The following is a 72089-nucleotide window of genomic DNA, read 5'->3' on the forward strand; positions in this document are numbered from 1 at the left end:
TGGAACTCATGCTAGTAATCCCCTCCCATTAGGTGTGGGTTGGACATGTAACTTCTTCTAACACAGAATGTGGCAAAGGTGACAGGATGTCACTTTCATGATTATATTACACAAGATTATGACATATTATTATTTTTTGAGACAAGGTCTGGCTCTATCGCCGAGGCTAGAGTGCAGTGGTGCGATCTTGGCTCACTGTAACCTCCACCTCCCAGTTTCAAGTCAACCTCCTCAGTAGCTGGGACTATCATGACCGGCTAATTTTTGTATATTCTGTAGTGAGTGTTTTGCCATGTTGCCCATGCTGGTCTCAAACTCATGAGCTCAAGGGATCCATCTGCCTCAGTCTCCCAAATTGCTGGGATTATAGGCGTTAGTCACTGTGCCTGGACAAGATCATGACAGCTATCTTGATAGCCAACTTCCTTCCTTGATGTCTTTGATGAAGCTAGCTGCCATGTTGTGACTACCCCAGGGAGAGGGTCAATTGGCAAGGAATTGAGGGTTGGTTTCCACCCAAAAGCCAACAAGAAACTGAGGCCCTCAGTCCTATAACCCATAGAGAATTGAATTCTGCCAATAACCGTGTGAACGTGGAAACAGATCTTTTCTCAGTCAAACTTTGGGATGAGACCACAACTCTGGGTAGCACCTTGATTGCAGCCTTGTGAGAGATCCTGAAGCAGAGGACCTAGATAAGCTGTGCCTAGACTCCTGACTTACAGAAACTGTGAGACAGTAAATGTGTTTTTTTCAGCCACTATGTTGTTACACAGCAATAGATAAATAATACAGATAATATGCAGCTCTTAAAAGAATGATGCAGTTCTATATGTACTGATAATAGAATAAACTCCATACTAAGCATGCACACACACACACACACACACACACACAGTGAGGTCAGCGGGCACAGTGGCTCACACCTGTAATTCCAGCATTTGGGGAGGCTGAGGAGGGGTGGACTACTTGAGCCAGGAGCTCAAGACCAGCCTGGGCAAAATGGTGAAAGCCCATTTCTACAAAATACACAAAAATTATCTGGTCATGGTCATGCCTCCTGTAATCCCAGCTACTTGGGAGGGTGAGGTGGAGGCTGCAGTGAATCAAGACTGCACCACTGCACACCAGCCTGGGCAACAAAGAAGGACCCTGTCAAAAAATAAAGAATAAAAAATGTGAGGTCAAAAGTGTGTATAATGTTTTCATTTATGTACATAAAAATACTTGTCTATGCATAGAATCTCTCTGGCATCTCTGGAATGATACATTAAAAAATTGGTAACAATGGTTGCCTCTTGGTAGGGGAACTGGGTAGCTGGGGACCTCATGAATTTTGCTCCATCTACATGAAAGTATAACTCAAAAAATCTGAAACCCATCTGTTCCCATTTGTTTTAAAATCAAATTCCCACATGATTTGGGCGCTGCCTACTTCTCCAACTTCAATTTCTCCACTCTTCTTTGCTCTTAGGACCCTCTAGCCACTAGAATATAAATTCCTTGTGGACAGCAATATGGCTTTCTTGTCCACTTTTTGATCTCCAGCATTGAGCACAATGCATAACACTCAATAAAAATTCATTAAATATTTTTGTGAAGTGATAATGGATTTCATTTGCAGTTTTAGTAGGGATTAAGACATGTAATGTCTAGTACTGTACTTGGCACCTAACAGTATGGGGTTTACCTTCTGTGTATCACTTGAAGGGCTGTTATTTAAATATGAGTAGACCCCCAGTATGTTCTGCTCCAGAAACCGATAGGACAAAGTCAGAGAAGGAAAAATATTAATTCATCATTAAAAATGCCCTAACAAACAGCTGCACATATGGGAGGGGCTGCTTTGAGAGGTGAGCACTCCCATCCTGCTTTAATCAACTATCTTTTTCAGAAAATCACTAAAAAATTAATAAATCTGGCCAGGTGTGACTCATGCCTGTAATCCCAGCAGTTTAGGGGGCCGAGGCAGGTGGATTGCCTGAGCTCAGGAGTTCGAGACCAGCTTGGGCAACATGGTGAAACCCCATCTCTACTAAAATACAAAAAATTAGTTGGGTGTGGCGGCATGCTACTCAGGAGGCTGAGGCTTGAACCCAAGAGGCGGAGGTTGCAGTGAGCCGAGATTGTGCCACTGCACTCCAGCCTGGGCTGCAGAGTGAGACTCCATCTTCAAACAATAATAATAATAATAATAATAATAAATATGTGGAATGTTCTTCTGAAAGCCTTTCTAGGACTCTGAAATTCTTATAAAGTCTCTTTTGAGAGTATTGTACAGAGGTATACTGAGTGTTGTCCCTGTCATAGTCACTTTATCAGTACAAATATTTTTGTTGTTTTTCTTTTTAAAGACAGAGTCTAGCTCTGTCACCCAGGCTGGAGTACAGTGGTGCAATCTCAGTTTACTCCAACCTCCGCCTTCCGAGTTGAAGCAATTCTCCTGCCTCAGCCTCCTGAGTAGCTGGGATTACAGGTACCCACTACCTCGCCTGGCTAATTTTTGTGTTTTTAGTAGAGATGGAGTTTCACCAAGTGGCCAGGCTGGTCTCAAGCTCCTGATCTCAAGTGATCCACCCGCCTCAGCCTCCCAAAGTGCTGGGATTACAGGCATGAGCCACCACACCCAACATATATTGTTTTTGTTTCTGACTCCATAGTTTGAAAAAAAATTAGTACCTTTATTGACCTTTGTATAAAATGGAGATGCTGAATATGGGACTTCATTGTGAGAAATGAATGGCTATACTGCTTCAAGCTTTTAAGGTTTATATGATCGTTCCAATCTCAGCTGCCATTAGCACAGTAGCCATTTTCTTTGGAGAACAAACAAAGGCATAGATGGATTTTTTTAAAAAACCAACAGCATGCTATAAGTGTAATTTCATCTTAAAGAGAAATATATCTAAAAACAAATGTTCGAACTCTTTTTAACAGATGACTCATGATGCAATTAAAATCAAATATGTGCACAAAATTGACATTTTAATAAAAAATAAACACATCTTTTTCAAAGGTCATTATTTTATTGGCACGTTTTCTTTCCTATTAACTGCAAACAGAAGCCGCATGGGCTATACCTAGGGGGCGATTCTGATACTGAGTGCTTCCTTCACAAAGTTTCAGGGTGGAAGTCATTAACAAGAAACACTATGTCAGAGTTGGGCTAGAAAGACAGCACATCTTCCCAATAGTTCCTGCCCAGTTCTGGCTCTATGCCTCCACCTGAGGAAAGATCAGTGATCAAGAACACAAAGTCCTACCACCTATTCTTTTATCTTCTTAAACTGTGGCACATTGCATATACATTAAATAGTAGGTAAGAAATGAGTTATGTATCTTATTTGTTTACATTTTGATAACATTATCTTGTTCTTAAATTTTGGTTAATTCCAGATTTCAAAATATTTTGAAACAGCATTTCCTTTTTTTTTTTTTTTTTAACATGGGGTCTCGCTTTGTCACCCAGGCTGGAGTGCGTTGGCAGGATCATGGCTCATTGCAGCCTCAATTGCCTGGGCTCAAGTGATTCTCCCACTTCAGCTTCCTGAGTAGCTGAGACTACAGGCACAGGCCACCACGCCTGGCTAATTTTTATTTTTGTAGAGATAGGTCTCACTACTATGTCGCCCAGGTTGGTCTTGAACTCCTGGACTCCAGTGATCCTTCTGCCTTGGCGTCCCAAAGTGCTATGAGCCAGCAGACGCCACCAGCAGTTAATTTACTGACTGCTGAAATTTAGGAATTTGTTGTTGAAAACCACCCATATCTCTGTAAAGTTTTAAAACATGATTACAAAGTATAGTGCTTGGAAAAGAATAAAAGAATCCTGGGCTGTAGACAAGAAGTCTAGATTCTAGTCTGTGTTGGCACCAACAAGGTATTCTTCAGTCTGGAGCCATTTCCCTCCTGGTAATATAAGACATTGAAATTTTTTTTGTTTTTTTTTTTTTTTTGAGACAGGGTCTTGCTTACTTCCCCAGGCTGGAATACAGTGGTATGATCACAGCTCACTTAGCCTCGACTTCCAGGACTCAAGTGATCCTCCCACCTCAGTCTCCTGAGTAGCATGTGCCACCACGCTTGGCTAATTTTTTGATTTTTTGTATTCAAAGGGTCTCACTATGTTGCCCAGTCTGGTCTTGAACTCCTGGGCTCAACTGATCCACCTGCCTCAGGCTCCCAAAGTGCTGGGATTACAAGTGTGGGTCACTGTGCTCAGCTGAACTGTTTCAAGACTATATTTGGACTTTGAAGTCAAATGAAAATGTATATGAAGCCACGTGAATATATGAAAGAGATCAAAGCGATTCACTATGCACAGAGCCCAGGGCCTCTGAGGCAACACTGAAGAACCTCCAGTGCTCTACAGAACATTCTGGAAATCTCTACAGTAGATGAGCTCTTCCCGTTCTGACATCACATCACTTTCACAATAACAACCAACAAAGTAAATTTGGTCATGTTGAAATGCATCCAAATTCATCTTCTACTTTTTTTTTTTGGCTTGGACAACAGCAAAGATGTGAGGAACTATGCTGGTCCTTTGTGTTACGCTTGTACTAGTAAAATATTTAGGTTTTAATCATGGCTTGTTTGGTGTGCTTCATTCATTCATTAAACTGTGTTAAAAACTGGGGCTATGAAGACAAGTATGGTCTTCTGCTCTCAAACTGCTACTCTCCTGGGGAAAAGAGGTAAACAAGCATAATACAGTAATACAGCAGTTAATGGTATCAGCAGACTCCTGGCACAGTGGGAGCAACTCAATTCTTGGGGAGGAGGGAAGAAGGTAGAGGGATAGGAAAAGATTCACATAAATAGCAATGCTATTGATTGAGCACTTAAAATGAATCAGGCAGTGTTCTAAATCTTTTATGTAATCATTTTAGAGATGAGAACATTCAGATAAAAGATGGTTAAATAACCTGCCTACAGATTTAAAAAAAAAGTGATGGAGGCAAGATTTACAACCAGGCCATACGACTTTAAGGCCCCTACTCTTAATCACTACACCATTCTGCCTTTATATTCATAGACATGGCAGCAGTTAAGCTAATCTTGAAGAAGTTCATATAATCAGATGACAGGGTAGAAAAGTCAGCAGAGAGGAGAGGAAGCAGCATGAATAAAAGGGAACAGAGGTACAAGACAGCATGGCACATGGGGAGTTTGAAGCTGTTAGGCCAGCTGGAACACAGGGTGGAGAAGAGACTGTGGGGAGAAAAATAGGTTAGAGGGGCTACACTTCCCTCCCACTTTGGCAAGATCCTCATCTTTGTCTCTGCAATAACAGACCCAAAAGAAGTCTTAGAAAATGGAGCAGACGGAAGAGATGGAATAGCTGGATTCCATCTCAGAATGCCATTGACCTTGGAGTCTCTCTGATCTTAGGGGATAATGGGTAAATAAAATGTATGAATTCTGCCTGAGGGCTGAAAAATAAAATAGAAATAAAATAACATGGTGAAAGTTCCTACTGTTGGCTAGATAAAGGTTGGCTGAATTTGAATGTGTGGCAGATATTACGCAAATTGGGGTCCTGGATAAAAAGTGTATATGAAGTACTCTTAAGGAAGGGAAAGGATAAGAACCAGACTGCAAAAACCACTTCAGTTCCTGCACATGATGAAAGGTTTAAGTGGCCACCCTATAAAAACTGCAGTGCTTGCTGTTAGAATAAATGAGCTGCACGAGATATCTTTAAATCAATGTAAAGTAGCTGTGGTTTGTAGTTTCTGCTGCCTGGCCAAACCAGTACCTTAACTACTCTCCTTGGCTTTGTGAGTATTGTCACTGTATAATTTCAAAGAAAAAACATATGGAACAAGGTGTACAGAATGGGGACAGTACACCATCTGCCTGTGTACATGCCAAGAGGAAAATGTAGCAGCTGGTAACAATCCAGAAGTTTCTTTGTGCATACAAAATGGCATTTCATTTATATTTCCTTAGCACAGGATTCTAATTATGCTTTATATCCTCACAATGGTTAGCATAGGCTACAAGAAATTATGCAGTTAATCAGACTCCCCGTTTGGCTTGAGCAAGCACAGCAGCCTGAATGATCTCAGACAATTTTAACAGGGAAAGGCGAGACATTTTTTCAGATGTGTTTCAGTGCTTATGGAGGGCCAGTGGCTTCTCACCATGGTGACAATCAGGTTGCTAGGCTGGGCAAGAACAAGTGTGGAAGAATGGTGCTCTAAACAGTTCTACGAATGGCTGATGCCACTGGCAACTTTCTTCAAGTTCTGGTTAATTTCCCATGAAATAATTGCTTGGCACACATCCAAGCAGTTCCTTTATTCATTGTTTCTTTGTCTTGCCAACAGGAGGGTCAATCAATACTGAAACATACAGTTTGAACCAAGCATATGTGATGCCTACTGCACAATACACTGAGGTTAGTAACAAAGGGAGGAAGGGGTACTTCACCTTCCAGGAGGTGAAAGGAAATACAAATTCACAGCAGACTTCCAGAGGCCCCAGGCCGAGCAGGTAGAAAGTTTCCATCCAATTAAAAAGAGGTTTTTCTTTTCTGAAGGAAAAAGGAGAGAAAAGTCTGATTTTAGATGAGTCATCCTGGTTTAGCAAACATTTCCTAGCTAAAGCTTCCCCATCTGCACTGTCTTGTTGTCAATGATTATAGCCAAGGCCAGAGTCAAGAGTTCTAGACCAACCTGGGTAACATGGAGAAACCCCATCTCTACTAAAAATACAAAAATTAGCCGACCAGGGTGGCAAAGGCCTGTAATCCCAACTACTTGGGAGGTTGAGGCAGAAGATCGTGCCACTGCACTCCAGCCTGGGTAACAACAGTGAAACTCTGTCTCAAAAAAAAAAATTATAGCTAACATTACATACAGTTTAGAAAAGAAAAAGTTTCCACCTATAATTCTGTAGTAAAAATTTGCACACAGTCGGGCGCGGTGGCTCATGCCTGTCATTCCAGACCTTTGGGAGGCCGAAGTGGATGGATCACCTGAGGTTGGGAGTTCAAGACCAGCCTGACCAACATAGAGAAACCCCGTCTCTACTAAAAATACAAAATTAGCTGGGCACGGAAGCTCATGCCTGTAATCCCAGCGCTTTGGGAGGCCGAGGTGGGCGGATCACCTGACGTCAGGAGCTCGAGAGCAGCCTGGCCAACATGGTGAAACCCCATCTCTACTAAAAATACAAACAATTAGCTGGGTGTGTTGGTGGCGCATGCCTATAATCTCAGCTACTCAGGAGGCTGAGGCTGGAGAATCGCTTAAACCGAGGAGGTGGAAGTTGCAGTGAGTGGAGATCGTGACATTGCACTCCAGCCTAGGCAACAAGAACGAAACTCTGTCTCCAAAAAAAAAAAAAAAAAAATTAGCTGGGCATGGTGGCGCATGCCTGTAATCCGAGTAACTCGGGAGGCGGAGGCAGGAGAATAGCTTGAACCCAGTAGGCAGAGGGTGTGGTGAGCCGAGATCATGCCATTGCACTCCAGCCTGGGCAAGAAGAGTGAAATTCCATCTCAAAAAAACAAACAAACAAAAATCTGTACATAGTAACTTTTAGTTTTTTCCATATGCATCTGTATTTAATAGCTTTATTCATAAAGCATATTTTACATTCAGTTTTTAAGTTTTCATATAAGATTTTATTTTAAGTAGTCCTCCTCAAATAATCCCCCAAACTAAAGACACAAACTATGTTGTCTCGCCTGAGTGATGGGATTGAGTGATTTCTCCCTCTATTTACCAATGTTTTTTGTAATGTTGTCATATTACTGTTATAACTTAAAAATAAAATTTAAAAAGCTTATCTGACCATGTAGGTGTAAACATTTCACAAGAGTAAATATAATTTTAAACTTTTTTTTGGATTACCTGAATAAAGTCTTCAGTGACGAAATACTATATATTGTGAATAGTAACATGAGTAAGATTTTAATGGGAAGCTCTGTTAAAAGGACAGAAAAAAAAAGATAATTGAGCTGATGAGAGAAAGACTTATGATGCTGAAAGTAATATAAGCACACTGACACAGCTATATAATGCTAATAATGTTTTTTAAGTTTAATTTTACATTTTTGTGACATCCAGAGATGCTGAGAATTAGGGGAAATTGGAGGTTTTATTTAAGAAGATGAATGATCTCTCTCCTTCCAAGAGATTTTAGGGTTGTTTAAATCAGATGTATTAACCTCTAGGCCTTGATGAAAAGGGTGTGATAGTCAAATATATCTTTCTCAAAAGAAGCTGTTTACCTGGTGCAGTGAAAAGCAGAGGAAAGAGGGAATAATGTCCTGTTGTGGTCAGAATCAGAAAAATCGAAGCATCTCCTGCTTTTTGCACAGACAAAAGGCTAAAAATAAAAATAATTTCTTAAAACAACAACTGATATTACACTTGCAAATAGCTTAAATAAACTGCATCTCTTATTACATTAGAACTGGCTTAGGCATAAAAGAACATGATGATTTTGCCACAAGTTCAATTTAGTTGAGAATATTAATTTTCTAGTAGGAAACTTTAAGCAATCAATAGCATGTATCAAACTGAATCAGGGGTATCATAAAAGAATCTTGCTTCTGGCCGGGCACAGTGGTTCACGCCTCTAATCCCAGCACTTTGGGAGGCCGAGGCAGGAGGATCAACTGAGGTCAGGAGTTCAAGACCAGCTTGCCCAACATGGTGAAAACCCATCTCTGCTAAAAATACAAAAATTAGCTGGGCATAGTGGTGGGCGCTTATAATCCCAGCTACTCAGGAGGCTGAGGCAGGAGAATCGCTTGAACCTGGGAGGCAGAGGTTGCAGTGAGCCAAGATCGTGCCATTGCACTCCAGCCTGGGTGACAGAGCGAGACCCTGTCTCCAAAAAAAAAAAAGAACCTTGCTTCCCTGAGTAATCGCCTTCTCCAAAGACAGGAATGTTGTGGGATTGGGAGCTGCCTAGTGGCGGCAGTCAGGGAAACAGGACTTGGAGTTTCATTTCCAACCTATAGCTCATCTGTTGGACAATGCCCTTTACCTGCTGGTGTTCGGTGTGAATTCAGACTAAAGACATTAAAAGTTTTTGCTTTACTTTTTAATTTGGAAACTCCAAGCTGCTAAATGAACCCAGACAAGCCATATACTGGCCTGACAAATTTGCTTAATGTACTTTCAGAGCTTAAATGATTTCTCATTTATTTTAATTTAAGAAAAATATCAAGAAAAAGGCTATTATTACCATTTATCTATCTATTGGGTTTCAACTATGCCTAAATTGGACACTATTACATTTAAAATGTTTTTTTTTTAGCATGGCATAGTGAAAAGATCATAGACTCAACATCATAAGATTCAGGTCCTAACTCTAATTCTTGCGACCTGTATGACTTTGGATAAGTCACAAACATTTTGAGCCCTAGATTCTTCAGATGTTAAGACAGAGAATAAGCCTGTTTTGGTGGCTCACACCTGCAATCCTAGCACTTTGGGAGGCTGTGGTAGAAGACTGCTTGAGCCCAGTAGTTTGAGACCAGCCTAGGCAACATGGCAAGATCCTGTCTCTACCAAAAAGAAAAAAAGAAAAAAAAAAAAAAGAAATAATACCCATTTATTTTAGCTTTTTTTTTTGAGACAGGTCTTGCTCTATTGCCCCAGGCTGGAGTGCAGTGGCGCCATCTTGGCTCACTGCAACCTTCGCCTCCCAGGTTCAAAGGATCTTCTTCATGCCTCAGCCTCCCATGTAGGTGGGATTACAGGCATACACCACCATGCCTGGCTAATTTTTGTATTTTTAGTAGAGATGGGGTTTGCCATGTTGGCCAGGCTGATCTCAAACTCCTGGCATCAAGTGACCTACCACTTCAGCCTCCCAAAATACTGGGATTGCAGATGTAAGCCACCATGCCTGGCCCTTTATCTTAAAGATTACTGTGAGGCTCAAAAGAAAGAATGCAAAACAAAAACAGTTCTGGAAAATCTGAAATATAGTACAGTATCAGGTATTATTCCAGAAGAGACTAAATCCTTACTTTGACTAACAACACTTAACAAGGAACCATGGGACCTTATTCTCAGATGGGATGACGCCAAAGCCCAAGCTTTTTCTTTTTTTCATTTTTGAGACGGAGTCTCGCTCGGTCACCTAGACTGGAATGCAGTGGCGCAATCTCAGCTCACTGCAACCTCCTCCTCCCGGGTTCAAATGATTCTCCTGCCTCAGCCTCTGTAGTAGCTGGGAATACAGGCATGTGCCACCACGCCCGGCTAAGTTTTTGTATTTTTAGTAAAGATGAAGTTTCACCATGTTAGCCAGGATGGTCTCGATCTCCTGACCTCGTGATATGCCCACCTCGGCCTCCCAGAGTGCTGAGCTTTGGAGGTGTGAGCTACCGCACCTGGCCAGCCCAGGCTTTTTCTATAACATACTGCCCCTCAATGATCAGATCTAAAAGCCGGCTTTCATGGTACTTAATCACTACAGTGCTTCTTTCCAAAAAGGCAGAAACAGAAATAATACATGCATTTTTGCCTACCTTCATGGGTCCAAGAATCCCAAGTTAAGCATCCCTGTCCTGTCCTAGTAGAAGGAAATCTGTTCCTATACATCTTTATTTTTGCCTATCCTGGTGAACATGACAAGAAGGGACAGAGCAAATAGAAAATAGGAATATTGTGAAATAAACCGAAATGCTCACTGGCTGAGCTATCTGCTTACCTCATTGGGAGAACTGCTAGAAGTATGGCTTTTTCATGAACATGCCAACCAAACATAAAGGAGCTCAAGGCACAAAGAGTTAGACATCGGAGAAAGCCTCTGGGCCCTTGGGGTTTAAACCAAAGACAGAAAATAGAGGGCTAGAAACAACAGGCAAAGATAAACTTCAGTATCATTTGAAATAGACTTTACAGAAACAGAGTTCAGGTGAATACAACTTGCATCATCTCTGTGAGACAGCAGATCTTAGACAACTCTTCATGAAACCAAATCACTGATCACTTTGTGCACAGTCTAACAAAAGTTAACATAAAAGCAACAACTCAGAAAAAATTGGCATTTGATGTGTGTGTGTGTGTGTGTGTGTATATATATATATATATATATTTTTTTTTGAGATGGAGTCTCACTCTGTCACCCAGGCTGGAGTGCAGTGGCACGATCTCAGCTCACTGCAACCTCTGCCTCCCGGGTTCAAGTGATTTTCCTGCCTCAGCCTCCCGAGTAGCTGGGATTACGGGTGCCCACCACCCCGCCCAGCTAATTTTTGTATTTTTAATAAAGACAGGGTTTCACCATCTTGGCCAGGCTGGTCTCGAAATCCTGACCTCGTGATCTGCCTGCCTTGGCCTCCCAAAGTGCTGGGATTACAGGTTTGAGCCACCACACCTGGCCTTGAAGTATATAGTTAACTCATTAAAATTAATTTTACTGGCTGAGCATGGTGGCTCATGCCTATAATCCCAGCACTTTGGGAGGCCAAGGCAGGCAGATCACTTGAGGTTAGGAGTTCAAGAGCAGCCTGACCAATAAGTGAAACTCATCTCTACTAAAAATACAAAAAAAAATTAGCTGGGTATGGTGGCACATACCTGTATTCCCTGGTACTCTGGAGGCTGAGGCAAGAGAATTGCTTGAACCCGGGAGGCAGAGGTTGCAGTGAGCTGAAATTGCACCACTGCATTTCAGCCTAGGTGACAGAGCGAGACTCCGTCTCAAAAAAAAAAAAATTGGCCAGGCGTGATGGCTCATGCTTGTAATCCTAGAACTTTGGGAGGCTGAGGTGAGTGGATCACGAGGTCAGGAGTTCAAGACCAGCCTGGCCAAGATGGTGAAACCCCGTCTCTACCAAAAACTACAAAAAAGGCCGGGTGTGGTGGCTCACACCTGTAATCCCAGCACTTTGGGAGGCCGAGGTGGGTGGATCACGAGGTCAGGAGATCGAGACCATCTTGGCCAACATGGTGAAACCCTGTCTCTACTAAAATAAAAAAAAATTAGCCAGGTGTGGTGATGTGTGCCTATAGTTCCAGCTAGTCAGAAGGCTGAGGCAGGGGAATCACTTGAACCCGGGAGGTGGGGCTTGCAGTGAGCTGAGATCGTGCCACTACATTCCAGCCTGGCGAGAGAGCAAGACTCCGTCTCAAAAAACAAAAACAAAAACAAAAAAGCTGCAAAAACATTAGTCGAGTGCGGTGGCAGGCACCTGTAATCCCAGCTACTCGGGAGGCTGAGGCAGGGGAATCACCACTGCACTCCAGCCTGGACGACAGTGTAAGACTCTGTCTCTTAAAAAAAAAAAAAAAATTAATTATACTATCAAAATTAATAATTAAGTTCTGTGATCTACCGTCTAACAACTTACTATATCTTCATAGTTTAAGAATAGTTCACTTATTAATGAACCTAATAGGTCAAACTACAGAAGTCCATAGATACTTTTGAGCCAATAAATTAGATTTACCATATTAACAAATATCTAGTTTTATGGGCTGGAAGGCCATTGAAACTATATGTACCTCATAAGACTGAAATTTTAGGAAAAACTTTTTACCTCTATTAAAATCTGTGAACAAACAGGCCAACAGAGCTTAATTATCTACATACCTGTACTGCCACGTAATTAAGTGGAGTCAGGTGGTTGCTAGCAGGTTTGAAACATTCAGAAACCAAAATTAAAGATGAGTGTAATTATCAAAAGGATTGAGTTGTTTATATTGAATTCTACTAAAATTATACCATGAAATTGAAGTCACTGCAATCACTAATGAAATTTTAGAACTGAAAATTTCTAAAGTACTTAGAATGAGGCCTCTAAGAGCATCTTACTCATATTAGACTCATCTTAGGCTCAAAAAGCCATTGTCGACTCTCAACTCATTATCACCATCAAGACAAAATATCCACGCTGTCCAGATACATTTGGAATTTTGATGATTTAGCTAAGGATGAGAAAAACAAACCAAATCTGGATGTCCCTGCCACAAACATTTCCTTCTTTCTTCGCAGCATGATCCATGCCTCTTCCTCCCTGGGCTTTTCTTTTTCCCTTCCCCCAGGGTGAACAGATGGTCTAACAGCCACTGGCAAGAATCTCTCACAGAGGCTTTACTGGTAATCCTTCCTCATGGTGTTCCAAGTTACTCTAAGAATTGCTAGGAAATGCTTCAGTCTGCAGAAGGATTACAGGCATGAAACTTATCCTACAGTTGGAAGAGCTTGAAAGTTGAAATTTAATCAGCCAGACAAAAGGAAAGCAGAGAAAACTTAAGAAATGAGTACCATCTGTTGAGTTCTTACCAATATGGCAATCAGTGTGCAGATGAGGGTTGCCAAGGGAGTCACTGAGGGAAGGACTGTGTGTTGAAACTGCTGAACCAAACCACTTGTCATTGAGGCCTTGGGAATATTGTTGGGATCAAGAAATTTCAATTTCAAACCTATTAAACAGACATTTTGTTTTGTTTTATTTTTATCTTTATCAGCGAGATACCATATATTAACAAGTAATTCCTTGAGGAAAAAAAGTAAGCTACTAAATCTTACTGATGCTTCAAAGCTAAACTTTCATGAATTTAGTCCTATACTATTCTACCCAAAATGCCTCTGGTCTCAAGATTATAATACATAAAGCAGCTCTTTGCATTGGAACAGGGAATTTGAGCAGCTTATAGGAAACTTGCCAGCAGGTGGCACAAATGGTAATCTGCTCTCACCTCTGAAAGCAAGCTTCTAGAACAGTCTGAGCATGTCATGAAGGAACGTTGAATCCTTCGTCTCCTATAGGAGAAACCCTGTATTCCTAAACATAGTATCCAGTGTCTTCCATGGTCTTGTTGCCCCTTCCCACCTGTCCAATCTCATCTCTACTTTGTTAAATGCAGCTTGGCCACAATGAAATAACTGTGGGTCCTCAATATACCACTCTTAACACCTGTATCCCTCTGCTCATTAACTTCTAATTCAATCATCTGAGAAAGCTCCTAAATCAATAAGCAGAACTGATTTTCTTGTGAGCGCACTTTTTTTTTTTTTTGGAGCTGGAGTCTCACTCTGTCACCCAGAGACAGAGGCTGGAAAGCAGTGGCACCATCTAGGCTCACTGCAGCCTCTGCCTCCCACGTTCCAGGTTCCAGTGATTCTCCTGCCTCAGCCTCCCCAGTAACTGGGATTACAGGTATGTGCCACCATGCCTGGCTAATTTTTGTATTTTTAGTAGAGACGGGGTGTCACCATGTTGGCCAGACTGGTCTCGAACTCCTGACTTCAGGTGATCCGCCCACCTCGGCCTCCCAAAGTGCTAGGATTACAGGCCTGAGCCAACGCGCCCAGCCGAGTGAGCTCACTCTAGCAGTGTTCACCACAAGGCACTGCACTTGTTTATGTGCTCATTTCCTCTACTATACTGTATTCCTTGAAGGTAGGAATGATTATGAGTTCGTTTCTATCCCCAGTACATAGGAGCTCAATAAATACTTGGCTATTAAATAAATCAAATCAGAGAATAACAATACAAGCCTCAACAAGCTCCAGATAATAGGACAGACAGGGACAGTCTGAGTCCCTATAGGGCCCTGTCAAATGCCAGTGAAAATGAGTGCAATGTGGGAAAGATGTAGACTACCAAAATATTTTCTACTTACTAACCTCTTCCCCTTTCCCCTTTGGCCTGCTGATTCCCTCTTACAGCTATTAACTATCTCCCTAAAACAAAGTTGTCTAACTCTGACACTGACTTTCCATGTAAAACATCTTCAAAGAGACAGACACACAAGTGAGGTACAGTGTAGCTTCCAGACTCAGACAAGGCAACTGACCCTTGTACCTCATACTGTGCTGGCTGTCTAAAGTTGTTTTTGAAATATAAATGTTAGGAATTACTCTGTAAGAATGCCATATACATCAAGGCTAGATTCACAGCGAGCAACATGGTGACACAATGTATAGGTCATCACATACACAGTGTATGATTTCCTCCAAGTACTTATCAAAAACAGTAAGAGTGGCCACCATGCATGGAGTGTCTATCATGTGCCCAGGGCTCTGCACTTACTACTTTTAGCCCCCTGAGGTACAGAGATGGAATAACCTGCCCAAAGTCACACAACTAACTGGTGGTAAAACTGAACTCAGGTTTGTCTGGCTCCAAAGTCCCTGCTGCTGATAACCTAGTTTTAAACTTAAAATTTTAAAAGTTTGCTTCTGTTCCTCACAACACACCGTATGGGAACAGGTAAAGTACTAGCATGCCTTTCGTACAGTGAGGAAAGTAAGACGAAAGAAAGCAAATGACTTGTCAATGCCACACACATTGCAATAGCAATTTACGCAGGTGAGCCTCCAAACCAAGTCATCAGATTCCAGATCTGGAGTCCAAGGGCCAAATCTAGCCTGTGCCCAGTTTTTGCACAGCACTGAAGTTATGAATGGTTTTTACTTTTATGAGTTTTTAAACAAATGTGTGCATACACAAATACAGACACAGACACACATATATACACACACTGGGTGTGGCCTGCACAGCTCAAAATATTATTTGGCCAGTTACAGAAAAAGTTTGCTGACCACCACTCTTGATCATGACATTTTCTCACCAAGCTAGGTTGTATTCACAAATGAAAGACTGTGTTACCCAGAGTGAGTTATTTTTAGTAGAACCATCTCAAAGCATAACTTATTTTTCATTATAACCCAAATTTTAAAAAGCATAGCCTGGGTTTTTCATTTCTTCTCATCTCATGTTAAAATGCAGGGTTATTTTCCTTATTGGTTTAATACCCAGAGTCACAACTTACATATTCTTCTTTCTTGTTCTTATATGTTTAGGTTTAAAAGTGGGGTGGGCTGGGCATGGTGGCTTGTGCTGGTAATCCCAGCACTTTGGGAAGCCAAGGTGGGAGGATCACTTGAGACTAGAAGTTTGATCCCACTCCGGGCAACACAGTGAGACCCTCATCTCTAAAAAACAAAAATTTAAAAATCAGCCAGGTGTGGTGGTATGCACCTGTGGTCCCAGCAACTCAGGGGGCTGAGTCAAGAGGATTGTTGGAGCCCAGGAATTTAAGGCTGCAGTGCGCTATGATCTCAACACCACAGCACTCCAGCCTGGGTGACACAGTGAGACCCTGTCTCTAAAAATAAGTAGGGGTTTGAATAGAATGGTGAGAAGGGGGGAAAAAAAGTAGGGTTAACTGCTGCTGCCAAATAATTTTTTAATTAAGGCAAAAATTAACTTTATAGACTGTCTAAATATTTTACTTTTTCCACAGGAAAGGATCAGTAACCTCATTACCACAAGGAGCTTTTATAAGGAAAACAGTCTGTTTACTGCACTAAAGCCTCAGTCCCAAGAACTGCTCCCCCTGTTCATCCTGAAGGCTGAAATGCAGGACTGGAGAACAAACAATTCGGCCACATTCAAAACACAAAGGTTCTTCCATTTCTCCATGTGCCTAGTTCTTTCAATATTCAGAGTCTGAGTTAAAAATGCTCGCTACCATACCAATGACAGACAGCACTTTGTCCAAAGCATTGTACAAAGCCCAGAAGTTTGGAGCCCAATATGCATGACAGAGGCCCCTCTTGAAAGGAAAGAGTCGGGAAAAGACTTGAGGCAGCTGATTCTGTTGAAAAGAGAAATGAAACTGATTAAACAGTCATCAATCTTTTTTAAATTCAAAAAGAGAACTAGGGAACTCTCTGTGGTATAGTGTGTAGAAAGTTATGGGGTCTGGGTTCTACTCTCTATTCCTTTAAGTAAGTGGTTGTATGCTCACCACAATGTAAGTTCACAGAACCTTTTTTGGTCTCACTTTGTCCACTGTCCAGTGGGACAATATACATAAAAATACTTTGAATACCAGTCCATACTATTGTAAGTATAATAATGGAAGAATTTACAAGCTATAAAGCAAAGCACAGACTGCAGCTTATCCATGTCTACTAGGGTGAAGGGGAGAGCTGGGAAGACTACAAAAGATGTGATGCATTTCAGTTTTAGTAAGAACTAAAATTAATTAGTTGATTTCAGGGCAAGGAAGAAGAGGAAAAAAGAAAATATCTGAACATCTGTTAAATTCTGTGCACTTCAGAATGTTTGCTGTCCATGTAAGACTACAAAATTATTGATTTTGTTACAAATACATTTTATCAAGTAGGTAAACTTACAAGTACAGAATACACAAATAATGAAGATTAATTCTGTGTTTGTGTATGTGTAACGTATAAACATATATATGTATACATATATACGTATTTGAATGTGCACAAAAATGTCTGAAAGAATACTACCCTATTGGGCCAGGAGCGGTGGCTCACACCTGTAATCCCAGCACTTTGGGAGGCTGAGGCGGGTGGATCACCTGAGGTCAGGAGTTCGAGACCAGCCTGACGAACACGGGGAAACCCTGTCTCTACTAAAAATACAAAAAGTAGCCAGGCGTGGTGGCATGCACCTGTAATCCCAGCTATTCAGGAGGCTGAGACAGGAGAATTGCTTGAATCCAGGAGGTGGAGGTTGCAGTGAGCCGAGATCACGCCACTGCATTCCAGCCTGGGCGATACAGCGAGACTCCATCTTTAAAAAAAAAAAAAAAGGGAATACTACCTTATCTTTGGGGAGTCAAGTTGGGTAGGAAGACTAAGAAAAAAGCAGCTTTTACTTATTTTATATATTCCTGGCTTTATTATGTTTTCTAAACACCAACAAAGAACATGTATTAATAGAAAAAAAAAAAAAAAAAGGCTTACCAAGGCTAGGAAAGGACCCAATGAAAGAGCAGAAACTAGGAAAACAACCAGTCCCAGGGAAATAACACGAACAAAGCTGAAACTGTTCCATCGAATAGATCCATCTACAGAAAAGGAACATTATCAGTAACCAGGAAGATGGAAAGGAACATTAACCATAACCTATATCATGTGCTAAAACTAGAAGTAACCCACAATAGTACAGCAATCTATTCATGATGTGGCAAGAGCACAGAAAAGCGAGAATGGGTAAAGGGCTTACGAGATCAGCCGCTGAGGTATCTGCTGTGCTCCATAAAACCTTCTTATCAAGCAAGCCACCAAGTCAACACAGTAAGGAAAAAATCGAAAATGTTTTTGCTATTATCACCAAAACTTGCCTGGTTTATTTGCAGTGAAACAGTAGGATCGCAGCAGATATACACCATAAGCTGGTGCTACATAGAGGTAGATGTGCTTGAAATGTAGGAGAACAGCAAAGAGAAATGCTCCTTCCATATGCCTTTTCTAGGAGATTTAAAAGGGAAATATCACTTTAAAATTCAGGGTAAATGAAATGCAATAATGTGGTATCCTGGATTGAATCCTGGAACAGAAAAACGACATTAAAAGAAAAACGGGTGAAATTCAAATGCACCAATACTGCTTTCTTAGTCTTGATGAATGTACCATGGTTATGTAAGGTGGTAATGGGGGAAAATGGGTGAGGGGTATATAGGAACTCTCTGTACTATTTCTACAACTTTTCTGGAACGCTAAAATTATTCTACAAAAAGGTTATTAAAAAAACTAAAATTAGGTTGAGTGTGGTGGCTCACACCTGTAATCCCAGCACTTTGGTAAGCCGGGGAGGAAGGATTGCTTGACCCCAGGAGTTCAAGACCAGCCTGGACAAAATAGGGAGGCCCTGTCTCTACAAAAAAATTAAAAAATTAGCTAGGCACGATGGCTTACACCTGTAGCACCAGCTACTCTGGAGGCTGAGGTAAGAGAATCTGCTTCAGCCCAGGAGGCAGAGGTTGCAATGAGCCATGATGACGCCATTGCACTCCAACTTGGGTGACAGAGTGAGGCCCTGTCTCCAAAATGAATAAATAAATAATAAAAATAAACAATATCTACTTTTATTTTTATTTTTATTTTTGAGATGGAGTCTCGCTCTGTCTTGCCTAGACGGAAGTGCAGTGGCACAATCCTGACTTACTGCAGCCTCCGCCTCCTCGGTTCGAGCAATTCTCCTATCTCAGCCTCCTGAGTAGCTGAGACTACAGGCGTGTGCCAACACACCCGGCTAATTTTTGTATTTTTTAGTAGAGGCAGGGTTTCACCATGATGGCCAGGCTGGTCTCAAACTCCTGACCTCAGGTGATCCACCCACCTCAGCCTCCCAAAGTGCTGGAATTACAGGCATGAGCCACTGCACCCAGCCAAATACCTACTTTTAAAGATGTATTCTGAAATACAAATATAGTATCTGGGATGTGTTTTAAAATAATCTGTGTGTGCGTAGATCATTGTACTATTTTCTCTACTTTTGTATGATTTAAATGTTCTATAATAAGATGTTTTAAAGTCACACCTGGAATCTCAGCATTTTGGAGGCCAAGGCAGGAGGCTCACTTGAGGTCAGGAGTTGAGAACAGCCTGGGCAATACAGGTGAGACTCTGTCTCTACAAAAAAATACAAATATTAGCTAAGCATGGTGGCATGAGCCTGTAGTCTCTGCTACTTGGGAGGCTGAGGTGGGAGCACTGCTTAAACCCAGGTTGAGACTACAGTGAGCCATGATCTTGCCACTGCATTCCAGCCTGGGCAACTGAGCAAGACTGTGTCTCAAAAAAAAAAAAAATTTTTTTTCTTCTTCTCACTGTCATCCAGGCTGGAGTGTAACAGCCTGATCTTGGTTTACTTCAGCCTTGACCTCCTGGGGTCAAGAGATCCTTCTGCCTCAGCCTCCTGTGTAGCTGGGACCAGCATACCTGGCTAATTCTTTCATTTTCTGTAGAGATGGGATCTCATTTTGTTGCCTAGGCTGGTCTCAAACCCTGGCCTCAAGTGATCCTTCCGCCTTGGCCTCCCAAAGTGCTGGGATTACAGGTGTGAACCGCCATGCCTGGCCCAAGGTAAATATTCTATAACCAATATAAGGAAAACATAGGCAAGTGATTCCAGCTAGCTTTTTTTTTGAGACGGAGTTTTGTTCTTGTTGCCCAGGCTGGAGTGCAATGGGTGGTCTCATCTTACTGCAACCTCTATTTCCCAGGTTCAAGTAACTCTCCTGCCTCAGCCTCCCAAGTAGCTGGGATTACAGGTGCCTACCACCACGCCTGGCTAATATTTTTGTATTTTTAGTAGAGACGGGGTTTCACCATGTTGGCCAGGTTGGTCTCAAGCTCCTAACCTCAAGTGATCCACCAGTCTCAGCCTCCCAAAGTGCTGGGATTACAGGCATGAGCCACTGCGCCAGCCCAGCTAGGTTTTATACTGAGCATAGTGTGTTCATAAATTCATTATTCCAACAAAGATTTATCAAGTACTAAGCCTTATGCTGAGATCATATCCTACATGTCATCAGTAATAACAGACTGCAAATTCTCACTTAGGAATTACAACCCAGAGAATTAAATTACCTTCACCCCTCCCAGTTTCAGAATAGCTGGAGTTGATTTCCAAAGAAGGCTGGGAATGAGAACATGTACAAATATATATGATGCTATGCTACCAAAAATATCAATTAAATTTTATATTGTAGATTAGGTAACTTATATTGCACTATCAGGCTGAAGGCACCAGTTACTGCACTTGATCCTAACACTACTTAGGAAAACTAAAGGTATTGTGATGGAAAAAGAACCAAGGCCAGCCATGGTGGCCCACGCCTGTAATCCCAGCACTTTGGGAGGTCGAGGCGGGTGGATCACTTGAGGTCAGGAGTTCGAGACCACCTGGCCAACATAGTGAAACCCTGTCTCTACTAAAAATACAAAAAATTAGCCAGGCATGGTGGTGGGGCGCCTGTAATCCCAGCTACTCAGGAGGCTGAGACAGGAGAATCGTGTGAGGTGGAGGTTGCAGTGAGCTGAGATCACAGCCACTGCACTCCAGCCTGGGTGACAATGCATGACTCTGTCTCCAAAAAAAAAAAAAAAAAAAAAAAAAGAACAAACAAAACAAAACCAGCTGCTTACTACAACTAAGAAGTTATAGTAAGACTTTGGCTGGGTGCGGTGGCTGACGCGTATAAATTCCAGCACTTTGGGAGGCTGAGATGCGCAGACTGCTTGAGCCCAGAAGTTCAAGACCAGCCTGAGCAAAATGGCGAAACTCCATCTCTACTGAAAAAGACAAAAATTAGCTTGGTGTGGTGGTGTGCACCTGTGGTCCCAGCTAACTGGGGGTTGAGGCAGGATGACTGTTTGAGCCCAGGAGGTTGAGGTTACAGTGTGCTGTGACTGCACCACTGCATTCTCCAGCCTGGGTGACACAGCATGACACTGTCTCCAAAAAAAAAAAAAAAAAGAAGAAGAAGAAAGTCTGAATTAAATCTACCCACCTCACAGGAATTTTGGAAAGATTAAATGAGATAACAGTCCTGATGTTCTGCAGGGGAAACTGCCACAGGGACCATGAAAGGCCAGGTTCCTTCTCTCATCAGGTACGGTCTAGAATAGGTAGCTTTAGGTGTAATAACAAAAAAGAGTGGGAATGCTTCCAGGTCTCTCTTCAATTTTATAACTTATTTAAGATGTGGGTAAGGTCTAGCTGATTCCATAGTCAAATTTTATTTGTTCAACAAGCATCCAACAAATATTCACTGAACACCAATTATATTCTAATTGTTATATGACTTTTTATGGTTAAAAGAGAAAAGTTTATCCAGACATTTATAGTTGACAAAGAACTTTAGATTATCAAATTTGATCTTTCCAATGTCCCTGTGAAGTAAGTAGCCCCGTTTTACAACTAAGAATGTACGGTAAATTTCATTTTATGGAGAAAATGAAGCTAGGAGGGTTAAATAACTTGCCTTCAGTTAATAGTTCCCAAGTCTGATGGTGTATCAAAATTCCTTAGAGATTCTTAAGCCCCATTCCCAAAGACTTTGATTCCATGTACAAAGGGATGGCCCCAAAATCTGAATTTCTGATTTCCTCCTCTATAGGAGGAATAATAATTCTAACAACTTCACAGAATGGTTCTAAAGTTTACTCAATAAGATATATGTAAGCCAGGTGTGGTGGCACACATCTGTAATCCCAGAGACTCAGGAAGCAGAGGTAGGAGGATTGTTCAAGGCCAGGAGTTCAAGACCTGCCTGTAATCCCAGCACTTTGGGAGGCCAGAGTGGGAGGATCACTTGTGGTCAGCAGTTTAAGACTAGCCTGGATAGTGAAACCCCATTCTCTACCAAAAAAAAAAAAAAAAATTAGCCATGTATGGTGGCGTGCACCTGTAGTTCTAGCTACTCAAGAGGCTGAGGTGAGAGGACTGCTTGAGCCCAGGAGTTTGAGGAGGCAGTGAGCCATGATAGCGCCACTGCACTCCAGCCTGGGTGACAGAGCAAGACGTTGGAAAAAAAAAAAGATATATGGAATGTATGTAATCTTAAGTAGCCATGTATTTGAGTAAGCCTTGAGTTGCATAGCTCATTAACATTAGTCAGGATTACACACAGTTCTTCTGATCCCAAATCCCCTTCTATTACATTAATCTTAATGCTGCTGATAGTAAAGTACCACCATCATAGTTATTATATTGTAAAGACTGCTGCTAGAGATTTCATTCATACATAAATGATCCCAACTAGACAAAGAAAATGTAATTTAGGGGCCGGGCATGGTGGCTCATGCCTGCAATCCCAGCACTTTGGGAGGCTGAGGCGGGCAGATCACTTGAGGTCAGGAGTTTGAGACCAGCCTGGTCAACATGGTGAAACCCCATCTCTACTAAAAATACAAAAATTAGCCGGGCATGGTGGTGGGTGCCTGTAATCCCAGCTACTTGGAGGCTGAGGAACAAGAATCGCTTGAACCTCGGAGGCAGAGGTTGCAGTGACCCAAGATCGCGCCACTGCACTCCAGCCTGGGCGATAGAGCGAGACTCAGTCTCAAAAAAAAAAAAAAAAAAATAACAACAACAAAAAAAAGACAAGAAAGAAAATGTAATTTAGGGCAGGCGCAGGGGCTCACGCCTGTAATCCCAGCACTATGGGAGGCTGAGACAGGAGGATCACTTGAGGTCAGCAGTTCGAGCCAACATGGCGAGACCCTGTCTCTACTAAAAATACAAAAATTAGCCAGATGTGGTAGTGCGCACCTGTAATCCCAGCTACTCATGAGGCTTGAACCCAAGAGACAGAGGTTGCAGTGAGCTAAGATTGCGCCACTGTACTCCAGTCTGGACGACAGAGTGGGACTGTCTCAAAACACAAACAAAAACTCAATTTAATTCAGGCCTGCCACATGCTAATAAGTTTTTGGAGTACAATCTTCTCATCTGTTAAATGAAGAAAATCACAGGCAAAAGTGAACATGGAATTTGTGAGAAATACCCAATAAAAGTGTCTATAGCACTTGGCAACTCAAAACAGTCAAATAAATTCACCCATCACCCACTACACTGTTCCTTTTACAATCTAAAAACTTATCTAAAAGAGAAAAAATCGAATTTAACAATTATGTTTACCTGAAATAATCGTGCAATGGAGAGTAGCATTAATCCAAATAAAAAGCCATTGTACTGAAAATGAATATCTGGACTTAGGTCAAGGAAAGACAACAGAGGATACCAAATTCATAATGAATTATACCAGCTGATGGAGTATAGAAATTCCAAATGCTTTAACAGCAAAATTAAAGACAAAAAATACTACTACTAATGTGGACTGCTCATAAATAAGTTTTCTATAAACAGAGTAAAATCTTTTTTTTAAATACATTTTTTTTTTTTGAGATGGAGTCTCACTGTCACCCAGGCTGGAGTGCAATGGCGCAGTCTTGGCTCACTGCAGTCTCCGTCTCCTCCTGGGTTCAAGCGATTCTCCTGCCTCAGCTTCCTGAGTAGCTGGGACTACAGGCGCATACCACCACACCCGGCTAATTTTTTTGTATTTTTAGTAGAGACGGGGTTTCACTATGTTGGCCAGGCTGGTCTCGAACTCCTGACCTTGTGATCCCCCACCCTGGCCTCCCAAAGTGCTAGTATTACAGGCATGAGCCACTGCACCCGGCCTAAATACATATTTTTAGTTTTGCTAATCTCTGTATCATTCCCATTTTGCCAAAGCAAACACCATAGTCAAATCTTTAGTTGAAACTTACATTTGGAAGCGTTGTGGCTCACACCTGCAATCCCAGTACTTTGGGAGGCTGACATGGGTAGATCACGTGAGACCAGGCATTCAAGACCAGCCTGGATAACATGGCAAACCCCCATCTCTACCAAAAATACAAAACTTAGATGTTGTGGCACACAACTGTAGTCCCAGCTACTTGGGAGGCTGAAGCACAAGAATCACTTGAACCCAAGAGGCGGACATTGCAGTGAGCTGAGATTGTGCCACTGCACTCCAGTCTGGGTGACAGAGCAAGACTGTCTCAGAAAAAAAAAAAAAAAGGAAAGAAACTTATGTTTAATGATATCTTAGACTAGATGATGATTTAAAATATACGTATTTTTTTTCATTTAAAAAGAAATTTATGTTTAAAAAGAAAAACAAAACTTTCCCAGGTTTTTCCTACCTTTTCTACCTTAAAGGCCCCACAGCTAAGAGGCAAGAAGTTTTTTATTTGTTTTTTACAATTAGGGATGAGAAAGGAAGGGACCTAACTGCTAGTAAGGCCACCTGCATGCAGCATTGCATTGTTTATAGGACATATACCATCTTATGTATTAAGCCTCACAATGAACCTGTGAGGTATTTAGAATTATCCTCTTTAGAGATACTTTAGAGATTAAGAGATTAAGCCTCAGAGACATTCATCCACTCATGGTCCTAAAGCTGCTAATGGCAACTAAGATTCGAGTTCAGGTTACATTGAAACCAGAGTCTGGGTGCTTTCCTTCACACCAGGCTACCTTTATGAAAACTGCAACTATCAGCGTCCATTATGAGGATTTTAATTACATTCAGAAGCCTTGAATTTAAAAACTTTGCCTTTTAATATGTGGTAAGCCAAGATGGTAGAAAAGCACGAATGCCTGACCATTCCCACATGCACACTGTCATATGCCTTTTCCAATTAAAGGTATTTGGAATAACGTGTTATAAAACTATTTAATATATATATCAGATTAATCTAAAAATAGTTCACAATCTCAGTACATTGTTTTATTGATGATTTAGCTGGTTCTCACATATCCCAGTAATTTTTCAGAAATGAAATACTCTAACCTCAGAGTCCAGTGAAGTTGGGCAGAGACCACACAGTTAAGTGAGCCTACTAACCCACCCCACACCCATTTTCAGAAGCAGCTCACATCTCCAATCATTATTACAGAAAACATTAATCTTATATTAGTATATATCAGAATAAGTAAGGGAATAGTACATAGAATATCAAGGATACGATCCACAATTAATAACCCAAAGTTCCACAGAAGTAATACCGATAGAATAAATTTTGGCTTTTCTGTAAGTTCTTTACCCACTTTTTTTCCATCAATGCATTTACAGCACCTACAGTGAAACATTAGGAAAGAAACAGAAACAACTTTGCTCTTCATTGGCACATCACTTCTGCAGAGTAAACTATGATACATTAGTCATTCCTGACAAATTACATGCCATTCTTTTTTTTTTTTTTTTTTTTCCCAATTTTTCTGTTTCTTTTTTTGGAAGGGATGGGGTATCACTATGTTGCCCAGGCTGATCTGGAACTCCTGGACTCAAGCGATCCTCCTGCCCTGGCATCCCAAAGTCCATGCCATTCTTGATTTCTTAAAAAGGTCACAGCAAGCTGAGCAGGGTGGCAGGTACCTGGCTACTAAGGAAGATGAAGTGAGAGGACCACTTGAGTTTGGGAGTCTGAGGCCAGCCTGGGAGATATAGTAAGACCTTGTCACTAGAAAAAAAAAGGGGGGGTAGCACAAACAAGGACCTCAGGGCCTATTCCATGTCTTTTTCTAAGCTATGCTGATCTAAAACAAAGTCTTCATTTAATAAAATTAAAAATAAAAAGTCATGTAAACCCCAAAGTAGGGATTTTGAAAATTGAGAGAGCATATATTATTTCAGTCCTTAAGAGTAGAAACTGCAGACCAGGCTGATTTAGCACTCTAAATTATGTATCATATTACCAGCCAAATTAAGAACAGAACTGCAAATGTGCAGCTCCTGACGGTCCAAATGATAATTTAAAAACCCTTATGTAAAAGTGCATGTCATTTAAATGTTGAGATATATTACTAAGTGACAACAGCAGGTGACAAAACAGTAAGATCCTATTTTTATTTTATGAAAATTATATTCAAACACAGAAAAGAGACTAAACTAACATACACCAAAATGTTAATAGTGGTTAGTACAGGTAGGGGAGTATGAATCATTTTTACTTTGCGTGTGTGTGCTTTTCCAAAGTTTTTACAATGGGGATGTATTATTCTATAAAAAGATGATATTTAAAATGTGTTACATTTGAGTAGTGGCAAATTCTAACATTATAAATCTAAAACAAATAATAGATGCAATTAAAGGGGGACTAGCAAAGGTATCCTCCTTTTCCCCTATGGAGCCTCAGTTCCCTCATGAAGAGGCAATAAACTTACAGGGTCATTGAGAAAATTCAGTAAGTTAATAATCTGTATATTATGCTTGGTTCTGGGAACTGACACACAGATCTCAATTTTTTTTTTTTTTTTTTTTTGAGACAGGGTCTCAGCCTATTGCCCAGGATGGAGTGCAGTGGCGTAATCACAGCTCACCGCAGCCTTGACCTCTCAGGTTCAAGAGATCCTCTGCCTCAGCCTCCCAAGTAGCTGGGACAACAGTCCCCGGCAACCAGAGCTGGCTAATTTTTGTATTTTTAGTAGAGGCAGGGTTTCACCGTGGTACCCAGGCTGGTCTCAAACTCCTGAGCTCAAGCAATACACTAGCCTTGGCCTCCCAAAGTGCTGGGGTTACAGGCATAAGCCACTATGCCTGGCCTTTCAACAACCTTTTTAACTATTCCCTCTACTTTGCAGATGGAAATGAATTCCATTTTCTCTCCCTTTGTGCTGGTATACTCTTTCCCTGGAAGCTTGAATTCAAACATTTTGAATTAAAAAGAGTATACTAAAAATTACTTTCCCTTTCAACTCTTGCCAGGTCATAAACAGATTGAAAGGAAGGATTTCAAACGGGATTATTCAATGAGAATATGCAAGGGTTAAGACATTCCCAAGGGACTCTTTACTGACTGGGGCAAGGGTTCAGTGTAGAGGGCCTCACAAACAGAAACGATCCATTTATGACAAGGGTCATTAAATGAACACTAGTCACTGTTCTGTCACAAGCTTAAGAGTTAGGAAAGAATGAGGCCAGCACAGCAGCTCACGCCTGTAATCCCAGCACTTTGGGAGGCCGAGGTGGGTGGATCACGAGGTCAGGAGTTCAAGACCAGCCTGGCCAACATGGTGAAACCCTGTCTCTACTAAAAATACAAAAATTAGCCGGCCATGATGGTGTGCGCCTGTAATCCCAGCTACTCAGGAGGCTGAGGCAAGAGAATTGCTTGAACCCAGAAGGCAGAGTTTTATAGTGAGCCGAGATCATGCCACAGCACTCCAGCCTGGGTGACAGAGCAAGATTCCATCTTGGGAAAAAAAAAAAAATTAGGAAAGAATGGAAACTGACATTAACTGAAACTGACACTTAGTACTTGGAAGTCACTGTGCAAGACATTCTATATGTGTGTATTCAATACTTAAAATTAACTTTTAAGTAGAATTTATAAAACATAAAAATTTAAAACATAAGCATAATTTAAAATAATAAAGAGTCTTCATGAAGGAAAGCATATGGAAACAACTAAAAGCACTCAGTGAAATTTCTTGCGTTTACTAGAATGAAAGCTCAGTAAAAGCAGGCTTTGGTGGTTAGCACAATGCATACGTGTGCGCTACCGTGCATGTACCGTGTGCATCCCCCAAGATAGGGTAGGTGACAGAAGCCTCTGGGGGCCTACTGCAAGGAAGCAAAGAAAAACATATGGAGCTATTCTGGGTGGGAGAAATGGCCCTAGAACTATACTTGGGACTACTTCTTTTCACAACATTCATAATCTCTTGTTCCACCTCTGCCTTGTAACTCCACCTTATCCCCATTTCTTCCACAAGATTCAGCTAGAGAGATTTAAACATGTAGTTTAAAGCACAATGCAATTTTTCAGTGTTCTAGCATTTGCTATCATATAAACTTTGCTCCTCCTAAATCAGGAATAAGTTAATACTACTTAACACTGTAATATTTCTTCAATATCTTCCATACAAAATGACATGCTCCAGACTTACTCATGGACAGCATACACAAAGAGTACATCCATAAAGATGACGGAAAATCTCTGGAAAAGTAAGGTCCTTGAGCTGGAGTAATTCAAATTACGAACATTCAGCATCTCTTGATCAAAATATTTGGCGACATGTGACAGGATATACTCAAACCATGCAAAGAAAGGGGGGTAATCCAACGTCCACTCTGAAGTTGCCTGTAATAAAAAAAGAAGACCAAACATATCCTAAGTAACCGAATAAACAAGGATGGTGCAAAGATTTAAAATTTTTCATTCTCTGGTATTTAAAACAGCGCAATGAGGCTGGGCGTGGTAGCTCATGCCTATAATCCCAGCACTTTGGGAGGACTAGGCAGGCAGATCGCTTGAGTCCAGGAGTTCAAGACCAGTCTGGGCAACATGGTGAAACACTGTCTCTATTTTTAATTAAAAAAAAAAAAACCACAGTGAAATGCAGTTGCACTTAAAATGTGCCCTAAATTAACAGAACAATTCCTATACTGAACAGAACACTAAAACCTGTCTTCTAAATTATTTAACATGGTCTTCAATTTCCTTAAATAGAGTCAACTATACTTAAAGGAAATTAATTTGAAACCTGGAGTTGATAAACTTGGTTATGACATAGTTCTACTCATCTAAATAACAAATAATTCACTAACTTAGGTTCAAATTCTGCCTTAGAGACACAATTTCCCTATTTGTAAAATGAGGTATTATGAAGATTAAATGAGATAATACATATGAAACATATTTATAAACAACACAATGGTACACAAATGCTATTATATTTTGTTTCACTAAGTTATATGATCCTGGAGAATAGAAACTATCCTTTTCATTTTGTATCCTCAGCATTTAGTAAGTGCCTGACATATTGTTTGGGATCAAATAACCATTAGTTAAATGAACAGTTGCTAATAAGTAAATGAAAACAGAAATCATATGAAAATATACAAGCTTTAGAATCGTATATTTTGTTAGATTTATGTAAGTCTCGGTTTTCTTTTTTTTTTTTTTGAGACAGAGTCTTGCTCTGTTGACCAGGCTGGAGTGCAGTGGCACGATCTTGGCTCACTGCAAGCTCCACCTCCCGGGTTCGAGCCATTCGCCTGCCTCAGCCTCCGGAGTAGCTGGGAAAACAGGTACCCGCCACTATGCTCGCCCAACTTTTTGTAGTTTTAGTAGAGACAGGGTTTCACCATGTTAGCCAGGATGGTCTCAATCTCCTGACTTCGTGATCCACCTGCCTTGGCCTCCCTAAGTGCTGGGATTACAGGAGTGAGCCACTGCGCCCGGCCTGAGTCTCAGTTTTCGCACCTATACAACAAGGATAGTAGGATCTACCTCATGGGTAGATTTTATATGTACATATAAAATACTATATATATGGTATTGAAACTCACGGAAAACTCGCACAAAATTTGCCTTAAAAAAAACTCCCTGGGCCGGGCACAGCGGCTCACACCTGTAATCTCAGCACTTCGGAAGGAAGAGGCAGGTGGATCACCTGAGGTCAGAAGTTCAAAACCAGCTTGACCAACACGGTGAAACCCAGTCTCTACTGAAAATACAAAAAAAAAAAAATAATTAGCTGGGTGTGGTCGTGGGTGCCTGTAATCCCAGCTACTCAGGAGGCTAAGGCAGGAGAATCACTTGAACCCAGGAGGCAGAGGTCGCAGTGAGCTGAGATCATGCCATTTCACTCCAGCCTGGGTGAGAGTAAGACTTCATTTCAAAAGAAAACAAACAAACAAAAAAACCAACTCCCTGTCAGCAGAGTACTGCTTTTGATCAGGAAATTTCTGGTGATGTCTCTTTTTCATAAAGTATTACACACAGTTTAGTAATTCTTACCAGAAACAAAAATACAAGCTGGGTGCAGTGGCTCATGCCTATAATCCCAGCACTTTGGGAGGCCAAGGTGGGTGGCTCACCTGAGGTCCGGAGTTCGAGACCAGCCTGGCCAACATGGTGAAACCCCATCTCTACTAAAAATGTAAAAATTAGCTGGGGCGTGGTGGCGGGTGCCTGTAATCCCAGCTACTTGGGAGGTTGAGGCAGGAGAATCGCTTGAACCCGGGAGGCGGAGGTTGCAGTGAGTTGAGATTGTGCCACTGTACTCCAGCCTGGGTGACAGAGCAAGACTCTGTCTCAAAAAAAAGAAAAGAAAAAAAAGGAAAAGAAAAAGAAATAAAAATACAGGTGTAGTTTTTATAAACAATATATTCATATATATAATATATATCTATGAACTGTATATTACCTGATGTCTACACATCACATTTGATTATTCCTTTCCTCATAAAATCACAAGACATTAGCAACAGACAGGATCTTAGAAATAATTCACTCCAAATCCTCATGTGCCAGATGAGACACTAAGGCCCAGAGACATGAAGTATCTTTTCTCTATGTAACTAGATAGTGGCAGAGCCAGGCCTAAGAATCCAATTCTTCCTCTTTCCCAGTCCATTGTTCTTTCAAAAAGTGTGGTAGATACTATACCTCCCAATTTATAGACTGAGAAACTCATTTTGAAGTAAGGGGATTCCCTAGTAGTGCAAGAGGACAGAACTGAGAAGAGATCACAATTTTTATAAAGATTAATTAGATCTATGGTTGCAGAAAAAACTTTTTTTTTTTTTTGAGACAGAATCTAACTCTGTCACCCACGCTGGAGTGCAGTGGCATGAGTTCGGCTCACTGCAACCTCCGCCTCCCAGGTTCAAGCGATTCTCCTGCCTCAGCCTCCTGAGTAGCTAGGATTACAGGCACCCACCACCACGCCCAGCTAATTTTTGTATTTTTAGTAGAGACGGGGTTTCACTGTGTTGGTCAGCTGGTCTCAAACCCCTGACCTCATGATCCACCCACCTCGGCCTCCCAAAGTGCTGGGATTACAAGTGTGAGCCACCGTACGCAGCCAGAAAACATTTTTAATATCAGTAATATTTACCTAGTTTATATATGAATCTTAAAAAAAAAGTGAAAATTAAAACTTACCTCATAATACCACTGCGATATTGGCAAACTGTGAGTGATAGCAAGCCAGTTGCGGTGTACTTCAAAATCTGTGGAATGGCTACTCAAAACAATTAGATGAATAAAATGAGATTTTGCAATATTTATCCATTTCTAATTCCCATAGCTATGCTTTTAAATGGACTGACATTCCCTAAGCAGTCACAGTTCACTGTCCTATAGAGACACAAATAGACATTATGTAATCCTTAACTTCACTTATCTGGAAGTCAGATCTTCTGGAAAGTTGTTGAGCAATCTACAAGTCAGTGAAAAGGGTTTCAGAACTATCTAAAGGGCTGACAAGAAGCCCAGACTTTTTCTTTTTCTTTTTTGAAACGGAGTCTCCTTCTGTCACCCAGGTTGGAGTGTAGTGGGCCCGTCTCAGCTCACTGCAACCACCGCCTCCTGGGTTCACGCAAGTCTTCTGTCTCAGCCTCCCAAGCAGCTGAGACTACAGGTGTGTACCACCAATCCTGGCTAATTTTTAGTAGAGATGGGGTTTCGTCATGTTGGCCAGGCTGGTCTCAAACTCCTGACCTCAGGTGATCCACCTGCCTCAGTCTCCCAAAGTGCTGGGTTTACAGGCGTGAGCCACTGCCCCTCATTTAGCCCAACCTTTTTCTTACAGGCGGCCCTCAGGCCTTTGCTCAGAAGTGACTTCCTCTTGCTCACAAATAATTCTAACAAAATTCATTACCTGTATACCAACACGTAAGTTTGAGTAGGAGTTCATCTGACAGAGAAGGTGGGAAAAGATCCTTGCCTTGCCTTTCCCATTTCTCCAAATTCTCCCTCTGCCCGTCACTATATAGATCTAAGGATCACCCATCTTCAGTAAAAATGTTTTCCTTTTTGTCCACTGCCGTACTGCCCCTCCACATTTAGAACAGCACCTGACACATGGACAGGCTCAATACGTTCTTGCTGAATATCCACTCACCAAAGTCAACAATGAGTTCCACAGCAAAGCCCAATTTACACTTTCCAATGTTTCACACAACCTTTCCACAATGACAACTTTCTCCTACCTCCAGCCAACCCCTTCTGTCTCAATCATGGTTTTCCCTTCCTATATTCACCAGGGACATGTTGATATTCCCCTAGGTTCAGTTCTTGGTCCCCTTTTTACGCAACTTATTCCGCTCTGGACAATCTTATGCAAACTTTCTGGTTCCATTGTCAATTGTATAATGATGACTCCCAAATTTCACTTTTTTTTTTTTTTTGAGACCGAGTCTCGCTCTGTCGCCAGGCTGCAGTACAGTAGTGTGATCTTAGTTCACTGCAACCTCCATCTCTCGGGTTCAAGCGACTCCCCTGCCTCAGCCTCCTGAGTAGCTGGGACTACAGGCACAGGGCACCACGCCTGGCTAATTTTTTTTTTTGTATTTTAGTAGAGATGGGGTTTCACCATGTTGGCCAGGATGGTCTCGATCTCCTGACCTCGTGATCAGCCAGCCTCGGCCTCCCAAAGTGCTGGGATTACAGGCAGGAGCCACCACGCCCGGCCTACTCCCAAATTTCAATATGCAACATTGGCTTCTTTCCTAAGTTGTAGAGACAGACACCTCCAATTTCCTGTTAACAATCTCACTTGCATTTCCTACAGATTTTTCAAAATCTCCACTCAAAACTGAATTGATGACCCATCAATCTCAAGTCTAAGTATGTATACCCAACAGAAATGCATAGTATGTTCACTAAAAGACATATACTATAAGAATGTGCAAAATGGGGCCAGGCGCAGTGGCTCACACCTATAATCCCATCACTTTGGCAGTTCGAGGCGGGTGGATCATGAGTTCAGGAAATCGAGACCATCCTGGCTAACATGGTGAAACCCCGTCTCTACTAAAAATACAAAAATTACCCAGGCGTGGTGGCGGGCACGTGTAGTCCTAGCTACTTGGGAGGCTGAGGCAGAATGGCATGAAGCCGGGAGGGGAGCTTGCAGTGAGCTTAGATCGCGCCACTGTACTCCAGTCTGGGCGACAGAGCGAGATTCTGTCTCAAAAAAAGAAAAAAAGGAATGTTCAAAGTAAAACTATTTGCAACAGGCAAAAAGTGGAGATAATTCAAATGTCCACAAACAGCAGAATGGCTAAATAAGTTGTGGTGTTTTCACACAATGGAATACTGTAGGGCAGCAGTTCTCAAAGTGTGATTCAGGAATTTGCAGGGAGACCCTTTCAGGGAGTTTGAAATATGTACTATTTTCATAATAATATTCAGATGTAATTTGTCCTACTTTCACTCATTCTCTCACAAGTATACAGTGATGTTCTAGAGGCTACATAATACGATGTCATCACTCTGATGGCCAGTGACATTTGTGCTTGTATATTCTTGTGCTTGAACAATTTAATTTGTAAAATGGTAATTATCTATTATACAGCCCACATAAACATATAGCTCTTTGTGACCCTCAATTATTTTTAAGAAGTGATTCTGACTAAAAAGTTTGAGAACCAGTGATATCTAGTGATAAGAATGAAAAACTATAATTACACAACAACGCACAAACTTAATGTTGAGTGAAAGCCAGACCCAAGAGAACAGGTTGTATGATTACATTTATATAAAATTCAAAAACAAACAAAAAAACCCAAACAAAAATTCACAAACAGGCAAAATTTAACCTATGCAGTTAAAAGTCAACATCAGAGGCCAGGCATGATGGCTCACACCTGTAATCCCAATACTTTGGGAGGCCAAGGCAGGTGGATCACTTGAGCTCAGGAGTTCGAGACCAGCCTGGTAACATAGTGAGACCCCATATCTACAAAAAATTTAAAAATTAGCTAGGCAAGGCGGCACACCCCTGTGGTCCCAGCTACTCAAGAGGCTGAGGTGGGAGGACTCCTCGAGCCCAAGAGGCTGAGGCTACAGTGAGCCAAGTTGGGAGCCATGGGAGACAGAGCAAGGCCCGGTCTCAAAAAGAAAAAAAGGTGAGAATATCAATACCCTTGGCGGGGTGGGGTTGCAGGGAGTGGCTAGAAAGACACACGAGGTATAATATTCTGCTTATTGATCTGTATGCTATTTATAGATGTATTCACTTTGCAAAAATTCAGTGAGCTGTACATTTATGATTTGCACTTCTGGTATTTTATACTGGATTTTGTATGGAATTGTAGGTTGAAATTTGCTTCCACTGATCTTTGGAAGCTTATTCCATTGGTTTTTAGTATAAAATGCTGATGTTGGTTAAGTCTCTTTCCTTTATGGTTTTCCCTTCATCTCTGGAAGTTTCCTGTTTCTCCTTTTCATCCATAGCAGTATGAAATGTCTAGTGATTTAATGTCTTTGTGAGGGTCTTTTTTCATTAATTATGCTGAGTATGTAATGCCTTTAGCTCTGGGAAATTTATTATTTGCTCATCTCCTCCCCTGTGTTTTTTTCCTGAAACTTTAGATGGATGCTAGATACCCTAGATTGAACTTATAATTTTTATCTTTTCTCTCATATTTTTGAAAGATTTACTCAATTTGTCCTTAATTTTGGCAATAACATTTTCTATGAACTACAGTTTCTCTGATAATTCCTGTTTCATAGCATCTGTTCTTGTTTTACAGATATGTCGTTTTTACTCTCTTTGGAGTAGCACTTACAAAATCTGAGTGAGTTTGGGGACACTTTCTTTTCCTATATAGTTGTACTATATAGATTTTTTTCAGTCTCTTTTTTGGTTACTTTAGTTATTTTGTTGTTTCCTATTCAAAACTGTTGAAGCTTCACTTTTGTTGGAGTGCTGGGATTACAGGTGTGAGCCACTGCACCCATCTGTAAAAGTAATCTTAATTACTGAAATGACACTTGAAAAAAAAAGCAAAACTAAGACTACAGACACAATGATAAATAGCAAACAACTATTTTTTTAATTGCATTAAAAAAATCTACCATCAGCTGAGCACAGTGGTTCATGCCTATAATCCCAGTATTTTGGGAGGCCATGGTGGGAGGATAGCTGGAGGTTAGAAGTTCAAGACCAGCCTGGGCAACATAATGAGATCCCCATCTCTACAAAAAACTTAATGATTAGCTGGTATGGTGGTGTGCACCTGTAGTCCCAGCTACTCAGGGGGCTGAAGCCAGAGAATGGCTTGAGCCCAGGAATTTGAGGCTGCAGTGAGCAATGATCGTGCCACTGTACTCTAGCCTGAGTAACAGAGTTAGACCCTGTCTCTAAAATTTTTGACCACCATCTCCAGCTAATTCTTTGTATTTTTTTTTTTGAAGAGACGGGGTTTCACTATGTTGCCCACGCTGGTCTCAAACTCCTGAGCTCAAGCAATCTGCCTGCCTTGGCCTTCCAAAGTGCTGGGATTACAGGTGTGAGCCACTGCACCCATCCCTGTCTCTAAAAATTAAAACAAAAACCTACCATCTCTTACTTGTCCTATGATAGCTTCTTAAATTGAACTCCCCATCTTCACTCAGGCCCTTCATTAATCTAGCTTTCACACTGCAGTCAAAATAGTATTTCTAAATCACGAATATCATATTTCCCTTTTAATTGACCTCTGCCCTCCGGATAAAATCTAAAGTACTTAACATAGCCTAAAAGATCTTTTTGGATCTCGCTTATTCACCTTTTCAGCCCATTTCTCACTATCTTCTCACTTGTTTTTGTATTACTCTACATTCACCTTTTCCCTCTGCCTGCAACACTCCATTTGAGGTAGGTTCTTTAACTCTTACCATTTCACCAGTGGCTTAGAGAAGCAGCTTGCCCTGTCATGTAGCCAGTATGTAGCAAAGCCAGATTCTAACCAGGGCTGTCTGACTCCCTAGCTATGGCTCTTAAACCACCAAATACTTCCAAAGTTAGTTGTTATTTTCTCTGCAAATCCTTCCTAACCTCAAGGCAAAATAAATCTTTAATTTGTTTTTTTCTATCTCTAATGCCACCACTCCAATTCAAGTCAGCATCTTCTCTCATGTAGACTTTCTCAAAGGGCACCTAGCCTTCGTGACTCTCCCGCCTCCTCCAATCATTTATATGGCAGCCAAAAAAATATTTTATAAATGCAAATCATTTCCACTGAGTTTATACAATCAAAATCTAAATTTTTCATCCTGGCTTTTTAAGATCCGGCATGATTTGGTGCCTATCTTTCCAATTTCACTGTGCATGTTTCTGTCTCTGTTGCTTATTCCATGCCAACTACACTGGCCTTATCACAGTTGCCCAAATAGGCCAATACTTTCACACCACAGGGCCTATATTTATACAGTGTGCTCTTTCAGGTAAGTTCTACACACGTGCACACACCACAAACTCTGCATGGATGGCCCTCTCATTCATACTTTAGGCCTCCAATTAAGTCAGTTCCTCAGAGACATTCTCTGACACCTAATCGAAAGTATGTCTCCCTTCTTGGTCCCAATAGGATCCTGTTGTCCTTCTTCTTCTTTTTTTTTTTTTGACGGAGTTTTGCGCTGTCACCCAGGCTGGATGGAGTGCATTGGCACGATCTTGGCTCACTGCAAGCTCCGCCTCCTGGGTTCCCACCATTCTGTCTCAGCCTCCCAAGTAGCTGGGACTACACACACCCACCACCACACCTGGCTAATTTTTTGTATTTTTAGAGAGACGGGGTTTCACCGTGTTAGCCAGGATGATCTCGATCTCCTGACCTCATGATCCGCCCGCCTCAGCCTCCCAAAGTGCTGGGATTACAGGCATGAGTCACCATGCCCAGCCTCTTCCTCCTAATACTTAATCCAAATTGTGGTTATGTAACTATATATTTGCATTGATTTGTTTCTGGTACTGTTATACCTACTGAACTACATACTTAACGGGGCCAGGGATCATATCTATTTTGTCCTCGCTTCTAGCCTAGCAACAATACCTGGTACATAATAAAGCAGTTAGCAAATGTTTTGTTGAACATATCTGCATTTACCCTATAGCTTCCCTCTCACATCCCAGCAGTTTCCGATTTGAGAAGCAGAGCATTAACTACAATTAAAAACATTCTTTTTAAAATATATTAAGTGTTTCATAAATTTGCACGCTATCCTTCTACACAGACCATGCTAAGCTTCCTGTTTTAGTGCAGGCATACCTTAGAGATGTGGGATCACGAGGTCAGGAGACCGAGAGCATCCTGGCTAACACAGTGAAACGCCATCTCTACTAAAAATACAAAAAAAAATTAGTCGGGTGTGGTGGCGGGCGCCTGCAGTCCCAGCTACTACGGAGGTTGAGGCAGGAGAATGGCATGAACCCGGGAGGCGGAGCTTGCAGTAAGCTGAGATCATGCCACTGCACTCCAGCCTGGGCAACAGCAAGACTCCGTCTCAAAAAAAAAAATGTTTACACTATACTATAAAGTGTGCAATATTATTATGTCTAAAAAGACAGTGTACACCTTCATTTTAAAATACTTTATTGCTAAAACAAAGCTAATGATCATCTGCGCCTTTGGCAAGTCCTAATCTTTTTGCTGATGGAGAGTTTTGCCTCAATGTTGATGGCTGCTGATTGATCAGGGTTATGGGTGCTGAAGACTGGGGTGACTGTGGCAAACAGTTTTTTTTTTTTTTTTTTGAGATGGAGTCTTACTCTTGTCACCCAGGCTGGGGTGCAATGGCATCATCTCGGCTCACTGTAACCTCTGCCTCCTGGGTTCAAGTGATTCTCCTGCCTCAGTCTCCTGAGTGGCTGAGATTACAGATGCCTACCACCACACCTGGCTAATTTTTGTATATTTAGTAGAGATAGGATTTCACCATGTTGGCCAGGCTGGTCTTGAACTCCTGACCTCAGGTGACCTGCCTGCCTTGGTCTCCCCAAATGCTGGGATTACAGGCATGAGCCACCGTGCCTGGCAAGACTGTGGCAATTTCTTAAAACAATAAAACAACAATGAAGCTTGCCACATTGATGGGCTCTTCCTTTCACAAAAGATTCCTCTAGTATGCAATGCTGTTTGATAGCATTTAACCCACAGTAAAACTTTCAAAATTGGAGTCAATCCTTCTTCTTAAACCCTGCCACTGATTATTAAGTTTATATAATATTCTAAATCCTTTGTTGTCATTTCAACAATATTCACAGCATCTTCATTAGCACAGTGCATCTCAAAAGAAACCACTTTCTCTGCTCATTCATGAGAAGCAACTCCTCATCCACTCAAGTTTTATCATGACATATCATGCAGCCATTCAATCACATGCTCAGGCTCCACTTCTAGTTCTCTTGCTATTTCCATGACATCTGTAGTTACTTCTTCCACCGAAGTCGTGAACCCCTCAGTCATCCACTGGAGTTGGAATCTAATTCTTCCAAACTCTTGTTAATGTTGATATCTCAACCTCCTCCCATGAATCATGAATGTTCTTAATGGCATCTAGAATGGTGTATCCTTTCCAGGTTTCAATTTACTTTGCCCAGATCCATCAGAGGAATCACTATCTATGGCAGATATAGCCTTATGAAATGTATTTCTTTTTTTTTTTTTTTTTTTGAGACAGAGTCTCGTTCTGTCACCCAGGCCAGAGTGCAGTGGCCGGATCTCAGCTCATGGCAAGCTCCGCCTTCCCGGGTTCACACCATTCTCCTGCCTCAGCCTCCCGAGTAGCTGGGACTACAGGCGCCTGCCATCTTGCCCGGCTAGTTTTTTGTATTTTTTAGTAGAGACGGGGTTTCACCAGGTTAGCCAAGATGGTCTCGATCTCCTGACCTCGTGATCCACCCGTCTCGGCCTCCCAAAGTGCTGGGATTACAGGCTTGAGCCACCACAACTGGCCATGAAATGTATTTCTTAAATAACAAGACTTAAAAGTCAAAATTGATTGGGCATGGTGGCTCTTGCCTATAATCCCAGCACTTTGGGAGGCCATGGCAGGCAGATTGCTTGAGCACAGGAGTTCAAGAACAGCCTGGACAACACTGCGAAAACCCATCTCTACTAAAAATACAAAAATTAGCAGGGTATGGTAGCACACACCTTAAGTCCCAGCTACTTGGTAGGGTGAGGTAGGAGGATTGCTTGAGCCCGAAAGGTGGAGGTTGCAGTGAGCTGAGATCATGCCACTGCACTCCAGCCTGAGTGGCAGAGTGAGACCCTGTTTCAAAAAAAAAAAAAAAAAGGCAACTAGTCAACTGGCTGCAGAATAGATATTACATCAGCAGGCATGAAAACAACATTAAGGCTGGGCGCAGTGGCTCATGTCTATAATCCCAGAACTTTGGGAAGCAAAGGTAGGAGGATCGCTTAAGCCTAGGAATTCCAGGCTGGCCTGGGCAACGCAGTGACCCCATCTCTCCAAAAATAAATTTTAAAAAAAGGCCAGGCATGGTGCTCATGCCTGTAATCCCAGCACTCTGGGAGGTCAAAGAGAGCAGATCACTTGAGGCCAGGAGTTTAAGACTAGCCTGGCCAAAATGGCAAAACCCCATCTCTACTAAAAATATAAAAATTAGCAGGGCATGATGGTGTATACCTGTAACCCCAGCTACTTGGGTGGCTGAGGCAGGAGAATTGCTTGAACCCGGGAAGCTGAGGTTGCAGTGAGCTGAGATCGTGCCACTACACTCCAGTGTGGGAAACAGAGTGAAACTCCCATCTCAAAAATAAATAAATAAGAAAAAAAAAAGAAAAATAATGGCTGGGTGTCGTGGCTCATGTCTGTAATCCTAGCACTTTGGGAGGCCAAGACAGGTGGATCACTTGAGGTCAGGAATTTGAGACCAGCCTGGGGAAGCTGGTGAAGCCCCATCTCTGCAAAAAATACAAAAAGTTAGCTGGGCATGGTGGTGTGCAACTGTAGTTCAAATTACTTGGGAAGCTGAGATGGGAGGATTGTTTGAGCCCAGGAGGTAGAGGCAGCAGTGAGCTGAGATCACACGAGTGCACTCCAGCCTAACAAAGTGAAATCCTGCCTCAAAAAAGCAAAGAAAAAGGAAAAATATTGACCAATGAGGTGGCTCAGGTCTGTAATCCCAGCACTTTGGAAGGGCTCACTTGAGCCCAGGAGTTCGAGATCAGCCTGGTAACACAGTGACACCTTGTCTCTACCAAAAAGAACAACAACAACAACAACAAACAAATCAAACCAAAACACACACACATAGATAGATAGATGACAGACAGATAATAAAGAAAAAAAAATTAGCTGGGCATGGTGCATCTGTCTTCGTTCCAGCTATTCGGGAGGCTGAGGGAGGAGGATTGCTCAAGCGCAGGAGATTAAGGCTGCAGTGCGCCATGATGGTGCCACTGTACTTCACCCTGGGAGATAAGAGCAAGACCGTGTCTCTAGAAAAAAAAAAAAAAATTGGTTTCTGAGCAGTAGGTCTCAACAGTGGGCTTATTCAGTAAACCATGCTGTAAATAGATGTGCTGCCATCCAGGGCTTTGTTGTTCCATTTATAGAGCATAGGCAGAGTAGATTTAGCCTAAGTCTTAAGGGGCATCAGATTTTCAGAACAGTAAATGAAAACTGGTTTCAACTAGATGTCCCAGATGGCATCTTCCAATGTAAGTCTGTTTCTTCTACCTTGAAAATCTATTGTTTAGTGTAGCCACCTTAATCAGTGATCTTAGCTAGATCTAGAAAACTTACTGCAGCTTCTGCATCAATACTTGCTGCTTCACCTTGTACTTTATTGTGGAGATGGCTTCTTTTCTTTCTTTTTTTTGAGATGGAGTTTCACTCTTGTTGTCCAGGCTGGAGTGCAATAGCGCGATCTCAGCTCACTGCAACCTCCGAGTTCAAGTGATTCTCCTGCCTCAGCCTCCCGAGTAGCTGGGATTACAGGCATGCTCCACCACGCCTGGCTAATTTTGTATTTTTAGTAGAGACGGGGTTTCTCCATGTTGGTCCTCTGGTGATCCGCCCATCTTGGCCTCCCAAAGTGCTAGGATTACAGGCATGAGCCACCGTGCCTAGTCGATGGCTTCTTTTCTTAAACCTCATGAACCCACCTCTGCTAGCTTCCAAATGTTCTTCTGCAACTTCCTTACCTCTCTTAGGCGTCAAAGAATTGAAGCGTTAGGGCCTTGATGTGGATAAGGTTTTGGTTAAGGGAATGTTATGGCTGGTTTGATCTATCCAGACCACTAAAATGTTCACCATATCATCAAGATTGTTTCACTTTCTTATCACTTGTGTATTCACTGGAGTAGCACTTTCAGTTTCCTTCAAGAACTTTTCCTCTGCACTCACAACTTGGCTGTTTGGCACAATGGGCCTAACTTTCAGCCTGTCTTGGCTTTCAGGATGCCTTCCTCATCAAGCTCAATCATTTCGAGCTTTTGATTTAAAGTCACAGATATGTGACTCTTCCTCTCACTTGAAAACTTAGAGGCCACTGTAAGGCTATTAATTGGCCTAACTTTATTATTGTATCTCAGTCAACAGGGAGGCCTGAGGACAGGGAGAGAGATGGTGGAACAGCTGGTTGGTAGAGCAGTCGGAACACACAGCATTTATTAAATTCACCATAGTGTCGCCCCAAAGCAATCAGAATAGTAATATCAAAGATCACTGATTACAGATCATCATAACAAATATAATAGTAATGAAAAAGTGTGAAATATTTCAAGATTTACCAAAATGTTACACAGACACAAAATGAGCACATGATGTTAGAAAAATGGCGTTGATCGAGTTGCTCAATGGAGTTACCACAGCCTTCAATTTGTAAAAAAAAAAAAAAAAATGAAAATGCAGTATCTGTGAAGTGCATAAAGCAAAGTGCAAAAAATGAGGTATTCCTGTACATGTGCTGCTGCCAAAGTGAGTGCTATATACATTCTTAACCTGGACCAAGAGCAGTATTCAAAATAACAACTCTGGCCAGGCATGGTGGCTCACGCCTGTAATCCCAACATTATGGGAGGCTGAGGCAGGTGGACCACTTGAGGTCAGGAGTTTGAGACCAGCCCCCGGCCATCATGGTGAAACCCCATCTCTACTAAAAATACAAAAATTAGCCTGGCGCAGTGGTGCATGCCTGTAATCCCAGGTACTCAGGAGGCTGAGGCAGGAGAATCATTTGAACCCAGGAGGCAGAGGTTGCAGTAAGCTGAGATTGTGCCACTGCACTCCAGCCTGGGTGACAAGGTGGGACAAGCCTGTCTCAAAAACAAAATAATAACAAACAAACAAAAAAAAAAACAACTCTGAGGATACATTTCTAGCCTGAGGCAACTAAAGCAAGAAATATCTTCTTAATGCACAGACCTACAGTTAATCATTTTACTGAATCTACATACACATTCCACTTATATGATTACATATACACATCAGTATGGACTTACATTCTATACATATGACTCTCCCATACTCAACAAGAAATCACCAAGAGCCTGAATCAAAGGATACCAATAAAACAAACCCTAAACTAGGAAGTGGGAGGGAAAGGAGAAAAGGGATGAGGGAGAAAAAGAAAAAAGAGGAAGGATGAAGGGAGGGTGGAAGCTAATATTAACAAATATTGAGTACCTACTGTATACACACCACCATTTGATGGTTGCTTCTTGGTTTCCATGCTTTCAGTCTTGGCCCTACATCCATTTTTTACACAGCAGTCTAACTGTGGTCTTCGAAACCCTGTGTTATCTGTCCCCTGGGCACGCCATCCTGTGCCACTCCTCTTCCTCAATGCTCTGCAGCCACAAGAGGCACTTTGTGTTCCTAGAATGCTCTGACTTCTTTCCTGCCACAGGGCCATTGAACTTACTCTTTACTATGCCTGAACTGCTTTCCACATCACTTATTTTCATTTTTTGAATTTCAACTCAAACATCACCTTCTAAAGGAGTAGCGCCTAGCCACTTAGTAACCCTCTATTTCCTTTATCACAATCTGAAACGTTCCTGTTTGTCTAGTTCCACCCACCAACTTCGAGGGCAAGGACCAGTAATGTCTTGTTCACCACCGCATCTCCCGGGAGTTAGAAGGGTACCTGGCACCTCAGGCACCTGTTAATACTGGCTGAATGGCTGTTCGAAAGCTTCTTATATGCATGTTAAGAATGAGGACCCTGAGGTTCAGAAACATTAAAGTGACTTGTTCCAAATCCGACAGCGTCAGGTCTGAACCTAGCCAGCTGAGGCTAAGTCAAGTAACAAACGGCGAAACGGAAAGCTTAGCAAAGGCAGCATAGCGACAAACACGACCTGAAGTTCCTTCTCTTTATACCTAGGGATAGCCACACCTCTCTCTCCCGCCCTGACCGACCGCGGGGCCTCCCCGCCCAGCCCCTGGCCGTGCGAGTCCCTTACTAGGTGGGGATGAGAAGGCATTTGAGGAGAGTCACCCCGAGCGCCAAAGCCGAAAACCAATTGCCAGTACCCGCGGCAATTGTGAGCGCCGCCATTGCTGCGGCACCGCACGCTTCCTACCAACTTGATCCACATCCGGGATCCCGCGCATGCGGAGAAGGCCCTCTGAAGCGGAGCCCGCGAGCTGCGCGCATGCGGCGAGCCGCGCAGCCAGTCGGAGGACTGCAGTCAGCTATTTAAACCTCCCGCCCACTTTTTCTTTACAGCGGCGTTTCACGCCGGGCAGGAAGGGTTTTTGCACTGGCCTTTGTACCCACTTTTAAGTTTTATCGTCTAGTTCATACTTGCATAGAAAGAGTGGTCGTTTGGTCTGGGTCATCACTGTGTAGTACTGGGGATACTTAAGTGAGAAAAAAAATAAAACAACGCTAGAGACGTGCACGCACTAGTGGAGAAGCCAGGATTGTGAACTGCGGGGGCTCCCAACCTGGATGCCTGCACCGGAGTATTAAATCCAGCTAGAGAATGGCATGTGCAAAGATGCAGAGGTGAGAAACATTGTGTTTAGAACTCTGAGCGAGGCTCTTGGCTCAGCTCCTCCTTGAGCGGAACCCATTCTGGAAGCAGGGTAGAGGCTAGTCCTAACGCTTAATGTACAAATAATGTTCATGTTAAAATTCAGATTCTGATTCAGTAGGCCCAACGAAGTCGCAGATTTCGTAAAGACTGAGGCACATGCAATGGAATTAGACTTGTCTCATTATTTTACTGTGTGATCTTGGACAAATTCTCTAAACCTCAGTTTCTTTTTTTCTTTATTTTTATTATTATTTTTTTTTGAAAATAGGAGATAAAAATGGTTTCTGGCCGGACGCGGTGCTCACGCCTGAATCCCAACACTGGGAGGCTGAGGCGGGCGAATCACCTGAGTTCAGGAGTTTGAGATCAGCCTGGCCAACATTTAATTAAAAATTTTTTAAAAAATTAGCCAAGCATGGTGGCGGGCGCCTGTAATTCCACTTACTCGAGAGGCTGAAGCTAGAGAATCGCTTGAACCTGGGAGGCAGAGGTTGCAGTGAGCTGAGATGGCGCCATTGCACTCCAGCCTGGGGGACCAGAGCAAAACTCCGTCTCAAAAAAAAGTTTCAGCCTCATAAAGTGGTTGTGAGGATTAAATAAGGATGCATGTAAATTGCCTGATATGATTCCAGAACAGAATAAATGCTCAATAATGTGTCAGATCAGTTAATTATCTTGCTGAAAGATGCACAGCAAGTAGGTGACAGTGTCACCTCCCTAATATGAGTTTATGCCCTCCCACAGCTTCAACCGCCGCCCATGTGAATATGATGCACAGATTTATAGCTTAGCACTCCTCTCACTTCCAGATCCTGATCTCCAGTTGGCTACCTAACCTCACGTAGATGTTTTCGTTTTGTTTTTGAGAGACACGGTCTCATTCTGTGGCCCAGGTTGGAGGGCAATAGTGCAAACACAGATCACTGCCACCTTGACCTCCTGGGCTCAAGCAGTCCTCCCCACCTCAGCCTCTTGAGTAACTGGGACCACAGGGATGTGGCAACGTGTGTGTGTGTGTGTAGAGATGGGATCTCCCTATGTTGTCCTCGCTGGTCTCAAACTCCTGGGCTCAAGTGATATGCCTGCTTTAGCCTCCCAAAGTATTGGGATTACAGTTGTGTGCCACCATGCCCAGCTACTTAGATGTTTTAAAGGCACTTTGCATTAATTTTCTTTTTCTGCTGTAACAAATTACCATAAACTTAGTAGCTTAAAACAACACAAATTTATTCTCTTACAGTTCTGTAAACCAGAAATTTAAAATCAGTCTCACTGGGCTAAAGTCAAGGTGTCATTTGGATCGGTTGCTTCCAGAGGCTCTGCAGGGAGATGGTTTTTCTGCCTTTTTCAGCTTTTAGAAGTTGCCTGTATTCCTTGGCCCCTTCCTCACATCACTCCAACCTCCTTCCATCCTTACAATCGATTACTTTCCTGTAATAGCTACAGTCAAATGGGCAGCTGAAGATGATGATGAAGATGATCTTGACACCGAGAAGCAGAAGACCAATGAGGATGACCAGACAGCAAAAAAGGAAAAGTTAAAAGAAGGCTACTCATACTTGCTGTCTCAGTATCTAAAGGTGGTCACCTACCAGTAGAGAGGCCCACCCACTGCAGACAGTGCCACCGAAGGTAACATGCACTTTCTACCACCCATCCAAAACTGTAATGTGAATCTGTAACAGGAGAGGAAAAAAGAACCAAAACTTCCAAGGCCTTGCATTTTTTCTTCAAAGCATTTTTTTTTTTCTTGGAGATGGAGTCTCACTCTATTGCCTGGAGTGTAGTGGCATAATCTTGGCTCTCTGCAGCCTCTGCCTCCTGGGTTTAAGCAATTCTCTGCCTCAGCCTCCCAAGTAGCTGGGGTTACAGGCGCATGCCACCACACTCGGCTAGTTTTTGTATTTTTAGGAGAGATGGGGTTTCACCATGTTGGCCAGGCTAGTCTTGAACCCCTGACCTCATGATCCACCTGCCTTGGCCTTCCCAAAGTGCTGGGATTACAGGCGTGAGCCACCACACCCAGCCAAAAGCATTTTTTAAAAGGAAAATTGGTCTATATTTTTTGTTTCTACTTTATATCTTTGTACATATTTTTAGAGGTCAGGCATTTTTAACAATCTTGGATGACCAGAACAGCTTTCAGAGTGTTCTTCACCCAACTTCTGACTTTACTTGTAGTGTGACCTTCATTAGAATCTCAAAGGAGGAAGAAAAACAAACAAACGCATAAAAAAATGCAAAAATAGATCAGGTGAGGTGGTTCATGGCTGTAAGCCCAGCACTTTTGAGAGGCTTAGGCGGGTGCATCACCTGAGGTCAGGAGTTCAAGACCAGCCTCGGCAAGATGGTGACACTCCATCTCTACTAAAAATACAAAAATTAGCCGGGCATGGTGGCGGGACCTATAGTCCCAGCTACTCAGGAGGCTGAGGCAGGAGAATTGCTGGAACCTGGGAGGCAGAGGTTGCAGTGAGCCGAGATCACACCAGTGTACTCCAGCCTGGGCAACAGAGTGAGACTGTCTCAAAAAAAGCAAAAACAGGCCAGGCATGGTGGCTCATGCTATGATCCCAGCACTTTGGTAGACCTAGGCAGGTGGATCACCTGAGGTCAGGGGTTTGAGACCAGCCTAGCCAACATAGTGAAAACCCGTTTCTACTGAAAATACAAAAATTAGCCAGGCATGGTGGCAGGTGCCTGTAATCCCAGCTACATGGGAGGCTGAGGCATGAGAATTGCTTGAACTCAAGAGGCGGAGGTTGCAGTGAGCAGAGATCATTGCACTGCAGCCTGGGTGACAGAGTAAGACTCTGTCTCAAAAATAAATAAATGCAAAAACAACAAATCTTATTTTTTCAACCTGTTTGATATATGTGTGAAACAATGTTATCCAATAATAAACAGGAATCTTATTTTTCTGAGGTTTTTTTCCCTAACTTCATTTCTAGTGAATTTTCTGAGTTCTAACAAAAAATGGTAGAGACGATTGTCATGAATTATACCCCTTTTCTCATTCTTTCTGCTTTAGACTTGAACATGAGGCATAAAGCTAGACTCAGCTGTAAGAAAAAACTGCCTCATGCTGACCCTGACATCACTGAGCTAATAAACAAATCACTCTACCTCCAGACTTATTATGTGAGGACACACACACACACACACACACTCACACGCGCGTGTTACCAAAACCCCAGGGGTTCCGATCTAGTTCCTGTTGCTTGCTTCACAGAAAGCCAATCACTGAGATGATTATTGCCAAGGAATAAGGCTTTAATCAGGTGCTGCAGAGAAACAGATGGGAGATAAATCTCAAACTTGGGTCCCTGACTGACTGAAACTAGGTTTATATAGCAGGGAAGGAATGTAATAATGTATTAAAAAAAAAAAAAAAAAGGGAACTAGGGAAGAATAGGGAAGCAATCATGATGAATGAGGGGCCTGGCATCTCATTGTCTGGATGCTGTGATCTGTTGAGTTTCAGTTCTTTGATACTTTTTTTTTGAGAGATCTGAAGGTCATTTCCTGAGGAAGGAACTCAGATAAATATAACTTTCCAGCTTTAAGACCAGAAGGGTCAATTTCTATCTTTGTACAAAAAAAAAAAAAAAAAAACTAAGATACTATTGGGTCCGGTTCACACATGCCCACACCACCCTTAGGTATTTAAGCCACAGTTGGTCAGGTTGCCTCTTTTTCCAGCAAAAGTATTTCTCACTGCTCTTGCCAGGTCCTGTCTATTTAACCTCCTAGTTGTCTCTCACATTCATGCCTTCCTCTTCACCCACCTTTGCCACTCTAGGCATAATGACCTGCTTTCAGCCTTTGGTACATGCCATGTTCCCTCCTGTCACTGCCCTTTATACACGACCTTCCCTCTGTAATGTTCTTCCTTCTCCCTTTAGGCTAGTTAGCTCTTCATCCTTTAGCTCTTATAGCAAGCACTGCTTCCCCAAGACAACCTTCCCCAACTTCCCCTTATCCTACCCTGGGCACCTGTCAGCTGGATGCAATTATACTATGAGTGTGATTATCTAATTATCTCACTAGTTAGTCACTCCATGAGGACAGGGACCTTTTCTGTTTTATTCATTATTGTAGTAGTAGCAACCCACATAGCAGCTGACACAACAGATATGCTCTATGTTTGTTGAATGGCATGAATGTCTAAAACAGGATTCCAACCCAGTTTCTCCTACTTGAGTCTCTGCTTATCCCCAGTAGCTGAGACTACAGGCATGTCATGTACCACCATGCCTCTTTGGTTCAGCTTTAAAAAATAAAAGAATTGGCTGCGTGCGGTGGCTCACACCTGTAATCCTAGCACTTTGGGAGGCTGAGGCGGGTGGATCACAAGGTCAGGAGTTCGAGACCAGCCTGGCCAACATGGCAAACCCCACCCCCCTACTAAAAATACAAAAATTAGCCAGACGTGGTGGCGGGCACCTGTAATCTCAGCTACTTAGGAGGCTGAGACAGGAAAATTGCTTGAAACCGGAAGGCAGAGGTTGCAGTGAGCCAAGATCGTGCCACTGGACTCCAGCCTGGGTAAAAGCAAAACTCCTTCTCAAAAAAAAAAAAAGAATTAAGAATGAAAGCAAGTCTCTAGGCAATCAGAACCCACAGAGTGGTGGCAGATTGTGAGATCATCAAAACCTGGACACTCTCCCTTTCAGAGAAACTTGTGGTCAGGAAAGCTTTCCAGTCACCAGCAATGGCCAGGAACTGGAGTAGAATGGACTGATTTCATAGAAAAAAAGAGGCCAGATCAGATGGTTTATGAAACACTTCAACAATCTGCTCAGATTTTTCAGCTTGAAGACCCCTATAAAATTGACATTGGCCCTTTTCTGCAATGAGTATATTTGAGACATGGGGAGAAACTGCAGAAAGGGGCCGATGTCAGTTTTATAGGGTCTTCAAGATTATGATTCGTTGAATAAGTTATATGTTTTTAGACTTTGGGGTGATTGTTTATAATGTCACTTGGAGGGTAATTAAACTCAGAAAGAAATGGGCCCGGTGTGGTGGCTCATGCCTGTAATCCCAGCATTTTGGGAGGCTGAGGTGGGAAGATCACTTGAGCTCAGGAGTATGACACCAGTCTGGCCAAAATAGCAAAAACTTGTCTCTACTAAAAATAAAAATAAAATTTAAAAATTAGCCAGGCATGATGGTACATGCCTGTAGTTCCAGCTACTGGGGAGGCTGAAGTGGGGGGATTGTTTAAGCCGGGGAGACAGAGGCTGTAGTGAGCTGTGATCGTGCGCCACTGCATTCGGCTAGAATGCAAAAAAGGAAAAAAGAGAAAGAAACAGTCCAGTTCCAAGTTTAAAATTAAAAATGAGTAGTATTGCCGGGCGCGGTGGCTCAAGCCTGTAATCCCAGCACTTTGGGAGGCCGAGACGGGTGGATCACGAGGTCAGGAGATCGAGACCATCCTGGCTAACACAGTGAAACCCCGCCTCTACTAAAAATGTAAAAAACTAGCTGGGCGAGGTGGCGGGCGCCTGTAGTCCCAGCTACTCGGGAGGCTGAGGCAGGAGAATGGCGTGAACCTGGGAGGCGGAGCTTGCAGTGAGCTGAGATCCGGCCACAGCACTCCAGCCTGGGCGACACAGCGAGACTCCGTCTCAAAAAAAAAAGAGTAGTATTGCATTTATATGCCATCCTAGCTATTTATTGCTGCATAACAAGTTACCCAAAACTTAGCAACCTAGAAACATTTATTATTTCAGAGTTTCTGTGGTCAGGAATTAGAGTGGCTTAACTGGGTGGTTCTGGCTCAGGGTGTCTCTTGAGGTTGCAGCCAAGATGACATCAGGGGCTGTAGTCAACTCAAGGCTCCACTGGAGCTGTAGTATCCACTTCCAAGGCCAACAGAAGCCCTCTGTTCCTTGTCACATAATCCACGCGCCTCGGCCTCCCAAAGTGCTGGGATTACAGGCGTGAGCCACCGCCCCCGGCTCCAAATGCCCTTTTCCTTTATTGTATGACAGGCTCCTCCTATCCTATGACAAATCCTGCATGACCCAGTTCAAATGATCTATGAAATTTTCCCAAAGCATTTTGTGTGGGTTTCTTTTCAGAATTTATCACTGTAACCCCAGTGACAGCTAAGCCCTCCAAGGTTCTTCACATCTAAACAAAACTGACTTTGCCAAACCATTTAGTCTCAATTTGACAGCCTGTGGAAGCCAAGGCTTTCCCTTGTATTTCTGCAGAGTCTCAGAGGCATACGTTTTCACATCACCTCTTTTCTCCTGGACTTCCTACTTCCTCAGTTGTGGCCTGTGTTCTTACCTTATAACACAGATGGGAGATTCAGCTCCTTCACTGCTTTCCAGGCAAAACCTGCTCATACACAGTATTTATGAGTACAGAGACTTTACTGAAGAGCACAGCACACCCAGCAAATCCTTTAAATCTCTAGGCATCAGGCTGGCCCTCCCCAGTCCTCTTTGACTCTTTGGTCATGTGGTGTCCCCCTGTTGCCCTTTCCTGGTGCAGTTCCAGTCTCCCCATTTCTCTGGTCTTCCCTCACTCTCTGAAGCAACAAACCTCTTCAAAAGCTTTTCTCATGTAGAGTAGTTCCAGGACACTTTCTGTTTTTGGCCTCTCCTTCTACCCAAGACCTTATGAAGGTGTTATTCCAAACAAGACAATTCCTTTCCCAAGAGGAGTTCTTAGACCAACAGAAAAATAATTTTCCAGTCATCTTGTATGTTTATAAGCATGTCTTAGTTCAGGCTGCTATACCAAAGTACCACAGACTGGGTGATTTGTAAACAACAAACAGACATTTATTCCTTACAGTTCTGGAGGCTGGAAGTCTGAGATCCAGGTCCAGGAAGAGGGTCTGGTGAAGGCTGTCTTCCAGGTTGCAGACTGCCAACTTCTTGTATCCTCACATAGTGGAAAGAGAGTGAAAGAGCTCTCTGGGCTCTCTTTCATTTTTATTTACTTATTTATTTTTGAGACAGAGTCTCGCTGTGTCACCCAGGCTATAATGCAATGGCACAATCTCAGCTCACCGCAGCCTCTGCCTCCAGGGTTCAAGTGATTCTCCTGCTTTAGCCTCCCAAGTAGCTGGGATTACAGGTGCCCGCCACAATGCCTGGGTAATTTTTGTATTTTTCGTAGAGATGGAGTTTCACCATGTTGGTCAGGCTGGTCTTGAACCCCTGACCTCAAGCAATTCACCTGCCTCAGCCTCCCAAAGTGCTGAGATTACAGGTGTGAGCCACTGTGCCCAGCCACAAGAGAGGTGAGCTCTCTTTTATAAGGGCACTAATTCTACTCTTGAGGACTCCACCCTCATAACCTAATTACTTTTGACAAGCCCCCACCTCCCTATACCATCACATTGGAGGTTAAGATTTCAACATATCAATTGGGGTAGGGGGCTCAAACATTCGGTCTATAACAGAGTGTGCCTCACCTATGGGTCTGAATCAGGTCTGGTCTGAGTTGGTTGTCCCAGATCCCTGCACAGAGCTTGGGATATAGTGGGCCTTCAGTAACATTTGTTGAATACATGAATTTGTGATAAATGAGAATGATTGATTTAAAAATACTGAATAAAATAATGAATCAGCTAGGCATGGTGGCTCACACCTATAGTCCCAGCACTTTGGGAGGCCAAGGCAGGTGGATCACCTGAGATCAGGAGTTTGAGACCAGTCTGGCCAACATAGTGAAACCCAGACTCTACTAAAAATACAAAAAATTAGCCGGGCATGGTGGCGGGTGCCTGTAATCCCAGTTACTTGGCAGGCTGAGGCAGGAGAATCACTTGAACCTGGGAGGCAGAGGTTGTAGTGAGCTGAGATCACGCCATTGCACTCCAGCCTGGGCAACAAGAGCAAAACTTTGTCTCAAAAAAAATAAATAAATAAAAGAATCAGTTGATATTAATTGACCTGATGGTTCCCAGGGATCTTTGTTCTGCAAAAGAAAGAAGCTGACTGAAGTTCTAGTCCTAATTCTAGTCCCAGTTCTGCCTCTCACTTGCATGTAACCATGGGCAGGTCACTTTTCCTCTCTGTACCTCAGCTGAAAAATAAGAAGGAGGTTTCTTGTTATTCCTTTTTGTTCTGCCAACCACACCTCATTCTAATCCCCACCTGCTTGCCACCTGATGCTTCATGCTGGGGACCTGGCTGGCCTGCTGGGTAGCTTATTATTAAAACCCACCTGCCTGGTTAAGAAGTGCTTTCAAAGCAGAGGGCCCACCTGGAATTGTTCTAGCTCATGATTCTTATTCAGCCACACCATTGCATTCCTCACCCTCCTCTAATGCCTAGTAAAACTGCACATTGAATAAGCTCTTTCATTCTCCCTCCATCCAATTTACAAATGAAATCCCATCAATCTTTTCCTATGCCGGGCCCTCATGCAGGAGTGTGTGTCTATGTGTTTGTGTGTGTGAATGCGTGTACCTGCATTCACTTGCATGCATATGGACACCCGCTTCCTTAACCAGGTTTATTGTGTCTGAAATTTTCCGAAACTTTGTATAGGCTTTCTGAAGGAAGTAGAAACCTCATGTAGTATTTGTTTTTTTTTAAGACAGGGTCTCACTTGTTGCCCAGGCTGGAGTGCAGTGGCGTGATCTCGGCTCCCTGTGTAGTATTCTTAGCAAGGCTTTGGTCATAACTGCTTTTTCACTGAGGCCTTCAGCTGGAGCTATCTACCATGAGTCCTCAGAGGCCAGGATTTCCAAGGACTATCTGATCAGTTTTCATTCGTTCTTAGCTCATTGGTATCTCTAAGCCTCTGTGTCAACAACTAATGTAAGTATGTATGTATGTATGTGCAGTGGTGTGATCATAGCTCACTGCAGCCTCAAACTCTTGGGCTCAGGTTATCCTCCCACCTCAGTCTCCTGAGTAGCTGGGACCACAGGTACGTGCCACCACACCTGGCTAATTTTTCAATTTTTTTTATAGAGATGGGTCTTGTCATGTTGTGCAGGCTGGTCTTGAACTCCCAGCCTCAAGCAATCCTTCCTCCTTGGCCTCCCAAAGTGCTGGGATTACAAGTGTAAGCCAGTGTGCCTAGCCAACATCTAAGATCTCTGTTGTTTTGTTTTGTTTTGTTTTTGTTTTTTTGAGACAGAATGTTGCTCTGTAGCCCAGGCTGGAGTTCAGTGGCACGATCATTGCTCACTGTAACTTTCTGCCTCCAGAGTTCAAGTGATTCTCCTGCCTCAGCCTCCCGAGTAGCTGGCTTACAGGTGCGCACCACCACACCCAGCTAATTTTTTGTGTTTTTAGTAGAGACGAGGTTTCACCCTGTTGGCCAGGCTGGTCTTGAACTCCTGACCTCAAGTGATATGCCCGCCTCGGCCTCCCAAAGTGCTGGGATTATAGGCATGAGCCACTGCACCCGGCACAACTAAGATAATTCTTCCCCCTACCCCGCCCCTACTCGAGATAGAGTCTCGCTCTGTCAACCGGGCTGGAGTGCAGTGGCGTGATCTTGGCTTACTTCAACCTCTGCTTCCCAGGTTCAAGCGATTCTCCCTCAGCCTCCCAAGTAGCGGGACTACAGGTGTGCGCTACCACGCCTGGCTAATTTTTTTTTTTTTTTTTTTTTTTTGAGATGGAGTCTCGCTGTCTCCCAGGCTGGAGTGCAGTGACTCAATTTCAGCTCACTGCAAGTTCCACCTCCCGGGTTCACGCCATTCTCCTGCTTCACACCATTCTCCTGTAGTCCCCCAAGTAGCTGGGACTACAGGCACCACCTCGCCCGGCTATTTTTTTGTATTTTTAGTAGAGATGGGTTTCACTGTGTTAGCCAGGATGGTCTGGATCTCCTGACCTCCTGATCTGCCCACTTCGGCCTCCTGAAGTGCTGGGATTACAGGCGTGAGAAACCGCGCCCGGCCAAATTTTTGTACTTTTAATAGAGACAGGGTTTTACCATGTTGGCCAGGCTGGAAAACTAAGATCTTAATTTGAGTGCCAAAGGGTGTTCCACAGCTCCTTTCCTATATTTTGTTATTGGAGTGGGGCCAGGACACATATTTCAGTAATCTTGTAGGGGTTCTGAGGTAACTTAAAGGATGGCAAAAAGAAAAAACAAAAAAACAAAAAAACCAGATATAACTCACAGAACCTTAGATTTCATTGTTGCCAAGCTCCATGTGAACTAGGATATGAATAGTAACAATGATTCAATTATTATTAATAGCATACACTTACTAGATACCAAACACTGGGTGAAGTGTGATACATAAGTCATCTCATTTATGTAAACATTATGAGGAAATAAAGCACTGGATAGTTAAGGAACTCACTCGGGTATTCACTGCTGGTGAGTGACGTAGCCAGGATTCAACCCAGCCCATCAGATGCCAGCATCTGCATCTGTAACCATTACACTATTTCTTTCTTCAAGCTCCCAATTTGTGTTCTGAGGAGAGACTAAATAAGGAAAAGAAAAAAATCTCTTCTCCTATTTAGCCTCCAGACCTTTGCCCATGACTTGGAAGTGTTTGCTGTGGAGTCTCCTATTTTGTCTTTTTTTTTTTTTTTTTTTGAGATGGAGTCTTGCTCTGTCTCCCAGGCTGGAGTGCAGTGGCATGATCTCTGCTCACTTCCGGGCCCAAGCGGTTCTCCTGCCTCCGTCTCCCAAGTAGGATTACAGGCTCCCGCCCTCACGCCTGGCTAATTTTTGTATTTTTAGTAGAGACAGGATTTCACTGTGTTGGTCTGGAACTCCTGACCTCAAGTGATCTGCCCCCCTCGGTGTCCCAAAGTGCTAGGATTACAGGCCTGAGCCACTGCACCCAGCCTCCTATCTTGTCTTCCTGAGTGTTCAGAATTTTGTGGTGCACTGATCAGAAGCCCAGAGGAATCTAGACTTTATTGAGGTGCACCTTGGTATTTGAATCCCACTCTCTCTCTTTTTTTGCGGGGGGCGGTCGGGGAGACATAGTCTCTGTTGCCCAGGCCAAAGTGCAGGGGGCACAGCTCACTGCAGCCTTGACCTCACAGGCTTTTAAATCATCCTCCCACCTCAGCCTCCGGAGTAGCTAGGACTATAGGTGCACCAGCACACCTGGCTAGTTTTTGTATTTTTTGTAGAATTGAGGTTTCACCGTGTTGCCCAGGCTGGTCTCAAACTCCTGGGCTCAAGCAATCTGCCTGCCTCGGCCTCCCAAAGTGCTGAGATTACAGTCATGAGCTACTGTGCCCAGCCTGAATCCCTCTTTATCGGCATCAGATCATATCAATATAAATTTTATATAGACCATTAATATCAGCCAGGAGAAGGATGAAAGCAAAATGTTCTAAAAGCAAAGGGATTGCTGATTATCATCAAGTGACCCTATTTCTTCTTTTTTTTTTTTTTTTTTTGAGACGGAGTCTCGCTCTGTCACCCAGGCTGGAGTGCAGTGGCCGGATCTCAGCTCACTGCAAGCTCCGCCTCCCGGATTTACTCCCTTCTCCTGCCTCAGCCTCCCGAGTAGCTGGGACTACAGGCGCCCGCCACCTCACCCGGCTAGTTTTTTGTATTTTTTAGTAGAGACGGGGTTTCACCGTGTTAGCCAGGATGGTCTCGATCTCCTGACCTCGTGATCCGCCCGTCTCTGCCTCCCAAAGTGCTGGGATTACAGGCTTGAGCCACCGCGCCCGGCGACCCTATTTCATAGGAAGAAAATGTGGATGACATTTTATGACCAACGACATTGTTTATTTAACCTTGATGCACAATAGAGGAAAACTTTTGACTCCAACCCCCAGTCCCTGAAGGCAGAAGTCTAAAATTCCCTCTCAATTCTGTTTATGGCCTTAAAGCATTTGTTTTAGCCTATATTCTCCCCAAAGCAGGGCCTGAGACAAAGGCTTATGTGTGAGTAGTTTAATTTGCTGTGGTGATCTCAGGAAGCAGGAGCTATGCTTGCAGAGAATGAAATAGGGAGCACAAATATAAGGATAAGATATTAACTACTACTAAAGACAACTGATTACTCAAGCATGAGAGACCTTCTGAGAAACCACATAAAATGCATTTAAGGACTGTCTTGCTCAGGGGAAGAAAGGAAGAAAAGGTTATTCATCAGCTTCCCTCTCCCATTGGTCAAGACTGGCCTTAGGGAACGTTTCTGTTTCCTGTAAATGAGTGCTAAGTGGACTCCCACAGACATCACACATGGCAGCTCAAAGAGACTAGAAGTCAGGAAATGAAAGGCATGAGACGGGCCTGAGGCTGGGCATTTTCAGGTTACACCTCCATGAAGGTGGTCATTGCTGCACAATGGCTGCAATAAGAGGTGAGACTGACAAGATTTGGAGTGGGACATGAGAGGTGTTTGACATAGTCCAACCCTTGCACCGTTCAAGCCCACTTATGCCCTTGTCTAAGTTTAATTTGTCATACAGTCGTCTTCGGTGTGGCAGCTGGCTGCATTCTCTGCAAACACTTAATAATCCAAGCAAATTAGTGAAACAAATTATAATACTTGCTGCTGCAGTTGATCCCAAAGCTGTAATTGATATTCATTATCTGCTTCTTCTACCACTCAATCTAGATTTTTCTTATTCTCATCTGGCACTTTGACTGGCCTGGATTTCTTGCTTGGTGGTGGGACTGTCCCTGAAGTCCTTATGATTGCCTTACCCTTGATATGATCATGGTTACTACAAATAGTCTGTTCATCATTACCACTGGATTTGTTCCTGAGCTGATGCTTAACTGAGCCTTTCCAGAACATTCCACCATCATCTGCCAGGGTCTGTTTTACTGCAGAAGCCATAGAGGTGATCTGAATAGAGATAAAATGGGCATAAACAGGCTTGCATCCTCTAAGTCTGTTCTGATGGTGTTAATCTCTGCAGTTCTTTCCGGGATGCAATATTGTTTCTACTGATGGGGTCAGTGAAGTGTCTGGGTAACTTCAAGGGCTTCCACTTGGCCCTTTCTACTACAGACTCTTACTCGGCCGGGCACGGTGGCTCACGCCTGTAGTTCCAGCACTTTGGGAGGCCGAGGTGGGCAGATCACTTGAGGTCAGCAGTTCGAGACCAGCCTGGCCAACGTGGTGAAACCCCATGTCTACTCAAATTAGAGACTACAAAAATTAGCTGTGTGTGGTGGTGGTATGCCTGTAATTCCAGCTACTTGGGAGGCTGAGACAGGAGAATCGCTTGAACCCGGGAGGCAGAGGTTACAGTAAGCTGGGATCAAGCCATTGTACTCCAGCCTGGGTGATGGAGCCAGACTCTTGTCTCAAAAAAAAAAAAAAAGACTCTTACTCCTCAGGTCAGTAAAACAACACAAGAATTCTAATATCTGCTAAATATATATCTGCCGATCTCTACTTCCAGAAATTGGCCACAGGGTGGGTCCATGAATGCATAGAACCAATGTGAAATGCACTTGGGCTAGAAGTCATTTTATCACTTGGCTTTCATCATTCAAATTCATCATCTAAAAATGGGGGACCGCATGCCTCACACCTGTAATTCCAGCACTTTTGGAGGCTGAGGTGTGTAGATCATCTGAGGTGAGGAGTTCAAGACTCATCCTGGCCAACAATGCGAAACTCTGTCTCCATTAAAAATACAGACATTAGCCAGGCGTGGTGGCAGCCACCTGTAGTCCCAGCTTCTCAGGAGGCTGAGGCAGGAGAATCCCTTGAACCTGGGAGGGAGAGGTTGCAGTGAGCTGAGATTGTGCCACTTCACTCCAGCCTGGGCAAAAGAGCAAGACTCCATCTCAGAAAATAAATAAATAAATAAAAATGGGGGTGACAGTTCTTATCACATAGGGTTTTTGTGAGGATTAAATGGTATGCATCAGCTTCTCCATGTCTGCAAATTCTTGAAGGCAGGGACAATCAATCAATCAACTGCCTTTGTAACCCACACAGTGCCTACAATAGTGTCTTGAATATCTTTATTTTTTGAGCCAATGTTTATGAGGCGTCTGCTCTGCGGCAGGTTCTATGTTGGGTATTGGGGAAACTCTATTTAAAAACATTACTGCCCACATTTGTCTCCTCCTCCAATGGAAAGGCCAAGTATTTTCAGGAGCCACTTAGGTAGGCAAGGCAGTAGTAAGTCACAGCTGTGAGTCCAGCGTGTGAACACAGTCTGATGCTAGAGTGCACAAATTTACTACGATGCAATGCCATATTCCTATGGTTGGAATAGGCTAGGGAATCTCACAAACCTGGGCTCAAATCCCAACTCTACCAATTCCCAGAATGTGACCTTAGGTAAGTTGTTATGTCTCTCTGAAACTGCAATTTTCCCTGTCTATAAAGTGGGTATAATATTTATATCTACCTCATAAGATTGTTTTGAAAATTAAGAGTTCATTCATGGAAAGAATTTAGAACAATGCACTGAGGAAGTGCTGGGTAAATGTTTCTATTACTATGTTTTCCAGAAAAGCTGAGTCTCCCAGGTATGATTTGGAAGGAGAAGAAGAGCCTGTTTCTGGCTTCTAACTGGAGCCTGCGCTTCCCGGCCTGTCAGAATGGCCACCAGCAGGCTGTAACCTTTTATGATTTGGAAGGAGAAAGAGAAGAGGGAGAGGGGAGATATATGTAGCCAAGCAACAGATGGGGGAAAAAAAGTCAGCTAGTAAGAAACTCTAGGTGGTAGTGTTGGCCAATTAATAATAATACTAGGCCAGGCATGGTGGCTCACACCTGTAATCCCAGCACTTTGGGAAGCCAAATCCTAGGCTCAAACAATCCGCACACTTTAACAAGTTACTTATTTACTGCCCAGGGCTAGCTAGGTGCTTAGAATTTCTCTTGAAGGAACTCAGGAGTTTATTTCCATGCCTGGAGTAGTCTGCAGGCCCCTAAAAAAGGGGATCCCTGCTCCATCTCAGAAAGGTAACATTTTTAGGATGGAGCAACTAAAAGAGATTTAAAAAATACAGTCATGCTGGGAATTTTTACTTTCTGCTGCAGGTGTTGGATTCGATGAAGGGATTCACTTGGGGGGAGGTGTGTTTTATCAGGCTCACTCTGGCATCTGGTAGGGAGACCAGTCCTCTGAAGCCAGATGGCCTTAGATTCAAACCCCACCGGTGTAATTTATTCAGAAATCTGCAGGCCAGGCCAGCAGGCCAGGCCAGCAGCCTGGGCGACAGAACGAGACTCTGTCGCTTAAAATTTGTTCACCCTCTGACCTTAAGAAATGTGTCAGTCAGGATTCTACCTGAGAAAAATAATTGGTACTATATATGTATATATTTACTTATTTATTGCAAGGAATGGGCTTTTGTGCTCATTGGGGCTGGCTTGGCAAGTTAAAAATCTGCAAGGCAGGCCAGCAGGCTGGACACTCAGGCAGGAGTGGAAGCAGCAATCCACAGTAAGTTTCTTCCCCAAGGAAGACTTCAGTTGGCTTTTTAGGCCTTTACACTGATTGGATGAGGCACACCAAGATTACTGAAGATAGTCTCTTTTATTCAAAAGTCAACTGACTGTACATGTTAACCACATCTACAAAATACCTTCATAGCAACACCTAGATTCGTGTTTGATTAATGAAGTGGGTACTATATCCTAGCCATGTAGGCACATAAAACTAAACTTCACGGCCAGGCTTGGTGGCTCACACCTATAATCCCAGCACTTTTGGAGGCCAAGACAGGTGGATTGCTTGAGTCCAGGAGTCGGAGACCAGTCTGAGCAACATGGTGAAACCCTGTCACTACAAAACATTTTAAAAACTAGCCAGGTGCAGTGGTGGGAGCCTGTAATCCCAGCTACCCAGGAAGCTTTAGCCCTGGCTCTTGAGTTGCAGTGAGCCAAGATCGCGCCACTGCACTCCAGCCTGTGTGACAGAGTGAGACCCTATCTCAAAAACAAACAATCAAAAAACTAAACTAAACTAACCTTCACTTAATTTCTTCAAGTTTGTTTCCTCAGCTATAAAATCAAGATACTGATCCTTACCTCCTATATGAAAATGCACATAAGGTAGCAGAACTTTCCATGAAGCAGAGCAACGGGGCTTAATAGGTCTTAGTTCTCAGTCTGTAGGAATCAGTGGGGAGGCCTTTGCAACACTTTGGAAGAGCAGGGTTTCGTTTGAATAAGAATGTATTTTTCCAACCTAGATACTTTGTAATATACGCACATGGGGGGTGGGGAAACAGTTCAAACTGGCAGTCAATGAAGAGTTAGTCTGTGTTACTCTAGGTCTTTCTCTCAAAAGTAATCATTGCTGATAGTTTCTGATTATTTTTCCAGAATTTTGTTCTATATGCATGCATGCTCAATGCCTAATCACACTCAGCCTTTTGTCCCCTTGCACCTTGCTTTTTAAATTTTAATGGTATGTCTTGGAGAATGTTCCATGTCAGCATGTACAAATCTACTTATTTTAAAAAATGGCTGCAAAGGGCTGGGCATGGTGGCTCACGCCTGTAATCCTGGCACTTTGGGAGGCCAAGGCAGGCAGATTGCCTGAGCTCAGGAGTTCGAGACCAGTCTGGGCAGCACAGTGCAATCCCATCTCTACTAAAATACAAAAAAAAAATTAGCCAGGTGTGGCGGCATGTGTCTGTAGTCCCACTCACTTGGGAGGCTGAGGCAGGAGAATTGCTTGAACCCAGGAGGTGGAGGTTGCAGTGAGCTGAGATTGCACCACTGCACTCCAGCCTGGGCGACAGAGCAAGACTCTGTCTCTTAGAGTAAAAAAAATGGCTGCAAAGTATTCCATTGTGTCATTAAATACTAATTTACTTATTTAATAAGTTTTCAGCTGATGGTAATTTAGGTTAGTAACTTTTTTGCTATTATAAATAATACAAGGGTAAACATCTTTGTACATACGTACATGTTTGCATAATGTGTAAGAAGAGATAAATTTCTAGAACTGGAAGTACTGCATTAAAGGGTCTGCACATTTAAAATGTCAATATATAGTGCCAATTAATCTTTCAAAGAGATTGCATTAGTTTATATCCAACCAATAGTATACGAGAGTGCTGTTTCCCCATGCCCTTATCAACACTGCCACCTTGGATTTAAACCTACTTGTTTTCCTTTAAAATACCAAAATGGGCATTTGAAAAAAATAAACATGATTTTTTCCTTGGCAAGAGCTGTATTTTGTTTGAGTCTGATCTTTCTGATGGCAGAGCTAGGCCTTGTGCCCTGTCCTGTGGTCCCAACTCTGAGGAGTTGGGGCAGATGACCTCTCCACAGGACTCAATCAGAATAGCTCCAGGTCACCAGCCAAAAGGGTAGGCCAGACCCGGGCCTGTGCCCAGCAGATGATGGAAATGCAAACAAGTCAAGTTCTATAATAGAACACAGAGCCATTGCCGGGAAGCCACAAATTGCTGACTTGCTCCTGCAAACAATCAATATTCAGAAGCGTGGTCCAGGAATGCTAACGATGCATCCTGCACAAAGGGCTGAGTGGGGGAGGATGTGCTTTTAGAAAAGAACCCAGCACCAGAAGCCCTGGCGCTGCTTCTTAGAGAGCCACCAAGAAGGCCCTTGGTCCCATCCCCACGCCCTCTGATGATCCCAGAACCCTAGGCTGTCGGAGCCGGAGTAGATCTGGAAAATCATCCTGCCCTGAGAGAGTCAAGAATCAAGGGAGTTCCAAGAAGCAAATGCTCACTTCGGTGAGATAGTGCAGGGCAGTGGTTAGTGTCTACACGTGGGCTCAAATCCTAACTCGGTCCCTTACCAGCTCTCTGACCTTGGACACATTGCTTCACCACTCTCAGCCTCAGTTTTCTCATCTATAGAATGAAGATAATAACACCTATCTCAGAAGGTCATTGTGAAGATTCAACTGAATAATTATGTTTGTAAATAATTTAGCATGGCAACTGGCTTTTTGTAAGGTTGTAATTATTAATATTAATTTTTTTTTTTTGAGACAGAGTCTCCCTCTGTCACCCATGTTGGAGTGCAGTGGCACTATCTAGGCTTGAATCCTCCTGGGTTTAAGTGATTCTCCAGTCTCAACCTTCCAAGTAGCTGGGACTACATGTGTGCACTAGCATGCCCAGCAAATTTTTTGTGTTTTTAGTAGAGATGAGGTTTCGCCACGTTGACCAGGCTGGTCTCGAACTCCTGAGCTCAAGTGATCTGCCGACCTTGGCCTCTCAAAGTACTAAGATTACAGGTGTGAGCGACCACGCCTGGCCTATATTGTTATTAATAAACAATAGGATATCAGGAGTGGGGACTAAGGAGAGGCCATCTGCACTAGACCTTGAAGAATTTGGAAGATTTGGTAATTAGAATGATTAAAGGGATGAAGTTCCTGTGCAAAGGTTCTCTTCTGGTGTCTCTCCTGGCCTAACCAGGAGGCATGCTGGGGTCTCAGCAGTAGACCACTGCAGAGGAGGGTGAGTATAGGTAGGGGATAATTCCACTGCAGAACATGTCAGTCCTTGCTTAAATGGCATCTACAATGACATCTGGGGTCCAAATTCATCTCCATTATCCTCCTGTCTCAGCCTCCCAAAGTTCTGGGATTACAGGTGTGAGCCACTATGCCCAGCCTCCATCCACATTTGAATGCAAGCTCCATCAGGGCAGACCTCTTTACTGTTCAAATTCTGCATGATGATGAAGGGCACATGCCTGCGTGGGTTTGCTCCACTCTATTCCACCTCGGCTGCCTCCCTCCTTCAGCAAGGCCTGGCATCCCTACTCTGGGGTGTTACTTAGAGGCAGGGTATGGCTCCAATTTAGCACCGTTATCCCCAGGGCCAGATAGACAGTGATGGGATTGAATCAATATAACATACAAAACTCTTCATAATCTGGGTTCAGTACTTTTTTTGTTTTTGTTTTTGTTTTGTTTTTTTTGAGGCGGAGTCTTGCTCTGTCGCCCGGACTGGAGTGCAGTGGCCGGATCTCAGCTCACTGCAAGCTCTGCCTCCCGGGTTTACGCCATTCTCCTGCCTCAGCCTCCCGAGTAGCTGAGACTACAGGCGCCCGCCCACCACCTCGCCCAGCTAGTTTTTGTATTTTTAGTAGAGACGGGGTTTCACCGTGTTAGCCAGGATGGTCTCGATCTCCTGACCTCGTGATCCACCCGTCTCGGCCTCCCAAAGTGCTGGGATTACAGGCTTGAGCCACCGCGCCCGGCCGAGTACTTTTTTTTAGCCATTCTCTTAGTCTAGACTCCAGCTCGTCTCTAGCACAGACTAACTACATAGAATAATCGTAATATTGGGCTGGGTGTGGTAGCTCATGCCTGTAATCTTAGCACTTTGGGAGGCCGAGGTGGGCGGATCACTTGAGGCCAGAAGCTCAAGACCAACCTGGCCAATGTGGTGAAACCCCATCTCTACTAAAATTACAAAAATTAGCCAGGTGTGGTGGCGCATGCCTATAGTCCCAGCTACTTGGAAGGCTGAGGCAGGAGAATAGCTCGAACCCAGGAGGTGGAGGTTGCAGTGAGCCAAGATCGCACCACTGCACTCCAGCCTGGGCAACAGAGTAAGACTCTCTCTCAAAAAACGAAAACAAAACAAACAAAAGAATCATGGTAATATTGATCATCATCATTCACTGAGTGTGTGCCCATCATTGTTCTAGCACTTTACATGCATTAATTCACTGAATCCTCACAGAACCCTATGAGTTAAGTATTATTATTATCTTCATTGGTCTGGTGAGAAAATTGACCCAGAAAGGTGAAACAACTTCCTGATAGAGCAAGGACTTGAAGCCAGGTGGTCTGCCTGGACCCTGAACCATTCCCAGCCACTCCTCTCTGCTGCCTCTGTTGCAGAGTGGCTTTGCTCTTTCAAGTCGCTGAGCCTCTGCTCTGCTGCAATGCCTTTCCTCAACTTCTGACTCTAGCAAACTCTACTTGCCCTTTGAAACCCAGTCCAGATACTGCATCCCTGACCCCACCTGCTTCTCCAACCAGGGGAAGGAGGTTGTCCCTGTCTCCACTTTGTTCCCCTTACAAGTTGCTCCCAGTCCTGGACGGGGAGGTCATCTGAAACAGGACCCTGACTCACGGCTCAGTATCCCCAGCCCTCAGCACAGTGCTTTGTCTGTGGAATCTTTTATTCGTGTTTTCAACAAACATGAATGAGTTGAATGAGTAATTGACTCCACTGCTTCACACACAAGGAAACAAATCCAGAGAGGCAGAGGGACCTGTCCACATCACAGCCAGTGAGAGAAAGAGCTGAGGCCAGACTTCTGGGCTCCTGACACCCAGCCCTGCTCTCTCTCACATCATCCCAACTGTGTGTGGAACGTTTGGAAAAGGCTTCATGCATCTTTGAGCCTTTCTTAATTCTTTCTTACATTTATTTCATCCCAAAGAGGACTTCTTTGAGAGTGCTGGTGGGAGAGTGAATTTTGGCTCATCTTGTCTGAAGTCATGAGGCAACAGGGAAAAACAGACAAACAATCCTGAGATGTGTTTTACCCGGTCCTCAAAACAGCAGAACAAAACACTCCACACTCAAGCTGGGGCTGCTAGCCAGCAGGGCACTGAGTGAAGCTGGACAGAATTCACCAAGTGGGTCCTCCTCCCTTTTGCTTAAAATGGTGGAGCCTTTGGAGAGGAAGTGTTTTCTGGTTTGTCTGAATTTTCTTTTTTTTTTTTTCTTTTCTTTTTCTTTCTTTTCTTTTCTTTTCTTTTTTTTTTTTTTGAGACAGAGTTCCACTCTGCTCCCCAGGCTAGAGTGCAGTGGTGCAGTCTCAGCTCACTGCAACCTCCATCTCCTGGGTTCAAGCTATTCTCCTGCCTCAGCCTCCCGAGTAGCTGGGATTACAGGCGTGCACCACCACACCTGGCTAATTTTCGTATTTTTAGTAGAGATGGGGTTTTACTATGTTGGCCAGGCTGGTCTCGAACTCCTGACCTCAGGTGATCCACCTGCATTGGCCTTCCAAAGTGCTGGGATTACAGGCTTGAGCCACTGTGCCTGGCCCTTTTTTTTTCTTTTTCTTTCTTTTTGACAGGGACTCGCTCTATCACCCAGGCTGGAGTGCAGTGGCACAATCACGGCTCATTCCCACCTCAGCCTCCTGGGCCCAAACTATCCTCCCACCTCACCTGTGTAGCTGGGACCACAGGTGTGCACCACCATGCTTGGATAATTTTTAAATTTTTTGTAGAGATGAGTTCTCCCTCTGTCACCTAGGCTGATCTCAAACTCCTAAGGTCAAGGGATCCTCCTGCCTCTACCTCCCAAAATGCTGAGATTACAGGTGTGAGCCACCACAGCTGGCCAGGGATGATTACTTGTTCATAACGTCCTTTGTAGCTGGAATGACCTTCCTTACCTTGTCTGCCTAGGAAACTTTTACTTATCCATCATAAGGGTGTTCTCCTTGGGCAAGGTATCTCTGACCATCCCGTTTCCCCTCAGTGTGGTCCCTGGTTCTCTCAGCTCTCTCACCCGTTTTACCTTTGCCCCTCTAACACAACCTGGTCTATGTTGAAATTGTTTACTTGCCCATCTTCCCTAGTAGGTGATGCCACCTAAGAGGATAGGCTCAGGCCCCCAGGGCCAAACAGTGCCTTCCCCATGGAGACTCAGGAACTGGCTTCTACATCCCTAGATCAGGAACACTAGGAGGTTGGGAGAAGAGGAATTTTGCAGGGCTGGGGGCTGCACAGCTCCTGGGAGCACCAGTCGTATCGTATGCTATTATTTTGTTTGAATGGAGCCCCTGGAGCTGTGCAACTTGGTAGCTCTGGGCCTCTGCATGAGACAGACTTGGTTTCGAATATTAGCTCTGCCACATTCTGGCCTTCACTCCTTGGACCATTTAATCCATTTAGGCCTCAGTATCTTCAGTTGTCAATGACTGTTATGATTGTGACCTCTCAGATTGTTGTCAAGATTATATGAGATGATACACACAACGAACCTGATGGTGCCTGGCCAGTGGTAGTTGTAACCCAGCACCGGATTTTTAACGGCAAGATTCATACCAGGGCTAAGCATCAGACTATGGGGTTGCCTTAGAGTAAGAGGCAGAAAGGTAATGGGAAGAGGCAGAAAGAGCAGTGCTCTAGGAGCCAAGAATCCTGGATACAAGGGCTATGTGTGTGTGTGTGTGTGTGCACGTGTGTGTGTGTTTTCTCTGCCCCACCATCGTGGTCCGTCTTCTCCTCTGTCCCAGGCCCATCCTGGTTTTGTACTCCATACTCAGCTGGAGAAATTTGAGGCAGAGGAGCAGCCAGGAATCCATCTAGGGTGGCCAGGCCTACCCGGGTGCTGGGAAGCGGGAGTGCCCTTGAGAAGTGGCACTGCTTTGGGCTGGAGCCGTGAGGCCTCCTCTGTGGTGGGGGTCATGGTTTGGAGCACGGGCTATGGAGCCAACAGCCTGGGTGCAAAATCCCCTGTAGCCCCTTCCTCACTGTTCTACCTCTCTGTGCCTCAGCTTCCTCATTGGATTAGTTTGCTAGGGCTGCTGTAACAAAGTGCCGCAGCCTGGGTGGCTCAAACAGCAGAAATCGATTTCACATAGTTCTGGAGGCTAGGAGTGTGAGATCAAGGTGTTGGCAGGATTGGTGTCTAGTGAGGGCCTCTCTCCTTGGCTTGCAGATGGCTGGCTTTGTGGTTCTATTTTTGCTATTGGTGAAATAAGGGACAGTGAGCTCAGAAGGAAGTAAACTTCTGGGGTCTAAGTAGCCTAGGGGAAACAGTGAACACGCCTGCAGTGACACTGCCCAGCTGGCCAATACTGGACTGCGTTTCATCCCAGACAATTTCAAGACACAAGTTTGTTTTATGTTCTATTAATACCGCATAAGAATAAATGCTATAAATTGTAATTGTAAGACACCATCAATTGTTAAGTCTCACCCTGATCTCAGAGATGCTGAAATTTGAAAAAAAATATGTGTTGTGTCTTAGAATTGATGAAAGACAGTAGATCCTGTTTCTTAGTTTTTGGCAGTGAGGATCCACTGAGGTGGAGGGGTGGGCAGGCCATGTGCCTGGGGCCTCAGATGCTGGCTGCTATCCAGTATCAGCGTCCACACAGGGAAGTGGAATGGTGAAGCATCATCCCAATCGAGGCTCCTCACTTGGAAAACTGGCTAAATCCATGGCTGGGAAACAGATCCCAAAAGCTGCATAGGCCCCACTTGAGCTTTTTCGTGGGCCTTGTAAAATGAGCCCATCACTTGGGCATCTGACAGACCTGGGTTCTTGCTCTAAAGCTGCTACTCACCAACCAGAAAGTTGAAAGAAGAAAGGCTCCAAAGTGCAAAGAGGGGCCAGGCATGGTGGCTTATGCCCGTAATCCCTCCAAGGTGGGTGGATCACTGGAGCTCAGGAGTTCAAGACTAGCCTGGGCAATATGGTGAAACCTCATCTCTACAAAAAAAAAAAAAAAAAAAAAAAAAAAAGAAGGAGAAGGAGAAAATTAGCCAGACGTGGTGGCAAGTCTCAGCTACTCTGGAGACTGAGGCAGGAGGATCACTTGAGCCTAGGAGGTCAAGGCTGCAGTGAGCCATGATCATGATGCCACTGCACTCCAGCCTAGGTGACAGAATGAGACCCTGTCTCAATAAGTAGATAAAAGTGCAAAGAGGGCTTTGCCAAATGTTGCATGCACAAGATGGTGTGTGTGAGAGAGAGGGCTTGGAGTCAGGGGTCCCAGGGTTCGGTTTTGGCTTTTCCCTCCCTGGCTGTGGACTGGGCCATGTCCCTCTGCCTCTCTGGACCTGTTTCCTCTTGGGTAAAGCAGTGGAGTTCCGTTACTCATCCAACAAATGTGAACTGGGGGCCTCCCCTTCCAGGTGGTATGCTGAGGGCTGGGGGTATACAGGGTGAGATGTAGCCCCCGCTCAGGAGAGCTCTGTTCAGTGTGGAGAGCAAGGAGTGAAGAGAGCAGAGAGCAGGCAGCCAGGCATTTTCCGTGCTGTGTCTCCTTTAATCCTCATCATCACCATATGTGATGGGTAACACAGGCATTTTTATTCCAGGTTCAGAGATGCAGTCAGGGAGACTGAGCAAGATGGTGCTGCTTACCAAGGCAGGGCCAGGGTTTGGACCTGCTCTGCCTAACCCAAAGCCAGTTCTCTTTCCTCTTCACCTTGGATGGTCAGTCAGAAGTTTCCTTCTAGCACTTTTATGCCAAAAATTAGCCTGTGAATGTCACATTCTGACCGGCTTCTACAACATCCCCCTCGCTTAGCAACCAAGTAAGGAAGAGCCTCTCTCTGCTCAGGAATGGTGGGGCCAGGGGTGGGGGTGCAGGGTAGCTCAGCTTGTCTAACCTGGCTTGTCTTCTAAGGAGGTGGGGAGCACCATGTTTTAGGGGAGTGAGCCTCCCCCTCACAAAAGCTTTCCATCTACCCTCATGGGCATGTCAGTGGTGTGACATGCCATCTGAGTGACTCCACTTTGCCTGGTCATTTTGTGCCCAGCAGCTCTTAATACAGTCCAGCAGTTCACACTGGAAAATACAGAAATCGAGGGACTGCTCCATCAGTGAGCGTTATGTTCACAGGTTCGTGTCACAGGATGACGGGGTGGGAGAAGATGCTGGGGACCAGTCCTTAGTCTGAAGCCTCCATGGCAGCCCCATCAAGGGATTTTTTGGTCTCTGTTTGCATATCTCCCTGGATAGGAGGATGATGCTTCCTTTCAGCTCTGGCTAGAAGAGACTTCTAGCTGGTAGGGCCCAACAAGACCTTGCGCATTTTGCTGAGGAAGCTCTCAGGCCAAGGACAGTGAAGTGATGTTCTCAGGGTCGCCTGGTGCGACGGTGGAAAGCCTGGGTCAGAGTCTTGGCACTGGGAAGCCTGGTTCTGTCCTTGACCTCACAGTTGAGTGGAAATAATCCCAAGGGAGGATTCAGGCTGGGTTCTTGCCTCAACCAGGTCATTTAACTTGAATTAAATGATACTTAATTCAATTTAATATCAGCCAAGGCCTACCATGTGCCAGGCACTATACTTACACCTAATGTGACCACCTCCATGAACCCTAGTTTCCCATCTATGAAAAAAATACCTCCTGTGCATCTTCTCTCAGAGCCCTGTTATGAGGATGAAATGAAGAAAAGGAAGTAAAGTGCTCTGTAAACTGTAAAGAGCTGTGTCCATTGAGGCACTGTTGCTAAAGCTGGCCATCCTGTCTCCGTGGTCCACTCTGCCTGGAGCGGACTTCCCACTTAGCACTGACCACCATATTGGAATTTGTTTATCTGCTCGTCACCCCCACCAGAGTTCCCGGGGGAGGAATGTTCGGGGTTTGTATTTGATTTCCCAGAGCGTTGCCCTGGGCCTGAGACATGGCAGGTGCTTAACGGTATTTATGAATGTCTTGGTCCATTCGGGCTGCTATAACAAAATGCCATAAACTGGGTAGCAGAAATGTATTTCTCACAGTTGTGGAGGCTGGGAAGTGCAAGTCCAATATCAGGGACAGGCAGATTTGATGTCCGGTGAAACTTTGTTTCCTGCCTCATACACAGCTGTCAGTCTTCCCTGTGTCCTCATGGGGTAGAAAGGGAAAGGGAGCCCTCTGGAGTCCCTGTTTTTCTGAGACGGAGTTTCACTCTTGTTCCCCGGGCTAGAGTGCAATGGTGTGATCTTGGCTCACTCCAACCTCTGCCTCCCGGGTTCAAGCGATTATCCTGCCTCAGCCTTCTGAGTAGCTGGGATTACAGGTGTGCACCACCACACCTGGCTAATTTTGTATTTTTAGTAGAGATGGGGTTTCTCCATGTTGGTCAGGCTGGTCTGGAACTCCCAACCTCAGGTGATCCACCCAACTTGGCTTCCCTAAGAGCTGGGATTACAGGCGTGAGTGGGGTTTTTTTTTGAGATGGATTCTCACTCTGTTGCCCAGGCTGGAGTGCAATGGCACGATCTTGGCTCACTGCAACCTCCACCTCCCTGGTTCAAGTGATTCTCCTGCCTCAGCCTCCCAAGTAGTTGGGATTACAGGCATACGCCACCATGCTCAGCTAATTTTTTTTTTTTTTTTTGTATTTAGTACAGATAGGGTTTCACCATGTTAGGCTGGTCTCAAACTCCTGACCTCAGGTGATCCACCCACCTCGGCCTCCCAAAGTGCTGGGATTACAGGTGTGCACCACCGTGCCCAGCCCTGGGGTCTCTTTTGTAGGAACAAATCCCATTCATGAGGGTTGCACTCTCGCGACCTAACTACCTCTCAAATCCTATCCCTCCAAATATCATCACATTGGGGGTTAGGTTTCAATTCAGGGATATCATAGGGACACAAGCACTCAGTCTGTAAACAGAACATGTGATGATGAGCTCTGTTTCTCAGACCCAAGGAGATGCCAACCTGTGGGCACTGGAAGACCCCAGGGTGAAGGGCTAGGGAGAGGGCAGGTGGGAAGGGTGACCACTGTGGATGGACAGGGTGTGGGTCATTGGAGAGAAGAGGGTGGTGAAGGGGCTACGTTGTCTCAGGTATATACCCTGGGGTTTGTGTTCTCGCGCCAGGAAAATTTAGGACACAGGCACACACGAGGAGTTTAGGAGCAGAGTTTTAATAAGCAGAAGAGAAGAGAAAGAGAAACAGCTCTTTCTATGTAGAGAGAGGGATCTCTGAGTGGAAAAGACTGGCTGTTGGTGGATACACCAGACTTTATAGTCCAGCTGGAGGAGGCGGTGTCTGATTTATGTAGGGCTCACAGATTGTTTTGATCAGGTGTGGCGAGGAAGGCTGGTTGCCCTACCCTAATCTTATGAAGCAAATGAACTCTCCTTGGCCGGTGCCATCTTGTCTGCTCCTTACCATACACGTGACTGGCAGAGAAGGGATGATGAAGCTGCTGCCTTGAACGTGTTTAGTCCCTAGTTCCTGCCCACATTGAGCTGTGCAAGCTCCCAGCTTGTTTGTCTATGTCTGCAGCATGATTTTACAGGCTGCTGTTTGGTAGAAAATGATTTTGGGCTGCTTTTCATTACAAAGAAAAGCCTTACCAAGGACTCCCATACCCTTACTATCTGCCTGATTTCTTTTTAACTCCTATATCAGTGGGGCACTCCAAGCAGCGGGAGTGACTTTGTTATCCCAGCTTGGAGCTCTAGTGTTTGGCTCTCACGTAAATAGAAATTAACACCGACTGGGCATGGTGGCTCACGCCTGTAATACCAGCACTTTGGGAGGCCAAGGCGGATGGATCACCTGAAGTCAGGAGTTTGAGACCAGCCTGGCTAACATGATAAAACCCTGTCTCTACTAAAAATATAAAAATTAGCCAGGCATGATGGCACGCGACTGTAGTCCCAACTACTCTGGAGGCTGAGGCAGGAGAATCGCCTGAACCCTGGAGGTGGAGGTTGCAATGAGTTGAGATCATACCACTACAGTCCAGCCGGGCGACAGAGCAAGACTCCGTCTCAAAAAAAAAAAAAAAAAAAGAAAAAAAAAATTAACACCAGGCCAAAACAGAAGTTTTACTCAGGCAAAGTTTCATAGGCTTGCAGCTGGAGCAATGCACGGGAGCATTGTATGGGAAAGGGATCCTGGTGCTAGCTCCTGCAAGGACTTGGCTCTTGTCATTTTAAGGAAGCTGAGGCAAGAAAAAAAGGAGTGGCATGTAGGCATGTAGAGATGGGGAACTTTTAGCACCTGCGCAGTTTGACCATGTGTTTCTCATGCATATGTCTCATTAGTGCGTTAAATCTCCAGCCCTGGGTGTGATTTTTATTATTACGGTATGATTATAATGAGGAAAACTTGGTGAAAGGTCAGTGCTGGAGTCCGTCTTGTCTTCAGCCAACTGCACCTGGTCTAGTTCTTATCAGGAGTGCCAGAGGCCTGCTTTTAGCAACCTTGGGAGACAGCACTCGAAGAGGTAAATGGTTAGTTTCTTATTTTTATGGTTACAAATTCAGCCTGGTGAGCTACCTTAGGAGAGGGGTCCCCCTTCGCTATGTGATGTGGGTCAGCTCGTTAAGGGATACAAGAAGGCAGCAGAGGGAATATGCCTGGACATGTGAGGCTCAGGGGGTCTTGGTGACCTAGTCTCTTGTCTTCTCTATACTGTCTTAGGTCAGGACATGGGGCGGTCATGGAGAGCTTGTCTCCGCTCAGGAATGGTGG

General features: G+C 43.7%; 1 protein-coding gene across 2 annotated transcripts; it reads right to left on the reverse strand.

Annotated features, from left to right (window-relative positions):
* Positions 1–6291: 6291 nt before the first annotated feature.
* On the reverse strand, positions 6292–43645 carry ALG8 (ALG8 alpha-1,3-glucosyltransferase). 2 transcript variants are annotated; one of them, XM_023209320.2, is made up of 13 exons: positions 43479–43645; positions 31213–31291; positions 28208–28401; positions 25285–25394; positions 23402–23469; positions 18096–18222; positions 17716–17819; positions 16469–16589; positions 13267–13406; positions 10687–10826; positions 8246–8343; positions 7866–7938; positions 6292–6541 (listed from the first exon to the last, which is right to left on the reverse strand). In XM_023209320.2, exons 1-13 carry the CDS (start codon positions 43571–43573, stop codon positions 6310–6312), a joined length of 1581 nt encoding a protein of 526 aa, XP_023065088.1. In that variant the 5' UTR covers positions 43574–43645; the 3' UTR covers positions 6292–6309. The 2 variants fall into 2 exon arrangements, with proteins under 2 accessions (XP_023065088.1, XP_023065089.1); XM_023209321.2 differs by lacking the exon at positions 43479–43645 and adding an exon at positions 42701–43368.
* Between the last annotated feature and the right edge of the window lie 28444 nt (positions 43646–72089).

The sequence above is a fragment of the Piliocolobus tephrosceles genome, chromosome 13 (assembly GCF_002776525.5).
Source record: "Piliocolobus tephrosceles isolate RC106 chromosome 13, ASM277652v3, whole genome shotgun sequence".
Lineage (NCBI taxonomy): Eukaryota > Metazoa > Chordata > Mammalia > Primates > Cercopithecidae > Piliocolobus > Piliocolobus tephrosceles.

Excerpts from the sequence above, each read along its gene's own strand:
- ALG8 (XM_023209320.2), bottom strand. The coding sequence starts at position 43,573 with ATGGCGGCGCTCACAATTGCCGCGGGTACTGGCAATTGGTTTTCGGCT. Across the intron at positions 23,470-25,284 it reads TGGGTTATTAATTGTGGATC|ATATTCATTTTCAGTACAAT; the intron begins GTATCCTTGATA and ends ACCTAAGTCCAG. Across the intron at positions 7,939-8,245 it reads TCTGCTTTTCACTGCACCAG|AGCTTCCCATTAAAATCTTA; the intron begins GTAAACAGCTTC and ends TCCTTTTAACAG.